Genomic DNA, 72,089 nt, shown 5'->3' with positions numbered 1-72,089 from the left:
ACCTTTTCACTTTACATCTATCTAAGTTTTACTTTCCCACCAGATTAAATTTGTTCCCCCCATTCTAAGTGTAGCTAACTTGATTTTCATTTTATCGTCAGAAATATTCTGAATACAATAATACACCTCTAACTGCTTGATCCATTTATCTAGATTTTCAGGATTAATTTCGCCATCATAAATAGGTACCTCAAATTTTACATCAAGTTTCAAAAGAGATGTTTTCTTAGGTTTCTTTTTGGTTTCATATTCTACACTAGAAGAAGAAGAAGATGATGATGATGATGGAGATGATGGAGGTGAAGGAGGTTTATCAGCCTTGCCTTTACCTTTGTCCTTCTTCGATGTCTTCGAAGAATAATCTGCATCTTTCACCTTCTTATCTTCGTAAAGTTCTCCCAACATCTACTGCATACTCAAGAATTATCGCTGAAACTATTCCTCACTCAGCTTAGTTTCTGGAGTTTCACCTGCATAAGATCCTGTTATGGTTGACTTATGAGCAACTCTTCACTTTCCAATCTCTGGATTAATATCCTTGAGGATTCCTTCTCCACATTTTGACTTTGACCTGGTTAACATTCACTGACAAATTCTACAAAAGAAAATTGCTCTAATACCAAATTATATGATCTGAAATGAGCATATGTTAAACTGAAGTAGAGTTTATGAATGCCAACAGTGAACTGAATGTTAACTTAAAGTTCTTAAACTATGAGAACTGCTTGAGAAGAATTACTTTACGACAGAATCCAGGTCCGCTTTCAAGATGGGCAACTGCTTTATTAGGATTGAATCTGAGGAGGTTGATTACATATAAAATTAACCAGACTAAATGTGCATGCAGGAACTTCTGGTCACTGTCACAAGAAATCTCTCTGAAATAGCTTTCTAACGCCTATCACGATTCCCAATTTTGACTTCCGATGCTCCTGTTACACTGAAAACAGAAACAAACTATATCCTCAAGAATATGCACATAAAACTCAAAACCACTCCTCGCCTTCTCCATGAGTAAAAGGATGAATTTATAGGCTTAGTAGGTTCATTCGAACTCCTTTGACTAAACTTGGCATGAATGGCTAGCAAGAAGGGTTCACGGGTCTTGACCTTGTCACACGATGACACCTAGGGATAAGGTTACATGGTCTTCGAATTAGTTTAATGCCAAAAACAACCAAAAATCCAAAATAGACCATATGTTATCCCCGAACCTGCTGGCAGTTATGAAAACTGTGCACACTGGCTAACTACCCCTGTGAACAAGTCGTGGGCTAACTACAAGCTACCACCTTCTGGTCACCCTCCGGCTATTCCGGCTTGCGGTTTGCTCTGACGGTTGTATGTGACAGCTGCTAGCACATTTACGGCTTACCCTCTGGCAGTTCTGCTAACAGGTAGATGTTTTGTTCACATGTTGATGTTGTTACAATCTCTGCCTGGTTAACCTACTCGCCACAGACATAAACTGTGTAACCTATGTCGTTTACCACAACTACTCAAATGCCCCACGGTTTTGACGCGGCTTAGCAGCCACGGTTAAGAACTGTTATGTATGTATTGTAATGTTTACAATGGTCTGAAATTGGTTTTAGACTTAGTGTTATGGCTTTCTTAATGCAATGAATACATGGGTTTAGGTATAGTTTAGGGTTTTAGGTGTTAGGTCTTGTGGATTTTAGATTAAGTGTTTAGTTAATGCATTAGATTTTTAAAGCATAGATCGAGTTCTAGGTTTAATTTGTTATGTTTTTACATTATTTTTTGTAGCATAGCTTTTAGTAATGATTTAGAGTTAGACTCACATCACTTTGATTTTAATTCTAAAACCCACGTACAACAAAATTTCACAATGTGACATTACCCCACATGATGATACTTGTTCCTTTTTCAACAACCAAACCTCTGTGGAACTGATGACAACCACATGTTGACAACCAGGTACCAAACCATATTCCCCAAACACCATGAAAACTATCTACATTACTGGACAACCTGAACCATAAACATCATTGTCAAAGCTAAAGACACAAGACACTGAATGTTGACAATGAAACTAAGCCTATGCAACTGATCTGACAAGATCCTCCTGGATCAATCCTCTCCACTTGAAAGCTTTTGGACTGAAAAAGTTTGACTCAAACAAATAGTAAATGAGGGTAGAGCTCCCTCATTTTCCACCTTGCCCTGATGATGTACCAATATATTCAATCAAACACCTAAAAGTGATGACCCTGATGATGTTGATGATGGCACATTTTGAATCTATGACCTGTTCCATCCATCTGCAATATGCACAACTTATGAAAATGGTAGAACAACCAATTATGAACATGGAAATTGACTTATTTCCATGAAATACCATGAATTAGTTATTCATAAACATCTTTGAAAACAATTTCTACAGGATATTGTTCAATACTATTAACATGTATTAACAATCTATTTTGTAGAATGATAGAGACATTCATAGATATTCTTGACATCATATCATCTACTCGACTTGAGATACTTTCCTGATTCCTGATTACTAAGTGAACTTGATGCAATAAACCCATCAAACTCTAATGTAAAAAATGCTGCAACCTAGTTTGATTTTGAAGGTATTGAAGTGGTTTTTGATTTGTTTGAATCATTGTTTCTTCATTCATTAAATGATGTTTCCCTTGATTAGCACTTTCACCTGATGCATAAGTTTCCCTTAGATGTATTGCATACTTTGATACTATTTTATAAAAGGCTTTGATATGAAAACAAATGGGTTTCCTCTCCACTTGAAAAGAGGCTTCCAAACTGTTTGAAACATGAAATGGTGACACAATAAAAGAGAAATTTAACACTGACTTTCCCCAATACTGACCTACATCCCTGTAACTGATATCTTCCAAACTTGGACTGAATTGATTCATTCTAAGATTAGGAAAAGGAGATTTGGTAATCCACTATAATTCATGTTGTATTCCCTGCTTATGAGTAAGATGTTTGGTTTCTTTAAATATAACTGAAAAAGTTTCTACCTCTTTGATCAAACTATCTTTAAGCTGAGACTCATACTTGAAAAAACATCATGTCGATTCTTATGTTTTTCCTTTACACACATGATTACAAATCTCTTATTTGAACTTATTAATCACTTCATCTTATTAGAAACAACTAAATTCAAGTGATTTTTACTTTGATGTGCCCTGACAATAAATTCAACCCTATCTTTCTTAAGGTGATATTTATGCTCTCTTCTATAAAATATTACATCACAATCATAAAGATAAGGACTTCCTAAGACAACTCCACATATGTCTACTAGAGCCACATCTAATTCCACTTCATCAATGTAATTAGCTATAATGGCAAATCTTAATCGACACTGTTTTGTGACTTTTATCTGAGTTGATTTATTTAGCCATCCTAATGGGTAAGGCCTTGGATGATTTTGTGTCTCCAATCCTAAGTTCTTAATTAAATATTCAGATATTAAATTTTCCTGTGATCCACTCTTAAACATTGTATCTATCTTTGTGTGCTTAGATGTTATCCTTATGTTAAATAATTCAACTCTTTTATCCTAATTTTAAGGATTTATGCTTGATGAAGATGCAATAGTATTCGAACTTGAACGAGTGTCAGAAGTTTTACTTGTCGAAACTATGGCACTTATCCTCCTTTCATCACCTGAATCAGAACCTAGATCTTGCTGGACTGTTGCAATTTCTTTCTTTTCATTATTCTCTTTAAGGAACTTTTTGGGCTTAAGTTCTGGATGAATTTTCCAACACTTATATTCATCATCACCGATTCTCTAACAATGAGAATAAGTAGGTCTTTTCTTACGAGCTATCACTGATTTCTTTCTCATCGAATTGTTCTTCCCTTTACTGTCATTGGAATCCTCGATTTCCAACTCTTTGGATGCTTGCGGTGAAAACTTGAATGGTCTGCCACATGATTCAATATGTATGGCTTAAACACACAATTCATCCAAATCATCAGGAATAAACATCAATAATGTATGTTTGAAATATGAATGAAAACTACCGATGTATTTTAATAAAATTTCATGCATATCCAATGAAATACCAAGCATCAATGCTTTCTTTCTGAACTCTTGAGCAAACTCCTGAACACTCTACCCTTTACCTTGCCTCAAATGTTTCCAATCAATAACATTTTGTTGCATGTATCCTAAAGGATATAATTTTTTCTTAGGAGATTTTAAGAATTTAGACCATGAAGAGATGACTTTACCTTTTCACTTTACATCTATCTAAGTTTTACTTTCCCACCAGATTAAATTTGTTCCCCCCATTCTAGGTGTAGCTAACTGAATTTTCATTTTATTGTCAAAAATGTTCTGAATAGGATAATACACTTCTAACTGCTTAATACAGTTATCTAGCTTTTCAAGATTTATTTTGCCATCATACATAGGTAACTCAAGTTTTACAACAAGTTTCAAAAGAGATGTTTTCTTAGGTTTCTTTTTTGTTTCAGATTCTGCACTGGAAGAAGAAGAAGAACATGATGGAGACGATGGAGGTGAAGGAGTTTTATCATCCTTTCCTTTACCTTTGTCCTTCTTCGATGTCTTTGAAGAAGAATATACATCTCTCACCTTCTTATATTTGTAAATTTCTCCCAACATCTGCTGCATACTTAATAATTCTTGCTAAAACTATTCCTTGCTCAGCTTAGCTTTTGGAGTTTCACCTGCATTAGATCCTGTCATGGTCAACTTATGAGCGACTCTTTTCTTTCCAATCTCTAGATTAATCTCCTCGAGGATTCCTTCTCCACGTTGTCACTTTGACCTGGTTAACATTCACTGACAAATTCTACAAAAGAAACCTGCTCTGATACCAAATTATATGATCTGAATTGATCATATGTTAAACTGAAGTAGAGTTTATTAATTCCAATAGTGAATTGAATGTTAACTTAAAGTGCTTAAACTGTGAGAACTTCTTGAGAATAAAGACTTTACGACAGACTCTGGGTCTGCTTTCGAGATGGGTGACCGCTTTATTAGGATTGAATCCGAGGAGGTCGATTACACAGTAAATTAACCAAATTGAATATGCACGCAGGCAATTTTGGTCACTGTCACAAGAAATCTCTCTGAAATAGCTTTCCAATGCCTATCACGGTTCCCAATTCTAACTCCCGATGCTCCTGTTACACTGAAAACAAAAACAACCTATATCCTCCAGAATCTGCACATAAAACTCAAAACCACTCCTCCCCTTCTTCATGAGTAAAAGGATGAATTTATAGGCTTAATAGGTTCATTCAAACAACTTTGACTAAACTTTTCATGAAAAGCTAGCAAGAAGGGTTATGGGTCTTGGCCTTGTCACACAATGACACCTAGGGATAAGGTTACATGGTCTTCGAATTAGTTTAATGCCAAAAAACAACCAAAAACCCAAAATAGACCATAGGTTATCCCCGAACCTGCTGGTGGCTATCAAAACTGTGCATGCCGGCTAACTGTCCATGTGAACAAGCTATGGGCTAACCATAGGCTACTACCTCTTAGTCACCCTTCGATGGTTCCAGCTTGTGGTGTGCTTTGGCAGTTGGATGTGATAGTTGCTGGTGCTATTACGGCTTACCCTCTGGCAGTTTCACTAATGGATAGAGGTTGTGTTCACATGCTGATTTCGTTACAATCTCCACCCGGTTAACCTACCCACCATGGTCATAAACTACGTAACCTATGTCGTTTATGACAACTTCTCACATGCCCTGTGGTTCTGACATAGCTTAGTAGCTGCGATTAAGAACTTAGAGTTATGGCTTTTTTTGTGCATTTTGAAAACATGCGTTTAGATATAGTTTAGGGTTTTAGGTGTTAGGTCTTGTAAATCTTAGGATAAGTGTTTGGTTAATGCATTTGATTTTTAATGCATAAATTGAGGTTCTAGGTTTAATGTGTTAGGGTTTTACATTAGGTTTTGTAGCATAGGTTTTATTAATGATTTAGAGTTAGAATCGTACCACTTTTATTTTAATTCTAAAACCCATGTACAACAAAATATCACAATGTGACATTACCCCACATGATGATACCTATTCCTTTTTTGACAACCAAACCCCAGCGGAATTGATGACAACCAGGTACCAAACCATATTCGTCGAACACGATGAAAACCATCTACATTATGTGACAACCTGAACCATAAACATCATTTTTGAAGCTGAAGACATTGAACACTGAATGCTAACGACGAAACTGAACCTATGCAACTGATCTAACAAGATCCTCCTAGATTAGCAGTGCACCTCATCAATAGATACATACATTGTAATGCCTCTTATAATGGCTTCCAAGTTGTGTTCTACCTCTACTATCGGATCACTCCCTCCTCATAGGGTGCATCCTCGACCTCTTGAGCCACCCTCTTAGCTATCGGAGAAAACCCTGGAGGTATTTCTGGTCCAAAATCTTTAAACATCATAAGTCTCAAATCTCAGTGCACATAAAACAAAAACATCAAAAAAATTGAAAAAAACATAAGAAATAGTTTTTACTTGCATTATTCCATTGTGTGCTAGGTGGAAGTGGGAGGTCAGGATCTCCTCGAAATTCTATACCAGCATAAGCCCAATCATCTACCATTATAAGTTGTTGTCGCATCCATCCAAAGAACGATGGGGGAAAAGACATCTGTTGACCACATCCATGGCGATGCATCAGCTCACCCCACCTCAATAATTTTGGATCCCTAGACCCTGGAGCCTCCACCTCTATCCACTAATACTTGAATAACGGTACATGTTGGCCCTCATTTTTAGATATTTTTATGAAAATTGAATTTTAAGTGCATTTTTGGACAGAATAAGAAATTCCCATAATGGCTTCATGGATGTCATATTTGTAGGACACTTGGGCACAAGTTGGACACATTTCTAGAAATATTGGGAGCTAGGATTGAACTAACTCCTATTGGTTCGGTTAAACCAAGCTAATCAAAGCTGGTCAAACAGGACCAGTAATTCAAGAAATCCCTAGGAAATAGGGAAGTTTTATGATTTCATGGGATTTTCCATATTTTTAGTGATAGGATGGATGAGTTCGACTTGGATAGATGGAATATGGATAGATATAGTTGTTAGAGACATTTTAGATCAGTTTGTTTTATAATATTCTATTTAAGCCAAAACATTGAAGGCTTATGATATGTAGAATTTGTATAATTTTATATTAAGACTTCTCAATACTTTGAGTTAATTTGAGGAACTTGTTCTGCCTTCATTTTTCTGTTCAATGGTGTGGATGATTGATTGAGTTTGTAGTATTTTATAATCTTTTCAAGTGTGCAAGACAAGGGTGGAGGGCCCCCACTCCAAGCTAAGTACACTTCATGGTTAATCTAGCTTGATTTTCATAAACTAGTTTTTCTTCATATTTGTTTATTTGATTTGATGTATGATGACTTATGTTTGCTAATGAATCTTGGTTTATTTATCATCTTTATGTGAAGGGACAACCCAGTGTTCATGTTGAACCCTCCTTCTATTGGACTCATAAATAAAAACTAAAATTCATCTTTCTTGCTTTCAAGTAATTTTCTGAGTTTTTAGTTTTCTAACAATGGCATTATGATGAATGAATTTGTGATGAAGAAAAGCAAGGAACTCCTTAGTTAGGAGCCTCCTTCATTATTTATTTATGCATATTAAGCTATTGTTAATTAGTGGCTTTCGATTTCTATTCATGAAGTAATATTTTAGAAGAAGGACACAACTAGTTCTCCTAAGTTAGGAGCCACTTCATCTTACACATATTACCTAAGTGAATTATAAATTACTTAATTAGATTTATATTTATAATATGTATTTCCTCAACTCTTTATATTTAATCTTCTAACCTTGACTACATCTGATATCCATACATTTTGAACACGCTTCTAAGTTCTACAAACCTGGATTGATAATGAAATACTTGTGTTAATTTATCCAATAAATTAGCCCAACAGTGCACATTATAGGAAGAAATTCACCAAGATAGATCCATAGCCAAATTGATTCAGTTTCCTTGTCTTACATTTTGAGAGTTGGTCTATCATGTTGACCAACAACCATTCACACCTGTTAAATATTGTGGAACTAAGACAGTCTAAGGCATATTGGAAGTGAGACTTAGTTTCTTTGTGTAGGGCTTGAGCTCCAACTATTTGAGCCATGGTATGAATAATTGTTCTGAGCGGGAGATTTGTGATAGTTTTTATGTCTATTTTCCCACTCTTTTTTTTCTGAGAGGCCGGGAAATGTCTCACTATCATCATATCTATACTCTCTCCCCCAGAACGAGAACTAGATGACTAAATCCATTGTCCCCTTTTGGAAAAGCTTGTAATGAAATAGATGTCTACAATGTCTATCTTGAGTTTTTTCTCTCCTATAATAAATATTTGGTGGTCAACATCCCACCATCCAACCAAATGTTGCAGTAACTTTGGGTCCTGATCCCAAGGATACAGAATAATTTAAGTAGTCCACAATCTCAAAGAGCCCTTATGCAATTTGGATCTTGGGATGCCTGATGATATTTTACTTCATGCCATCTTTCCTTCCATTCAATCACCATTTTTTTAGTGAATAACCTATGGAACATCCATAAAAAAATATTTTATTAGCTTCTATGGAAGAAAATTTGAGAAACAATCATTAATCTTGGAGGATTTAAAAAAAAAAATCATGTCTCTGCCCCAGCGCAACTGTTTCCAAATTTTTCCACGCTTCTAACGCGATGGCACAGTTGAGCTCAGGGTGAGCAACCCGAGTCCAATGGCCAAAACCCACAATGATCTCCCTTGACAGAAAAATTTTTCCAACCCTCCTTATCATCTATTCTATGGATAAAAACACAACCAAAAAGTAGAGGAAGGATAGATCTCTTAATTGTAGCAAACAGATCGTCGGACGGTGTCCTATATTGGTCACACTCCTCGCTTGAAGATCAAGGAAAATTAGGGTAAAAAGTGCTCTCCAAATTACCAATTGTGAAATAGTAAATGTGTTTTTACTTTTTGATATTTTATAAGTTTTTTGAAATATTTTTACCATTTAGGGCACATTTTTGCTTATATTTTAATATTTTTTCTTGAAACGAGTAATGTGCATTCACTATTGTAGTGACAAGTCACAGATAAATGATGACAGTGATTAATTTTGACTGAACTAGTGAGTTTTATTTTATCGATTTTTTAGACTTGTAAAAAATAAAAGAAAAAGAAACCCCCTTGAGTCATTTTTCGACTCTTTTCTGACACTCGGAATATGAAATGATTATTGATTACTTTCCATTTAAAACTCATTAAAGTAAATGAAATGATGTCTACTCGGTACAAGTTTAACCCTTTTCCGGACTAATATAGACTATTGTATGAAAAAGGAATACCTTGGTCACACACAGCTAAGAGGTTCTCTTGAATATTGTTTTCTACCTTTTCGGGTTCGAGAGACTATCTACGAAAAGGGACCTTTAGAGTTTCCTTTTTACCTCTTTTTCAAACTCTTTAAACATGAAAAAGATGTTGAGTTATCCCTCCGTCAGGCTTGTAAAACGTAAATGCCACAAGACTTGTCACCATGACGAGACCGAGTTACTCCTTCCTAGGGCTTGTTAAACTTACTAAGATGGATTCATCTGAGGGATGAACTTATAGGACAAGCATATTCTATCCTCTTCAATCTTGTGATAAAAAATAATGAGGTACTCGCTAGAAATAGTGGGGAAAAATGGAAGTGAACACATCTTATATTTTGTGTAAAGGCAGGATGTCACTCTTGAACATGACACTTATATATTGCTCATGTTGGGTTTGGGTTATCCTCACTTTCTCACTTGCCTTCCTGGGTTTTGGGAATCCATTTTCCTTTCGTTTGATTATATCTTGCTATCATCATGAACTATGATCCTATAATTGAGTCAAATACTACCAAACTATAGAGTTGTGTCGCTGATATGTTCAAGAGAAGTCCCATATGCATTTTTACCACATATACCTTGTCTGACCTTTCTGCAACAATCCTAAATCACACTTACCTACTATGTTCCATGTTTTTTTTGTGTCGATGATGTGGGAAACATTATGGCCCTCCTTTGATGGATCACTTCCTGTTGACTTTAGCTCATTATCTAGGAAGATGATCTAGAAAATCCCTTTTAGTACCTTGGAGCTTGCATGCCTCAATGGAATGTTCTTCACATTTTGCAATAGGTTCACATCATTGGTCTTTGACTGGGTCATTTTGTGGTTGTTCGACTTCATCCTCCTTATTCACACTCATGGATTGTGTTTTTGTACCTTGAGATCCATTGTCATTATTGGTGGTTTCTCCCATGCCTGTTAACGGTTCACATCATTGACTGGTAATCAGGTGGTTTTCTATCATGTTTGACTTTGACACATCTATTCACATGGTAGGATTTGTACTTTGGTTGGATCGAGACAGAGATGAAGACCCTGGGTTTCATCTGATAAATCCAGGTTGTGTGGAGTTATTAGCTATTCATGATTGTACACATGATTCCTTCTATATGAATGGTTGTGTCCATGTCGTGGGTCCATACATATGATCCCTTCTATTCGGATGGTTGCATCCATGTTGTGGATCCATACACATGATCCCTTCTATTCGGATGGTTGTGCCCATGCTGTGGATTCATGTATTGTTAGATTCCTATTCAGAGATGTATTATTAGGCATATTTACATCAGAGATGTCAGATATATTGTATCATGCTTGATTTGCAGGTCTCCTAACAGTGTTTTTTCGGGTCCTTGCCTTGACTTGTAAAGCATTTCACCCATCACTCCCTGTTCTGCCTTCATGCTTTAGGGGGAATTTGTTACACATTATTTTGTCACACTTCCCATCCCATATCATGAAGCATCAAAATGATGAAATATGTTAGTGTATTCACCATGAAACACATATAAAAGCATCCCTAAATAAGATAATAAAAGTTGCCTTGAGAAAGTTCTGAAGAAGTTTTCCTAAAAACCTTGTTTTTAGGATCAACACTTTTTGCACCATTATTGGCCCATGTTCATGGCTTGTTGCAGCATACTAATCTAGCACTACCAGTGTGGATTTTGATAGGAAAGCCTGCACTGAACCTCTTTTACCATTTTTTCTTAAAGTGGAGGAGAAGCTTCTCTTACTATAAGCCTCGAGAACGGCGAGATGGATATTGTTGAATAAGGATATGGTAAAGTTCTCTCATTTTCAATCCATGATCATATCTTTAGGGATCTTCCCCTTAAGAAGTGGACCTTCTTCCCCCTTTTGTGGATCCCTAACTCCCTCTCCTTTCCTATAAATTAAATCCCTTCTGTCCCCAACTGGTTTGTAATTGCTTGGTTACATTCCTATGCTAAAACTATGCCTAAATGTTGCTCAAATTACTAAGGAGGAGTGCTTGAAGGTCTTGGCTTGGACTTGGAAACTCATCCAAAAGAGGCATCCAACATCAAGGCTCATATGATTGTATGCTTCCCTCATTTTATATTAATAAATACATTAGGTGTTTACTTTCCATAAGAGTATAAATCATTATTCACTTAGTATGATATCCCTTGATCTGTCATATAGTTTATGTTAGAATGAATTATGTTATGTATGCTCTTGTCTCTTTTGTTTGATCTTCCTTGTCCACAACATCATAAAGAGGATTGAAATTGGAAGCGAGAAGATTGAGGATGACATCAACAGGCATTTAACATCAGAGTGAGGTAGGTCATCTATCTTACTTTGTACTTTCTGATATAAACCAAAAAAGTTTGCACGTTTTTGTCTATTTTGTTGCTCGATCCTTTTATTGGACTAGAGAGATCACTTATTTCCACAGAAGGGATTGTATTCACAACACCACCTTACTATCACTAGGGGTAAATTTCACATCCACTTTTGAAGAGCCACCACCATTCACACAAGGTATTATCCAGGTGTTGATAACGGATATTAATAGGGGTGGAGGTGTTTTATTTAGAATATTCAGGGGTTGTTAATAAAGGGTTTGCCACCCCTATTCTTGGTGTGGGAATTTGGCATCATTGCTCTATATTCAAGCATTGTTTATGATCTTTTTTTCTTGGTTCAAGAAAGATATTTGGGTGTGCCTCTCTATCAAGGAACCAAGAAAGTGAACTTCTACTACAAGTATGATTTGAGAAAACTCAAGCAAAACCAACTGGTTGTTGGCATCACTTCAACTATGGGAATCTTAATTAAGCATGAATTCATCTTTAGAGATAAGAATATGATATTAGTATCCTTTGATTTCAAATTGAAGAGATGCAATATGATACTATTATGGATAACCATTATTATATCTCTGTAGTTTATTATGTCAATGATTTTGGGGATTTCCTTCTGGATCTAAATGTATCATCTCCTACTCTTTAGTAATTTTCCTCTGAAGAAAAAGGATATCCTTCTACTTGATTATAATGACTACATGGAATTTCTATTATGTTTGATGTTATGGGTATTTTTCCATGTATATACTACTCAGATATACAATGTAGTATTTCATTTTAAATTTTTGTCACTATTATTAGCACTATGAATGATTGGAATTTGATTGGCCTACGAGCTAATTTTTGTAGCTTTGATGTAGCATTGCACCCCTAAGTACATATTTTATAAATACAATATGTTCAATTAGAGTTTGAAAAAAAACCATTAACCAACTTAGAAATTATTTTGATGATGCAAAAACAAACTTGAGATAAAGACCACAACATTAATTAAAATGTGATTGAAAAAATGGAACCAATGCAAAAAAAAAGGAAATTTAAAATAAATTTAAAAATCTCTTAAAATAGACTTAAAATGAGTGATTTATTGCCTTTTAATTTTTTCTAATTAAGGACAAGGCCTAGGTGACAAGGTAAGTATAAAAATTGCACATTCCCTTTAGTGTATCCTAATAATAATTTAGTCTAAACTAACTCATACTTGATGCAACCTTAATGAATCCAAACCTCCCTTTCACACAAAAACCTTCATCACAACGTCATTCTCAATACATAGGAGTTTCCTAATGGCATATAGGATTCATTTGAATGACAAGACATTATGTTGCATGACTTGAATAGAGAATAAACTATTTATGAAACTAACCTTTTTCAACCATACTAGGACGATTGAACACTTGTGGCCTAAAATATATATAGATTAGGCACCATATAGGGTTTTCTTAGATAAATTTCTAGGGTTACCCCAAAATGGGGTAACATCGAGTGCTCCTAGTTTATGATTTTATCTAACTATAGATTGTGACTGTCCTTAAACAAATTTAGTTATGAAAAGATAAGTACTAATAATATGATCTAGTACAACATACTCTTATTCCTTACAATGTTATTTGCAACCACAACCTAAATCATTCATATTTAAGGTCACAACCAAACACCAAATTGGTGTATAAGACCCCCTTGTTTGGGGACAATTGACCTACATCCATGCAACAATTTGACTACAAAGTCTACAAAGGTGTACATACTCTACCCCCTCTGGATTTGAACCTATGACCTCTTTGAAGAAAACACATACCCTTAACCATTAAACCCATTCAATTTGTACATTATTCTTTAAGAAACATAACAACACAAATTTCATTAATAAGAAATCTACACAATATTAATTCTATATTTAATATATAAATCTACTTATTATAAATTATCGTACATATATTTTGTTGTGAACTCTTTACATATGTTGTTGCAATCACTTTCTCACAATTCAAGATTTAGGATGTTGTGGATACCACAAAAGAATGCCCATTCTATTAAATCCTGCATATTAAAGACTTTCTTGATGAAAATTGACCTCATAAAATATTATGAAGGGGTCGACTAGGACTTCCTCGCGTTGATTCTCCATAAAATAGGTTTTCCTTACAGACAAATTAAATGGATCATGCCATGTGTCACTTCAACAAATTTAGATATGTTAATAAATGGCTTTTCGAATTATTTCTTTCGGATCTCTAGAGGGCCGTGTCAAGGATGTGTGATTTCACCCTTACTATTTATATTGGTGATTGAAGGGTTAAGTAGAGGGATAAGAGACGATATCACGATATGAAATATTATTGGATGCAAGGTCATAAGAAATATTTCTATGTCACATATAACGTTTATCGATGACTTTCTTTGTCTAGGAGAAGCCAAGATCTCAAAATGACAATTTTTTCATCAAATAATTAACAAATTCAGACAAGCTTCGGGGCTCCACATGAACAAGAAAAAATATGAGCTAATATCGGATGAGATGGATGAGGTGGTGATTAAACATATTACAAAAAATTTGGTGATAAAGTTAGATCACTGGAATATGGGTTCAAATATTTGGGATTTTAGTTGAAGCGAAGAAATTATGAGAAGAGGGATTGGAACTGGCTAATTGTTAAATTTGGAAAGAAGCTCGCCCCATGGGAACATAAATGGCTATCATTAGGAGGTAGATTAGTAATGATCACGGTAGGGCTACAAGAAATTATTGTCTATTGGATGCACTTGTTTCACTTACCCATGGCTATCATACTCAAAATTTATTCTATCATAGATAATTTCCTATGAAATGGTGCGTCAAATGAAAAGAAATTCCATTGGTCCTAACTTGAATCTATTTTCGGGTTTGAAGAGAAAGGGGGTTGGGGAATAAGAGATATGAAGAGATTCAACCTCGCCTTGCTTACTAAGGATCCATGGAGAGTGTTTTTTTAACTTGGTATATAGAATGAGATTATTAGTGAGAAATATATTCATTACTCAAAGCTGGAAGAATGGGTTTAAATAGGGGTGCTAGAAAATAATGATGCTTCATATATTTGGCACAGGCTGATGAAAGCCAAGCCCCAGCTATATGGAAACATATGTTGAGAGGTTGGACACGACCATAAGATTTCTATTGGTTTAGATGTAATTAAAGGCATGTCAAGGGATCACACCCTCTCTTTTCCAATTATTATATTTCTTAATGGTCGTGGTATTTATTCCTTAGCTCATATTGGTGGTCATCAGAACTCTATCCTATCCTCAACTAAATGGTCATGCTCCTATGATCTTGCACTCCTGGTGGAATTTGAAGCATAATGGGAATAATATTGTTACAAACTCTTTCAAGCAGAGATTACGCTGACCGTGAAGGATGATAGGCTTACTTGGGTTGGTCTAGTGCATGATGGGAACATCTTAGATAATGAATCATACTCATTCATCTCAAAGAGGAACATGTATGGGATGCTCTGATCAGTTGTCTATTATGCGTACAGGGGTAGCACCACTAAAATTGAAGTGTTTTACGTGAATTTTCATACATAACCTGATTCACACTTAGGAGAATCTCTCAAAGAGGTGATTTCAGGATCCAATGATTTCTCCTTTATGTAGTGTGGCAAGTGAAGAGGTGGTGCATCTATTTTTTTGTTTCCCTTTTGCACTCAATATATGGGATGAGGTTTTTAAATCTCTTAAGATTAATGAGGTGGTGAAAAGGTATTCCATTGAAACATGTCTCATTAAATGGGTGGCAGGTCAAAAAGAATATAGAATTATCCCATTGTATATTTTTTGGGGTATATGGTGTTGCATAAACACTTGTATATTTGAGAATATTTCCCTTAATGTGAGGATTACTAGTCTAAAGATATTGGTCCTTTTTCAGGAGATTGGACCATGGAGGCCTAAGTTTCATAAGAGAGCTTGTTTATACAAGGCACCTGGGCAGTCTTCTCTAGTAGGATTCTTTGATGGGGCATTGTCGGGTGGTGCATGTGGATGTGAAACTTATATCATGATTAGACCCTCCTAGACTTATCAATTCTTTTGGTCTCAGGATTCTGGTACGAATAGTAGAGTTGAGGTTCTAATGCTTTGGGGTGTATTTCACTGTGTGTCTTGGTTGGCTATCAAGGAGGTAGAGATTTCAGGTGATTCTAAATCAATTATTGATTGAGCTCATGGTCGATCTTCTTTTGGAATTACATCTTTATTCCACTGGTTACAACAAATTAAAGCCCTGATGAAATTGCTCAAGAACCTTTCCTTCTCCCATATTTACGGTGAGAATTGGATGGTAGGCATCATTTCTAAAAGAGGTGCTTTATTCCATTCGCGTTGGATATGCTACAATTATATTATTGTTGGCTTGGTCTGTTGTTCGGGGGAGTTTATCTTCTAGAGGAGGGGCTTGATTGCTATTTTTTTGGAGTGATAACTTCTTTTTCTAACTATACTTCTGAGCCTTTTTTTGACCTTTAGGTGGCTTATCCTTTCCCTTTCCCAATGCTTCCTTCCTAGGGAGAGATGTTTTTCCTCTGTTTATATCTCAATCTATTGTTTGATTTCCTCTTCTTAGAGGTGGGTTAGTTTTTACTGCATGCTAGAGAAGTTTGTTTTGGCATATGATGTCCATTTTTGCATTTGATGGAAAGGCCCTTTAGATGCCTTTTGTATTGACCGTTTCAGTAGATAGATGCTTTTGTTCCTTTGAGTTGGTGCTTTATGTCTAGAAATTCATTTATGAGGTTGATCCCTTTGGTATCTCTAGTTTCCCTCAGACAATTTCTCATGGACATAGGTTGAGCTTGTGGATATCAAATATTTGTATATGTAACTACTTTTGTTATTTAATGAATCAATTTGTTTTTTTCTTATGAAAAAAATCTCTTTCACACGATCATATCAAACTTTATAATAGTAATAATTCTAACATAATTTGTTATATTACTTAATCCTTCCCATTCATTACACCTAATTCTTTTATACCACAATAGATTTACATTATATTTGTTGGTCTTCATTGTCTCTTCAGTCATCATTGTTTCAAGTTTCATTTCCCAAAAGAGGCGATCCCTTAATTCACAAATATTTTCAATACCCTTAAAAATTATCGACTTAGAGGAGCTTACTAGTCATCATGGTTGGGCATAGATATGCAAGCAACAAGAAAGTAGAAGGTGTTATTTAGCGATAGGTTGGAGGAGCAAGCAACAAGCAAGTAGAAGCTAGTGGGCAAGTAGCAATAAGAAACGAGCAAGTAAAAGTGAGCAGTGATTCTACTATTTTGTTTTTGCAGGGAGCAGGAACTGCTATTCTATTTTTTATAGGGAAAAACTATAGCGAGCAGTGAGTAGGAAATGATACACAGACAACGAGCTAGAAAATAGAGAGCACACAAGCTACAAAGTAATTTTGGCCCAGTTTTCTAAGGGGACGTGGATCTACAACCACAGGTAAGGGTTCATGCTTTTTCTGACCGAGATTTTTTTGTGGGACCACTGCACAGAATGACAGGAACAAGTTTGCCCCATTTTCCTCTGTATCTTTTTCTTTTAAATATAAATTTTAACTTTTACTGCATGTTGTGGTTGAAGAAATAATTTTGTGCTACAAATAGAGGGAGTAGACAACATTAAAAATCCATTTAAAGCCATGTCCATGCCTGAAGTAGGCCAAGGCAGTATTAAAACAGGAGATTCTAGTTCTAATGGTAGTAAAAGCCAAATTTCAGTGGAAAACATAGGCCCTCACGGTCTTGGATTAGTAAAATGGACTCCAAACTATTGTGAGATGGTGAAAATTCCTATAGAGACATATCATGACTTAGAATGGAAACCCCTTTTACCATAGTTTCAGTAGGTTAACAAAAACAAATCAACTGATAAGTGGATCTTCATAAATGAGAAGCAATATTTGGGGATATTAAAGTGTAGGAAAGCTAGGAAAAGGAAATAGTTGCAAGAAAAAAGACTCATTATGATCCTACCGACAGTAACAAAAAACAACTATGTGGAAGTATATACAAGGGGCCATTCAATAGTGAAGAAAAATGAACATGGATGTAACAAAGGCAAAAAGTAAGAGGCGCTATCTTCCCAAGAACATATAAGAAAAAATAAATCAGAACTGAAATCTATGCATTAATAAAAGGGAAGAGTAGGGATGGTTGTCAAAGAAACAAAGACTTATACAGTCCCACAACCTCGCCTTTAGTATGGTCACGAGAATTATATGTGAATGAGTTCATGACTGTGAAAAATAAGATTGAAATTTTAGAGGCAAAGGTACAACAAGAAGACAACTAGATAAAGGAAATCACAGAAGCTAGAGGGGGGATTGAAAGAGATAACAAGTTCTTAATAGAATAGGTAAGAAGCCTACAAAAAAAATGGTTGAAGGGCAGCAAGAGTTATTCAACTTAAAGTAAGAAATGGGACAAACAAAAGCAACATAAAAAATTCATTTAGAGCCAATAGGAGCACTAACACAATTCAAATGGAAAAGTTCCAGTCAGTAATGGCATACATGGAAATAAGAGAAAACAAGCTAATGGAGCAAATAAAATAGGCTAAATCCTGGGCCCGGGTGGTAAAAGAATCAATAGGTAAACAATAGGAAACTATAGAAAAATAAATCAAGAGACAAATGAGAGAAGAAAAGTCAACAAATATCATCATCAAAGGTTTGAAAGACTTTGGGTAAAAATAGAGAACAAATATTCTAGCAAGGAATTTTCTCAAGGATGAGATGCACTCGACATGCGGGATTCAACAAGAAAATCGGATAGGAAAGATTATGGAGTAGGAAGGAATATACACGTGAGAGTTACTTTAAGAAGCATGGAGAACAAGGCGAGGATCTTAAACAATAGAGGGCTTCTTAAAGGCATTCATATATACTTAGAGGAAGACTTAACACTCACCCAACATGAAAAAAGGAGGAAAGAATGGGAGAAAGTAAAGTCAGTAAGAGAGGCAGGAAAGTGGGCATGGTTGGAAAAAGGAAAGCCCAAGTCATTGATAGGTTAACGCACAATAAATAGGGATTCGGGGCCCCACAGGAGTACCTAAACATGGTAATATGGAATTGCAGAGGTTATACATGGATAAGGGGACCGGGATTGGGGCCCATAGCTAAGAGTAAAGACATTATTTTCCTTATGGAAACAAACAAACACAATGGCTGTATAATTCCATACTTTTAAGAATACACTAAAATCTCTATTTGGAATGAAAAAAACTAAATAAAGTAAAGTACATGGAGAAATAAGAGTCCTAATAAAAGAAACATGGATCGGTATTATAAAATTGGAGAAAGAAGACCCAAATAAAAAATTTATGTCACTGAAAATAACAGATATGGACGCAACTCCCGGATTCGGGTGGCATCACCGACCTCACTGTTCTCCATGCAAGGATTTAATGCCCAGTACTGCCAGCTGCAGAGCAGCGTGGCCTCCCGGGACGTAAACTCATGCGAGCAGGGAAAGAGTATTAATGTTGGATCGGTTGGCGGATTCGCATTTATGTTCTGCGTTGATCGACGCAACATTCCTTCTGTTATAATCATGCTGCTCCATCGTTCTCTCACCATGCCTTGTGCTCAGTCGTGTGGTAATGGAACCTAGTTTGCGGAGGCTGTTGGTGATGGTTTAAATCTGGTTCACTGCCGCGAGCTCCAAGCCAACTCTATCAACGGTAATTTTTCCCCTGTTCTGGATTCATGCTCTGTGTTGTTGTCTACAAGTTTTGTGGTCGTATGTAAGTTCTGTTATATTGTTGTGTCGGTCTCAAGCTCTGTTGGGCATCCCTCTTGCCTCAATCAACTCCATCCTGTTGGTCATCTCGTCCATAATCCATTTGTGCCCTACCACCTGTCTGTCATAATGGTTCTCTCGGGCAAGAGGAATCGTTTAGGGGGGCATCATGACAGTCGTTTGCATCCTCCAGTCGGTCATGCCATGGAAACGGCGCCACAACCTTTCAATCCCTCCCCCGTCCATGAAGCTGGGCCTTCTGTAGGTTCTGGTCGTAAACCTATCCCGAACAGTGCTTTCCAAACCACGCACTTTAAATTTCAAAGTAATTTGCATAGGCCCCTGGTCACTGCTCACATCACCATTATTCTCTCGGAAGAGGAAAACCTTGTCTCCCCTTTGGCCTGCATCGCCCCTGATCCTTCTCCAAGCAGTGAGCATTCCTCAGACAAAGACAGCATGGAGAATTGGAAAAAAGAGAAAGCTGAACAGGAGGATTTTCTCAAAAATCTTCCTCCCCTTGGAGATACAGGAGCTGTAGCTGAGGACAGGACTCATGGCAAGGCAGATCATGCCATGGCAATCCCTGGCAGCGATTTGAGCGGCAATGAAGGTCTGAAGACTGGTGATATAGGTCTGGATGAGAAGAAGGACCATGGCCCGGCAAAGGAGAAGTAGCGCCACTTGGGACTGTCTCTTTTTGTTTCGGCTTCTGTTTCAGGCTCGTGGTCAAGTTTCTATGCAATTGTCCTACTGTTTTTTGGCTCCCAGATGGGTATTTGGTGACTCTTTATATGCTGGGTTGCAATGTTTTTGTGTTTCTGTGCTGGCTCATTTCTCCTTCTCGGCAACAAATGTCTCTCTTTATGTCTGTTATCTGGTTTCTTGCTCTTTGTAACTGGTTTCCCCAACTTATGTCTATAATGGGGCAGTTCTGTTCTGTCGAGTGCTTCCAAGCCTCGATAATATGTAAAGATATTTTGCCTTTCAGTTAATAGAAGTTAGTATTTGCAGAGAAAAAAAAACAGATATGGACGCAACAATATGGCTGGTTGCATTTTATTTTTCTACAAAAAAAATCAAAATTCTACAAGAAGAGGAACCTAGATAGGAAGACCCATATGCAATATTAAGAAAAGATATTTCAAACTTTAGCACTAAGGGAGAAATATTCCTAATTGGTGATTTTAATGATAGAGCAACAAACAATCAATCTATTTAGTTGGGTAGCGATATGGGAGAAGATAACAATCCACTATGGCTTAGAGAGAATGAAGAGCACCCTTGGAAGAGGATATCACAAGATGGAAAGGGAAGGTTTCACAATTTGGAGCATAACTATTAGGACTTTGTAGCCTAAATTGCATGGTTATATGTAATGTCATGAAAAATAGGATGAATTCCAATATTATTACTTATAAAAGATACAATGGGCAACACACAGTAGACTATATTATATTCTCTCAAAGGTATATTTCCAAGTTGTTGAACTTTAATTATATTGAGTGTTTCCCTATAGAGCTAGACTCTGACCATTTTCCTCTTCTTATTAAGCTTGATATAAATATAGAATATCAAAAGGGGGAACATCCCCATCATTCACACAAGAAATTTTATGACCATGGGAGAATTATCTTAAACCAAGAAAATCAAGAGCTCTTTAGGGTTTCTCTTAAAGAACACCTCAAGTTGGCCAAAAACAAGGATAACAGAAGAGATAAAAGATATATTTCCAGTAGTATGTTGATTCCATTAATACACAAAGCTTTAAAGGCATGTAAGAGATCTAGGCCTCTAAAGAATATCTCAAACACCTTCCCAGCTAATCCTTGGTATGATAAGGAATGAAAGGATGCGAAAATATTTCTCAAAGGAGAGTCAAGAAAAAAAAAAAAAGATTATATATAAACAATTGATAAAATCAAAGAAAGAAAGTTATGTGATTTCAAGAAGGAAGGGATTAATTTCTTTGGGAAAACATAATTCCAAGAGTTTCTGGAAGGAACTACAGCAAAAGAAAAAGCAAATAGAAAACAATATCACAGAGGCTTAGTAGTTAGACTATGAAAAACTTCTATATGAGCAAACAAATGAGAAAAAGACACCCATAATTGTCTCCTCAACGAAGCTATTTTTGGTTGTTGATATTGAACAAGGTATAAGGAAACTGGAAAATGGAAAAGCGCAAGACATTAACAATTTACAGGAAGAATTTTTAAAATGGGGAATGAAGCTTCTAGCCCCACATATCAAGGAGATATTCAACAGAGTCAATCAAGATAGCTTTATGGTCAAGTGGACAACTAGTGTCGCCACACCTCTTCACAAAGTCCAGATATCAATAACCCTTCTAACTATTGTACTATTATGATCAACCCTCTTCTTGGAAAACTGTTTAGGAGCATGATAGTGCGATAAATCAGTGAATGGGCAGAAAAATACGGAAAAAGAGAAAAGGACAGGTTGGCTTCAAGCCTAAACATTCTACCATTGATCATTACATCACTCTAAGACACTTCATTAAAAAAGTTTGGGACAAGCAAGGTGGGGAAGCATTTTGTTGACTTCAAAAAAGCCTTCAATATTGTTCCTGCAGATAAAATATGGCACAGAATGGAAGAACTAAAGGTCCCAAAGAAATATAGGGCAGTTGTTCATAAGCTTTATGAGCGAGTGAGAGCTAGAATTTTAACAAAGGAAGGCATGTCTGAATACTTTGGCAGTGACATAGGAGTCAAATGGGGATGTCCTCTTTCTCCCACATTGTTTGGTTTATATATTGATAAGCTTGAAGAGTGGATAAACAATACCAAATGAGAAGGCATCCAGTTAGAAAGGTATGTGGTGAAACTACTTCTATATGTAGATGACCTTATTCTTATCACTAAATTAGAAATAGATTTGAGAGAACACTTGAAATCTCTAGAACTCTTTTGTCAAGAGGTGGGAAGGCGAGTAAACACACCAAAGCTAAAGTCATGATTTTTTCATTGAAAAGAAAGAAACATCAGCTTACTTTTCTCTTTGAGGGCAACCATTTGGAGGTGGTAGATGAGTACAAGTATTTAGGAATTGATTTTCACTATAGGCTTAGTTGGGAGACATATAAAGAAAAGAGAATCCAAGGGGGGCGGAAATATTCTTACCTTCTCCAAAATAGGTGTAGACAAGAAGAACTATGGGATTGGAAGACTAAGAAAACCCTATTTGGAATATTAGTGGTGCCAGTTATCCTCTATGGTTGTGAAATATGGGGGAGCAACGTGTCAAGCCACAAATGGTATCAAATAGAAAGAATTCAAAACCATCTAATCACAAGTAGCTTCAAATTCAAATCAGCAGTCCCATCTGATATCCTTTAGTTGTGACCAGTATGTTTCCAATTAAGTCATAAATGATCATTCATTTGCTAAGTTATCTGAAGAAGGTTGAAAATATGGATAAGCACCGATGGCCTACATTGGTTGTTGAAGAAGAGTTAAACTGTAATGCCCCACTTAATCTTATCATGCAAATTTTGTTAATGTTTACATTATCTGATAATATTGAGAAATATTGGTGAATACCTTCATTTGGGAAACTATAAATTTTATTTAATGATGTAAAATTTATTTTTGCTATTATTCAAATTACCAACTTATCTTCTCAAAATTTATCTTGGATAGGATATGGTCTCCTTCCCTTATTCCAATTTAAATATTCATTTCACATCCCTAAAATGTACTCTTACATTTACTTGGGAGAAGACATGGTCCTCTCCAAATAATTACCAATTTATATATTCATCTCTCATCCCCAAAATATACTCTCACATTTACTGGAGAGAAGACATGGTCCTCTCCAATTAATTACCAATTTATATATTCATCTCTCATCCCCAAAATTTACTCTCACATTTACTTGGGACAAGACATGGTCCTCTCCAATTAATTACCAATTTATATATTCATCTCTCATCTCCAAAATGTACTCTCCCATTTACTTGGGAGAAGACATGGTCCTCTCCAATTAATTACCAATTTATATATTCATCTCTCATCCCCAAAATGGACTCTCACATTTACTTGGGAGAAGACATGGTCCTCTCCAATTAATTACCAATTTATATATTCATATCACATTTCCAAATGTACTCTCAAATTTACTTGGGAGAAGAGAAGTCAACTGTAAGGATGAGGGAGAAGTTATGACATTAATGAGAGGTGGTTGAGGTGGAGAGGAGAGGAGAGGCATAAAAGGGGAAGGAGGAAGAGAGAAAGGGAGCATGCTAGGTCTTGCTTTTAGTTTTGGATTGGCTGTGATTTTGGGAGATCTTAGGGAACCTATGGAGGTTTCGTGGGCTAGGAAGTATTTCCTAGTTGGCTGGGAGGTAAATCCAATCAGTAGTCAAGAGAAGCATTCTAGCAAGACCAACAGCTCAAGGGCATCTCCACCGAGCCATCAGTACAAGTATTTTCCTCTATGCATAGATTACTCATGTAAGTTATTGAAATGAAATGTTCACTATTGTAGTTGTAGGGATTAGAATGTAAATGGTAAAATTATCATTGTTTAAATGTTTGGTAAGAAAGTAAATTATTGCCTCTTATTGCATTTAATTCTCTGAGAATATAGATCTGTTAGAAGACCCTAAGGTGGGTTCTTACACGTGGTATCAGAGCCTTAGGTTCAAAATCTAGACCCAAAACCCACTAAACCCAAATTCCACTATAAAGAGTTTGTAACCCTCATAAGGACTTGTAATCCTGATATATACATATAACAATTTGTTTTAGATTGAAAATGATACCCTCTTTATTGCCATGAAAAGCAATAAAACTGAAGTAAAAACATTTTATAGTTGCGTTTTACAGGCATGTTAGGCTGTCATATACTTTGTTTAAAAAAAAAAAAAAAAAGAGGCATCTTAAACTGTTCCCTGTGCCTTTTCTAACATTTTGTGACTCTTTCATTGTACTCATTTTCAGTCTCAAAGATGTTAGAATTACTCAAATTTAACTCCTGCAAAATTCATGCAGATTCACTCTTCTAGTTTTCACATCCAGCATGTACAATATTGCTGGAAAGATTTTCTGTGGAAAATCAATTGTCATTACCAGTGTGTTGCATCTTTTGTGCCTGAATTCTTTCTCTCGACTCTGCCAAGGTTCTCTCTAAGAACCGTCTCCTTGCAAAGGCTTTAAAGGGTAAAGTTGACACATTTTGATATGATTCACTAATACCAGTGTTGCTTTTGCTTGAGTCCTCATTTCCAAACACTGTTAAATCATTCGTTTTTTTTTTTGGTGCCAAAATTGTTGAAGATGCAATCATATGTGGAACATTTTGCGATGGGTTCTTCCCCAAATTTAGTCCAGACACACAAAGATCTTTCTCGTGATATACTCTGGGAGAGATTACCAAATTCTCTGTGGCATGTTTAGATTGAATTTCCTATACATATAGACTCAAGTGCACTGAAGGCTATGAGTGGGCAGAATCTCTTTCTACAAAAGGCATAGCCCTTCTTTTGCCAGGATATCAATTCGCATGGTAGATGCTCTTGCCAAACTTTTCATGCCTCGTAAATTCTTAGTAAATGGAGATTTCTTGTAGTTATCCTTGTACCTTGAAATAATCCTCGCCTCGTTGGCTTGGAAATATTTTATAGCATTTTCTTTCTAAGCCTTCTTCAAGGAGTAGTTCATTTATAAAATACCCTTGGCTTCCTTCTCTAGGTTATGAAAAACCTTCAAAAGACAGAAGTTGTCACCAACCTCTGCTTGTAGATCAAAGTAAAACCACGTGATAAAAGACCACAACTACTCTAATGTAATTCCGAATTGATCTTGACTGGATCTGAAATTTATTTATAGCCTACCAATCTAGAATATATTTATACAAAACTGGACTTGCTGAACTCTTAATATTTGGAATCCGTGGTTGCAAATCACCTAGTTTAGTTGAACCATTTGTTGTATTTTCCATGAGAGCATGACCTCTTTTGTGCTTGTGATCATCAAGGTCTTAAGGTAATGAAAATTTGTAATTACAAGTTTTCATCCAATTTAATGGACTATCTTGTGTAAGGTCAATAGACAATTTAATTCCATTCTCACACTCTATAAAGAACTGAGAATAGCTCCTAGATGTCTTATCCATAGGATTATTGACTACACATTTTTTGAATCTTGCATGTCCACTGTAAACTCTATCTCTTTTCCCAGCATCATCAACTATTGTTTCATCTGCAAACAAAATCATTCTGTCACTGCTGCAAATATGGCTTGGGTTCTTCTTTTCAGCTTCATCACTGTCGTAATTTTGCAGTGTTAGACGATTTAGACAAATGGAAGAATTAGATTTTGTATCCAGTACCAAAGAAGCTGCTTTATATATTGTGCCATTACAATATTCCTAAAGTTTTCACCAACCTCTTTCTTCATAGTAGATGCATGCTCTGAAAAACCCGGAGAAACATCCAAAGAGTTCACAGCTGTGTGAATTGACCTCTTGTCAAAAGAAGTACTGGATTGATTGAATGGAGAGGACCTAGATATGCCATTTTGTGAGCCCTCTGCAATGTTTTTATCACCGTCTTCATACGCTTCACCAAGATAATCCTCACCATCCGCATGGGATTCAATACGCAACATCAAACATTTTCCTTCAAATGTCCCAGTTGCATCACCTAAACCCATTACTTTGTGTGCATCCTTTCTAGCCAAGTCTTCGAGATAAGTATCCTTCACTACAGGTGCAGTATCTTCCTCCATTATTCCAATCCCTTTTGATCCAATTTTAGAAGGTGAATGGTAATTCTTCTTGGTATCTTCTAAGGTAACAGTATCACCCATTTCATTCTCATCTTTTATTTGAGATGGGGCAAATTGACTTCCTTCATCCTCGGATAAGGTTCGAGAGTTCACTGAACCAAACCCATTGTGGTGATTAACCTTAAAGAGTGAACTAAGAGCATCTGCCATGTAAGCATTTGTTCTATTGCAGGTATTCTATGTTTCTTGCATAGGTTCTAAAGCTCTCTCCTATAGAGACTATGATAATCTACAACTTCCATTTGTGCTGCCATTCTGCTTAGTCTTACACCATAATCAACTTACAGGATCTGGAAAATGAAGGCCGAAATCTTGAAAATACAATCACGATACTTCCTCTGAAATACAAAAAGATGGATTTAGAGCACCCTAAGCAAATCCAAAAAAAAAAAATCTTTAGGAATCCCGCTAAATTAGCAACAGTGAATAGAATGTATCATCTCATGGTCCATTATCCATGATTTTTCATTCATTAAAGAAACTTCCTTGTTCTTTAGACCAATTTGTCCATGATGGGCTTCATTCTGTCAACAATGATCTTAGATATGATTTCGTAGGAACAATTACATAGATCAATTGGTTTGAATTTGTTGATAGTATCAATGTTTTCCTTCTTCAGGTATGAGAGTTAAGTGACATTGATAGCTTCAAGGAACCCTCCCTTATGACAAGATTTCTCAATAGAAAGTAAAGCTCTAGCCCAATAAATATCCCAACATTCTAGATACAAATCCATAGGGAAGCTATCTGGTTTAGGTGATTTGCATGTTTCTATTTCCATCACTGCATGTTCAACTTCTCTTGGTGAGACTTCTTTAATTAATTCTTGACTCTGGTCATGGGTGACCAACTTGAGGATGTGTTTCACTATCAAGTCATCACCTCATTTTCATCAGCAATAGGTTCACTAAGTGAATCTTTGGAGAAAGAGACTAGATCCTCTTCAATCCCCTTTTACTCTTCTAGTTTTTCCCCTGTTATGGTGCCGAGGTTTAGAATTTTGTTATGTTTGGACAAGCTCAGGATGAGTGATCAGAAAATTGTGTTACTATCTTCTATCTAAAGCCACCTTTTCTTAATTTTGTGACCAAAATATTTCCTCTTGCCATGCTTGTGTGGCTTGTTGTTCCTTGAGTTTAGCTTCTCCCAGATCAGCATGTCGTTGTTCATCCCCTGAATGAAGTTGCCAACCTTCCTAGAGGTTACAACGTAGCATGGATTCTCTGCAATTTTGGCTAGTTCTCCATTAAGATTCTTTAACCTGGAGAATGGCTTCCTAGTAGCTCGATTTTGATCAAGTTTTTACTTTGGAGTTTTTGGATTCTAATATAAACATGCAAGAGAGTTGGGGGTGCTTGCATCCCCCTCTAGGGATGCCATGGGGCTTGCAACAAAAAGTGAACCCAGTAAACCTTAGTGACCACCCACTCTTGGACTTGTGGTGTCTTAGAGTCTCAGAGAGGGCTAGAAATAAGGATCAATTTATACTCATTCTCTGTGATATTTTTTCCTAATACTCTCATGAATTATCTCAAGAGGATGTCAAATTTTGAGTTATGTTTGGGCTATTTTCTTACATTTTGGGTTGTAGCTATTGGCTAGGATCATTTTGGTCTTCAAGATAGGTTTAATAAGGCATACATTTCGGCCTATGATATTTGTATCACATTCTAAAGTTTTTAGCCCTCCTTTATAGCTAAAATTGTTTTTCTCTGAGGCACATTTATTAGAGGTTCATCTCGAGTTTCCGAAGGATAATTCAACCCACTGATTAGGACAATCTTCTGCATGTTTTTGAGCAAGAAATGTTTGATTTCGTGAGGGCATAATCTTCAACATCTTTGAGGTTGGTCGTTTTAAGTTCAAATATTCTTGTGGAATATTTTTGGCCTCGAGAATCCAAGCTAAATCTAGTCTTGTTTCTTCTTGGTTTTTCCATTTATCTAAGCTAGAAGACAAGCCCTAATTTAAGTTTAATATTCAGTAGCATCATTACTATTCAATTTCCATCCTACCCTAGAACAGAGTGAGAAGAAGTTGAGCTACTAATGCAATCCATTTTTGAGATTGAATTAGAGGTCATCAATACATATATTTTCCACCCCAAGTATGACAATGTTTGCAGTCAATGCTAGAATAAATAACAGTATACATGTGTAAGTAGGAGGAATCAATTGTTGCATAGATTTTCAGCTCCATTATCAATACCTATCTAAGAACTATGTGTAAGTTTTTTTTATGATACCTAGAGTTAATTTCGTGTACTCACTATGAATTAAGATATGAATTTAGTAGTCACTTCATAGAACAATTTTTTGTAAGCCATTTTCAGATTTGATATCACTAGCCTGATTGATAGATTAGACTTGGTGCACTATTGTTATTGATCTAAGATTGTTCTCAAGGATTAGTTAGGGTTTGAATGAGATATTTGTAAAATACATCCTTTATCATTTGTAGCATCAGACTTATATACATCTCTTGGTCTTGTCATCTCACGAAATTTCTCTTCAAGCAGTGAACTTGATGTATCTTGACTAAGCCTAATTATCTTTGAAGTAGCAGAGGTTCGATATTTTGCATCAGTAATGACATCAATAAATCTTTGGTCACAATGGATAGAAGGAAAGCTCCAAGCATCAAACAATAGAAGAATTTGATATTTTGTAGCAAATTTAATCCTCTTTCAGTTTTGAGAAGAAATAGTCTCCTTGAAATCTTCTATACAATAATTTATTTTGAAGCCCTGTAGTAACATCATTGAAAGAAGCAGTCCTGAAGCTGTACAAATTTGTGGAAATTTGAAGATTGTTTTATGATCAGACCTCATTAATGACAAAACTCACTTCTCTTTCTCACTGTACATCATATAGAAGATAACCTAAAGTAGTTTGAATCCTCCATTAGCTTGAGAAATAAGTCAAAGTTGTATTTCACTGTGTGATGAACATCGTGTCACTGATCCTAGGCTACTACAAGCATTCACATTTTTTTCATCTTCAACAACCATTGGCAAGTATCAGAACCTTGAGGGTAGATGTCAATTCTTCATCAACAATTTAAAGTGCATTCTCTATTTTCCACATTCTTTTACAACAACACTGCATCTTTCAAGAAATCTAATACATCATCAATTATATATATTCCAAGCATATTGATGACCTCATGAAACTAGTCGATGATAACACATTCTAAAGTTTAAATTTGTGGCCAATAAGTAACTTGGCCTAACTTGAATTTATCTATTGCTTGGGTTATCTTTGGATTATCTAGAGTGTGGTAGAAAATGTTAGGAATAGTGCTAATAAGGGCTAGGACTCTAAACCAGTGTGCATAAGACACCTCAACATAATCAGACTCAAAGCAAAAAAGATAAAATCAAAAGGAACAAAGCAGATCATTCCAAGGCAAAATTCAGATGAAGTCTCTTAGTATCTTCAAACAGTCAGAAGTACTTGTGATATCAGTAATATAAAGGTACTATTGATGTAGGTGTGATACTGCTATTGATGTTGTCAGTTGAATATACTATTTTTTAGAAGTTTTTGTTAAACAGGAAGAGCATTTCAGCGATATTTCCTGTGCATGTGTATTGTTGGGATTTGGTAATTGGAAGTTTGTTGATACAATTGTAGCATGATATTGTCTCGTCTTAAAATAGGCAGATTGATGAAGGCTAGATGACCAACTGAGGTAAGGCTTCAGAGGGAACTATAGAATCACTGGCATAACACTTGATGACTCATCCTGCCTAATGATTATTACATGAAGGAAGCCTATGATGAAGGATGTTGATCCAATGACTCTGATGATTCGTTATATCTCTATTATCTACGAAGTCGCATGGAAACTATATGATTATTATTGGATGAATGCGACACATGAACCAAAGAATTAATGATAGGAAAGTTAGCAGATTTTCGATAGATCGATGGTTATGGGCAAGGTCACTTTCCCGACATACAGAGGTATCTATGGTCAAGATATGATTTGCTTGTGAAGATATAGCTATTATATTTCAACATGTAGCCCAATTTCATTAATTGTATAGTTAAGTCTGCCACATCACAATGATTAAATTTCACTGAAGGATGTGTCACTTGAACGTTTTGAACAAACTCTGTAATAGTCTCAGAATTTTGATTGAAGAATGATGTGAGCTATATTTTACACTGAAAATTGCAGTTTTGTTCTCACTAATTTGTACCTAAGGTCTTGTTTTGATGCCAACCTCAATGTCTATTAAATATATGGATGGTGTGAAAAATATCTGCATTGGAAATTGCAGTTTTGAGCCAGTAATTTATACCCAAAATATGTCCCAATCGAAAGAATGTAGTCAGTTATATTTTACATACGAGTGTGGCTTTTAATTCTAATGATAGTAGATTATCATTCTTCTTATTTAAGATATAGTAGATTTTCCATTAGGATAGTAGGATTATCTTTCGGATAGTATATTTGTCATCCTTCATGGAGGAAGTCATAATAACAAATCTTGAGTTTGAGAAGTAAAATGACAATAAAGCATAGGAATTCAGATTAGGATGTGATGAAATAACCTATATGTCACATTAATGATTATTCTATGGATGGTGGAATTATCTAGTGAAAACATAGATTGAATACCATGGACTTATGTAAGGCTTACTGTGATAGTTGTTTTTAATGATCTTAAATTAAATGAGAAGATCAATTCGTAGAGAATTGGGATTTTAGAATGGAAGCTTATTTAGTCAATAAAAAGACTAGTGGAAATATTAGAATACACTTTTACCATTATTCTAGTGTTGAATAAAAATGCCGTGAAAAATAATGAGTCTCTAGTTTTGGATAAAAGGACCCTCAACTGTCTTCGCAACTTTTGTGTTCAGTGGCCACTTGTGAAAGGAGTAGGCATCTTTAGAGATGCGGTGCCATTTAGAAGGGAAATACTAATAGCAGCAGGGCAAAGGAAATTATTCCATTTATTTATTTATTTCTCATTTGTCTGGTCATATTGTGAGCTGCAATATATATCATGAAATTGTTTTAGTACTAGTAAACAATGATTAAATATATAATAAATTTGAACCTTTCACACTTAGAGGATAGTATAAAAATCATGCTAGAAACAGTTTCTGAAGTTTTGAGTCTTTTATTTTCAAGTTAACTAATTGGTTTGGAAGTTGAAAAACCAGTGAATTGGAAGAGTGGGACTTTTATATTCACTAAGGTATTAAAGAAATTATATTCATGAAACTTATTCTAGCACCTTCTAGTGGAATTGATAGTACACTAATCTGTTTCTTACCACCTTATAGCATATCTGAGTTCAAATGCTATTTTCCATGACGAACAGTTGAATCTATTTAAACTCTAATTGTTATTGAGGGGTTCCACAAGGATGTCACATGAGCGTTTGTGATGCCCATTTTGACATAGATAGCTAGCTTTGTTAAGGTTCTATTTTGTAGTTCCATGTTTTTTATTTATGAACATTATATACAGTTGGTTGGACATGTGAAAATCAATTGATAGATTTGGTATTGATGATGGAAATATTGGATGTATGACCAAATGTATGACTTAATTGGTTACAATTTATCTAGTGCATGACTTGTTAGAGTTATTGTTGCATCGTATAGGGATTAAGTAGATATGATTTATCTAATCAACGACTTAGTGAAATTATGATTTATCTAATCTAAGATTTATTTCCAGTATGAACAACAAAAATTGACATGTGGATACTGGACTTAATAAACATGATGTTTAAGATCATGTATCTATATCTATTTTGTGGTTATATATATGCATGGATGAGAACCAAACTATAGATTGGAAAGAACCGTATGATAACCAAGATCTACTATTCCATTGGGGAAGGTCAAGACGGCCAATGAGGAAAGGTATGATGTACATTGTTCTATTACATTTGGTATCTACTTGATATACACTCTTATGACATGGATAAAATATAAATGACAGGTGGCAAGACTACCTCACTGGATTATTCAATGACAAGTCCAGCCAGCGTTGTAGTGTGGTCCGTATTAGGGTGTTGACCCTAGTTGTAAGTAGGGGTGGAGGCATTTCCCACTGTGTATCCTTTGAAACCTGGAATTGTGGGAGGGCAGTGGTGGACACGCTCCCCTAGACATGTGATGACAATTGCCAGTTGCCTGCTGGGGAAGTTAGGTCGATGTAGTCAATGCTCCCACCATGTTGGTGTTATCAGTGGTTAGATTGGTATATCTGATGCCACCATATAAAGCAACAGAGGATGGATAGGGCGGGAATGGAAATAGGTCATGATGGATAGGAGGATATAGATCAGTTGGAGATTCTTGGGGGAAAGTAATGTCATTGTCTGACTTATCAATTTTACTACTATAACTCTCTCTATTTTGTTATGCCTTTGAACTCCTTATATATTTTCACTTTAACTTCGGGATGAAGTTTTCTGAAGGAGGGTGTATGTAATGCCCCACTTAAACTTATCATGCAAATTTTGTTAATGTTTACATTATCTGAAAATATTGAGAAATATTGGTGAATACCTTCATTTAGGAAATTGTAAATTTTATTTAGTGATGTAAAATTTATTATTGCTATTATTCAAATTACCAACTTGTCTTCTCAAAATTTATCTTGGATAGGATATGGTCTCTTTACCTTATTCCAATTTAAATATTCTTCTCACATCCCCAAAATGTACTCTCACATTTACTTGGGAGAAGACATGGTCCTCTTCCAATAATTACCAATTTATATATTCATCTCTCATCCCAAAAATGTACTCTTACATTTACTTGGGAGAAGACATGGTCCTCTCCAATTAATTACCAATTTATATATTCATCTCTCATCCCCAAAATGTATTCTCACACTTACTTGGGAGAAGACATGGTCCTCTCTAATTAATTACCAATTTATATATTCATCTATCATCCCCAAAATGTACTCTCACATTTACTTGGGAGAATACATGGTCCTCTCCAATTAATTACCAATTTATATATTCATATCACAATCCCAAATGTACTCTCAGATTTACCTGGGAGAAAAGAAGTAAATTGTAAAGATGAGGAAGAAGTTATGACATTAATGGGAGGTGGTTGAGTAGAGAGGAGAGGAGAGGCATAAAAAGGGAAGGAGGAAGAGAGAAAGGGAGCATGTTAGGTCTTGCTTTTATTTTTGGATTGGCTGTGATTTTGGGAGAGCTTAGGGAACCTGTGGAGGTTTCTTGGGCTTGGAGTTTGGAGGAAGTATTGTTTATCTTGATCTGGATTATTCATCTTGGACACACTACATTTGGTTGGACTTGGGCTCGGAGGACTAGGGATTCTGTGGAGGTTTCCTGGGCTAGGAATTATTTCCTAGTTGGCTGGGAGGTAAATCCAGTCGGTAGTCAAGAGGAGCATTCTAGCAGGAGCAGCAGCTCAAGGGCATCTCCACCGGGCCATTGATACAAGTATTCCTCTATGCATAGATTACTCATGTAAGTTATTGAAATGAAATGTTCACTATTGTAGTTGTAGGGATTAGAATGTAAATGGTAAAATTATCATTGTTTAAATGTCTGGTAAGAAAGTAAATTATTGCCTCTTATTGCATTTAATTCCCTGAGAATATAGATCTGTTAGAAGACCCTAGGGTGGGTTCTTACATAAACCGTCGGAAAAAAACATGGATGAAACAAAATAGAAAGTGGTTAGGCAAATGGGACATAAATTTTCACGATTTCCCTCACGCTAAGGAGGAGATAAAAAAGTGGTTGTTAGAAAAATTTAGGACTTCCATGTGGACAAAACAGGTAAGCAAAAAGAAAGAATATTATGTCAAAGAATTTAACCCAACATGGAAGCATGATAAAGAGTGCTTGAGTTCCTCAATTAAGGGAACAACTAAAATTTTAATTTCTCAGTTGAGGACTAGCTCCCATCATCTAAGATGTGAAACTGGTAGATGGGTGGTCCCTAAAGAAGATTATGAAGAATGAACTTGCATTTTTTGTAATAAGAGGGGCGGTAGAAATAAAATGACATTTTATCAAAGAGTGTGCAATGTATGGAGTTATCCGTCGTCAATTTGAAAGCAACCGAAAGGTGAACGGTCTCAATGAACTTTTTGAGGAAACAAGTCTTCACAAAACAACGAATTTCTTATTCAAGATCCATAGCATCAGAATCCATCTAAGAAAAAATCCGAATATGGATTTAGCGATAATGGGTAATCCCTTAAACCATAAGGTCTTGTGGACGTAATTGAAAGCCATTTCATTTTATTTCACTATAGGTCATGCTTATAATCATTTTTTTGTTGATGCTAAAAGCATCGTGTATATATAATAAATCTCACCTTGGTTCCATATCAAACGTGGCTTAACCAACCATTTTGTAACAAGAGTATGAGAATGTGCACAAAGGGTGTAGACATCAATTGTGGCTTAACAAAACAATTTGTAACAAGAATACGAGAATATGCACAAAGTGGCAAACGAATTAATCTACATCATTCTAACACAACGGTAGAGAACCTATCTTTGTAAAAGTAAAAAAAAGGAAAACTTATTAAGTGAAGTCAAGTGACAGCTTACGCAAGGAAAAAGTGTAACTTATGTAGAGATAGTTAAATGATGCTAAAAACACATCGATTAAAGTCAATAATGCTAGACTCTTCGAATAATGCCTACGAATATCTAGTAAGTTGAATGACCTTAGCGATTTTTGCAAAGTAAGAGCACAATGAAATTAGGAAATTGTTATAAAGATTTGATAATAAGTTAACAATATTTTATGTACAAATTAATATAAATATATTTTATATTAATATAAATATACTTTAAATTGGATTTATTGTGTTTGAATAGATTTTATGTTTTTTTTTGTCTATGCAAATATTTTCTCAATTTTTTAATTTAAAAAAAGTTATATATATACATACCCTTTATGTGAAGTACGAAAAGAATTACATATTTTCTTCATATTAAGGAATATGTTATTGAAATGTTTTAATAGATCCATCTTAATTTGGATTTATCATGCATTGATAGTGATCAAATTAATGGAGGTGAAAATCTCCCCTCAAGTTTTTTCAACTAAATTTTCAACTTCACTGACTTGTTCCCTCTTCGTGCATGGTAAATCAGAGTTAAGGTGGATTTACTATGATTCTTAATATGTGTGTATGTGTATGTGAACTCCATGTTGAACACAAAGGAATTACGCTTCTCCTTCATACAAAGTAACACACCATAAAATATTTCAACTATAATAATTATTTTATTTTGATTGTTATAAATAGATAGTTGATATTGAAATAATTGATTTAAGGTGGAGATTCAAATATTTTATTTTATTTTTATCTATTTGTCATGGGGACAATGGTGATTATATAATACAATCATTTGTACCACCAAGGGTTCCACCATGGGATGGGATGGGCATTAAAATATTTTATTTATGATTGACATTGAAATAATTTCATTATTATTAACCACGTTACACATTTTCATCGTAGTGGGATGTGAAAAGCACCTCTCTCTCTCTCTCTCTCTCTCTCTATATATATATATATATAGAGAGAGAGAGAGAGAGAGAGAGAGAGACCCAATTTATTCTTGTTTTGTGTTAGACTTATTCTTTGAGGACATCACTACAATGATCCGAACATGTTATGTATTTTCATGATACTTGTATTTCATGATATTATGATTTTTTTTGGTACCATGCAATCTTCAAGGATAAATGCTTTCATCCTAAACTGATAGCTGCAAAGGTATTGGATGATTTTGATCTCCTCTCTTCGAGTGAATTGTCTCATCCCCCCTGTATTGCGGTTGTTGAACAGTATGACAACTCTATCCCTCGGGCTTATTTCGACAATGTTGCTACAACATGTGGTTCATATGGAGGTGTATTTGTCCTTCACATGAATGAAAAGCATGTTTTCAAGATTCAGAGGGGTCTCGGTAGAGGTTCTAATAACCATGTAGCGCTACTCGATCTAAAACTTCTTCTTTTGTTTGCTATTGAAAAAGGGGTTCTCTCCCTTCAGTTCTTTGGTGACTCTTTTCTTATAACAAATTGGTTGAATGATGTACAGCACTGTCATATTCACACTTTATGTCCCATTCTCGAAGAGGTTCTTTGCCTTAAGCATCTTTTTAACATGATTTTCTACAAATATATCTACAGGGAAAGGAACCATGAAGCATATTAGCTCTCAAAGGTTGTCTCCACTCTAGCTCTATGCACATGGAAGATCAACGAGAAGATAAATGGTATTACAACAAAATATTATCATCACCCTTGCATTGATGACATTTAACAAATGATCATTTGCTTTTGGTACCACTAGCACTCTCAGTTTTTTTTTTTTTTTTTTTCTATTTTTTTATGACATGGTTTGGGGACATACGTATATCATATTTATATATAGGACCATTTCGAACAGCATTATATGGGCAGGTATGATGAAATTTTTGTCTATTAATAATCACACGCATTGTCATTTTTATGCTGCATTTTTTATGCCCATTTTCAACAATGGAACATGGCAGGGCCACCGATGGGTGAACTCTCTTAGTGTGTAAAGCACAAGTAGAATGCAATTTTGTTATACTACTAAAATTATGCTTTTTTTTTCGGAAAATAAATGATATTATGAAGTTTTAATTTCATTATGATGATAACGATGTTGATTATGACACTTATATGTGACATTAATGATTGTTATATCATGGTTATCAACTTTTATTGACTATATCCTGAGTGTGGCAGAAACAGGGGACTATGGACACAACCCATCTCATGACAGTTTGAATCACATTGTGATTTATGTTTTGATATTTGATATGGATGATGATAGTAGCTATGCTTATATGGATTATACTGATAGATGTTCTCACAACTTTGTAGGCACTTATAAGTGTTGACCAGATGACCCACTGTAGTTCAGTGGGCCAAAGGGAAGGAGATAACCTTGGCATTGGTATGGTGGACAACTGAGTGGGTTAGTAGCTTCAGTCGAGCACAATGGGAATTATAGAAAATTGATCATGGGAACCACGCCAAGAAAGGAACAAGGATTGTGACAACCTGCATTAAGGATTCTACCTTCCCTTGGGTGAATGATACACCTTGTTATTGTTTTATGGACTATTTAGAAGACATATAACTTGAATATTAGTATTATGGATGTTGTAAAAAATTGCAGTTATCAATGCAGTATTTGTAAACTTTATTGGAATGGTTTCCTTATCGTATATAGTATCGTAGATTGAATTTAAAACGTTGAGAATTCTTCAATGTATTACATGTATAATGATGGTTGAAAATTGTTGTAGGCTTTAATTGTGAAAGTGAACATTGAGTATTGAAGTTATAATCTTTTTGTAATCACATTTTATATTTGTATTTAAAAATAAATAAAAATTGGGATTGTGTGTAATGTTCCAAGAGAGAGAATGTGTGTTTGATACAAAAATATTTTATATAAAGTGAATTTTATTTATTTATTTATTTTCGTCAAGATTGAAATATTGTTTCATCGTTATTTTTTTAAATGCCACATATCAACTCCATGTTGAGTATGAAATGAATTACATAACTTCTTAAAATCTAATGTTGAAAATTAAATAATATCATTTATGTTACATAAAATTAGAGATTACATTAAAATATACGTAAAAAAAATTAGGAAAATTTTATAGAGAAATTTAAGAAATGTTTTCCCACATTTATTAATGTCATTACTAGTAATAGCATCTAACTTGTAGATAGTCAGTTCAAATATCTTGGGTTTTGCAATGAACCAAATAATATCGAGAACAACCAATTCAACTAATCCCTTATCCTAAAATCTACTCAAATTTATTCATACATTATCCATGTAAAAAGAAATCAAACTTTAAATTTTAAATAAACATTATTTCACAAAATTTACTACCTTGAGATGAAGAAAATAATTATATGTTGATTTCCGTTTTACCTTGAGATGAAGAAAACAATTATATGTTGATATCCATTTTACAATTTTAGGTGTTACACAAAACTTGCAACAATATAGTTATCAATTAATAAGTTTGAGTTACTTTGCATAATTAAAAAAAAGTTATGGAAGATGGAGTAGTCACTTTGAAAAGACGCCCACCTCAAATTGTCAAATTTATTAAATAATAATGTAGATTAATGAGGTAAATTTTTAGTTTTTTTTACAATAATAAAATGACATGATTTTTGTAGAGAGATCACAATATTTTTTAATTTAAATTGCATTTTTAATATAAAAATAAATTAAACTTTTTAGAAAAAAATTGAAATATTTAAATTATACAAACTTAACAATCTAATATTCCAATACTACTAATTCCTAATTAGGTTTAAGATAAAATCTATTGAAAATCACAAAAACAAACAAACACTTCACCTCATCATACTACTATCACCTCATCATATTAATACCATTGAAATAAACAAGGGCATTAGAGTAGCAGTAATCTCTCCTAACTTGCAATTTTATGACACAAATGTTTTGTTGCTTGGATGCAAGTATGAATATACCTTGTTAATCTGATCTAGATTGGTGAATAAACTAGCATTTGCACCAAATGTTGCAAAAGAAATGTCGTAAAGTATAGATTGAAGAATGCAAGTAAGATAGATCTATCTTAACTTTCAATTTATGAAACATCTAGAAAAAAAAACTTAAAAAAATATTACAAGGTGAAAAAGATTTCATCCCTCTATGTATTTCATAGAACTAAAATTAATATTAATCCAAACAGTGTGCTTGACTAAGTGGGAATTTTGTGCAATTTCTGGGAGGAGTTGGGTTGACTGTCCTAGAGGGATTGCATAATTTCTAGAAGGAGCAAGTGATTGCTACCCAGAATTGCACAATTTCTGGGTAGAGTTGCAGTGCTAGGTCAGACTGTGCAATTCTCCTAAGGGAGGTTGTTCGACTGCATTGCGCAATTTCTGAGCTTAGCAGGCTGCCTAATAGATTTGCGCAATTTCTGGAGGGAAAGTTGGTTCCCCTCCAGAATTGCACAATTTTCTGAGGGAGCTTCTCAGCCAGTAGTTGACCTATGTTTGGAATGGCAGCCTATGAGGGGAGTGAAGCAAGCTATCATGCACAGGATGACAAGTTGCTGAAAAACTAATGAAGCCTATGTACTTGATAGTGCAAGACATGCTGCTAGGATGGTTGGTAGGGAGGCTCGAAAATGAAGCTAAGGCAAAATTTTGGAGGGTGGTTGTAGCTGCTACGATAGAATCATCCAGTTGTCCACTTGGTACAGGAATAGCGGGCGGTATAGGGACTGTGGATCCTGCACCAATCGAACTTCACTTTATATTAATGACATTTACTCACCATGCCTTAAGGAAATATGAAAAATTAAGTTACAAAGGAATTTAAATCTATTTAGCCTTTTTAATAACGAATAAGCCCCTATGATTGATATTCAATAAAATCATAGAAAGAGACCGAAAATCATGTGTAAAGGTTTAGTTTTAATTGTAAAACAGAGGCTTAGGTAGTGTAGTTAGGACAAAGATAGGGTTAAAAGAAGGACAATTGTGGCGACCAATAGATATCTAGATGGTTGTCATGTCTTTAAGGATGTCCCGCTGCAATGCTTCCTTTGATTTGATACTTCTTCTCTTGAATTATTGCTTGATGTTGTACTTGAATCTTCTGCTACCTGTAGGTTTTAACCCCATCCATAAATTACCTGCATACAAATTCTAAAAACAGAAAATAAACAATGGTGAGAGCATAACACATAAAACAAATATACATAGAGATTTTCCCCTGGATCCCAAAACTGGGACTACCAGATTGATTTTTCATTATATTCCTTTCAATGTTACAATACATATATATACATGCCGAAGCATTCATAAACCCCAATCCATTAACCTTATATTAGAACATAACCCTAGTTCCCTTAACCAGATCTACAAAATACCATGGACCAAAAACCATCGTGCCTAAAACCATGTGCAAAATCCATGCACAAAACCATAGGTAGGTTTGCCCACCAAATATAAGGTCCACCAAAAAAAATCCTGGGACGCTACCCCGGACCCTATAAAGGGGGGCTACCACCCCCCTCAAACCCCCCTATGACCCCCCCTCTAACGCCCCCGCTTAACTATAGGGGCTATTCATGGAAAGAATATAGCACAACCCAACATTCTCTCACTTGTTGTTTTCTTTCCACATGACAGCTTAGTCATTGATCCAACCCTACAACACCCATTGTTTCTCTACACCAAGAGAAATTATTAGTGCTCACATACTTTGTCAATGCATCCGCAATATTCTTCAAAGTGCCCACATTTACCACCAACACCTTTTTGTCTTCTACCATATCCCTCACAAAGTGATACTGAACATTAATGTGCTTTGTCTTTGAATGATAAGCAGGGTTCTTTGCCAAGAAAATTTCACTTTGGTTGTCACAGTCTATCCTTATCGCTCGTTGTACTAACCCCATACTTGAACACAATCTCTACAACCAAATAATTTACTTCCTTGCATGAGTGGCTACAATGTATTCTACCTCTGTAGCTGATCTTGAACTGATCTTCTCACAACCGAAGTTTTTGGCTCTTCATCTTCTAATTCCTCTTCGGTTGTAGAGTTTGATTCTTCCTCCTTTAGCTCAAACTCTATCTTCTAAGGTTACTTTGGTAGGAATTCATGTTTAATAACATATTTCACCTCTATAAACACCACATCTCAGCTGTACACAACCTTCCTTGTTACTGGGTTCCAAATCTTATAACCTTTTAAGCCATCCTGATACCCAATAAAGATGCACTTTTCAGATTTACAATACAACTTTGCTCTTTTCTCCTTTGGAACATGTACATATGCATCACATCCAAATACCCTCATATGTGAAAGAGAATGTTCCTTACCAGTCCATACCTCTTGTGGATTGTTATCCTCCAACATTGATGAAGGTGATCTGTCAACGAGGTAACATGCAGTCTCCACCGCCTCTACCCAAAATTCTTGTCCTAACCTGAAACCACTGAGCATGCTTCTTTCTCTTTCCATCAACGTCGTGTTCATTATTTCTGCAACTCCATTTTTTTAAGGTGTGTATGGAGTAGTATTCTACTGTGTTATACCACACTTCTTACATAACTCTTCAAATTCATTCTTGGAAAACTCTCCACTGTTATCTATCCTCAACACCTTTATCTTATTCTCTGTCTGGTTTTCAACCAGAAACTTAAATTATTTAAACCTGTCAAAAAATTCAGATTTCTCATTGAGGAAATATATCAATCTATTCACTGAGAATTCATATATAAATGATACATAGTACACATACTTACCCAATTTTGGAACCAACAAAGTTCCAAACACATCACTGTGCACAAGCTCTAATATATGTTTCGCCCTCTTACCACCAGAGGGGAAACTCACTCGATTTTGCTTCCCATATACACAATTTTCATAGAAATAAAAATCCAAAGAGCTATTAGACATACCTTCTACCATACCTTTACCATGAAGTATTCGAAGTCCCTTCTCTCCAATATCTCCAAACCTTTGATGCCATAGCATGGTCTTTTCTCCAAAGACCACTACAGTTTTTGCTCCACTTTCAGGAACCACAGAACTATTGCACCCATCAATAATAGTGCTACCTTGCAGCTTGTATAGAGTTCCAATCCGAACTACCCGCATCAATACCAGTGATCCCCAAACCATCTTGCAGGTATCTTTCTTGAACACTGTTTTTACACCTACATCATCCATCTTTCTTACAAAAATCAGATTTCTAGCTAATTCAAGAATATGCAAAACACCTGGAAGTGTTCTAATGTTTCCACCTAGTAATTTCAACTTACCTTTTCAACAACCAATGATTCTAGCCTTCATTTCATCCCCTAAGAAGACATCACCACCATCATATTTCTCATCCTCACAGAACCACTCTCTATGGGGAGTGAAGTGAAAGGATGCACCTAAGTCAATCAACCATGCCTCATGATCTACATGTGTACTTGAAGAAGAAGCCAAGCACACATACCCACCTTCATCTAAGGTTGTTTTCACCTCAGTGGAAGGAGCATTATCATATCCTTTTCCTTTCTTTGGAGCTTTAGATTTATAGTCCCTCTTGTAGTTCCCTTCCTTTCTGCATTTCCAATACACCTTTATAGGTTTTCCTCAAGATTTATATCTCCCTTTAGATTTAGGTCTCCCATTCGAGAACTTATTTTTGTTTTTGTTTTGGGACCGTCCTCATACAGACAAGGCATCACCATTTTGGCCCTCCATATTTTTCTGTCTCATTTCCTTTGCCTGTAAGGATGACACTATTTCATCAAACTACAAGGCAGTTGCATTGCTACCTATTGCAACAACTAGACTATCCCACGAATATGGTAGAGAACAAAACAAACTAATGCACTTATCTTCATCTGAAATTTTAATATCAACAGATAATAACTAGCCTAACACAGTATTAAATGCATTCAGATGCTTTTTCATCGAGTCTCCATCTTTCATCCTCAGGTTATACAAATTTTTTCATAGGAATAGTTTATTCACAAAAGACTTAGATTTGTACAAAGTCCCTAACTTGTCCCACAAAGCCTTTGACGTAGCTTCCCCTGATATATTCAGCAATACTGAATCTAAGACACACAATTGTATTGTGATTTTTTCCTTCCAATCCAACTTCCTCCAGTCTTCATTAGACATTTTTATTGGTTTAGTATCCAAATCTACTGCGGTCCACTGATATTTATCCACCAATAGATCCTCCATATTAAGTTTCCATAACTCATAACTCTGACCATTAATTTTCTTGATATCTATCTTTCTACTACTCGCCATCTTCTTTCAACACAAGAATTGATCCCATAGATCTCACACTAAACAGGGTCTACCACAGGCCCAAGAAAAACCCCTCAGCAACAAACGCATCTCTTTAATGCCAAAACAACTCTGATACCAATTGCAGGTTTTAATCCCGTACAGAAATTACCTGCATACTAATTCTAAAAATAGAAAATAAACAATTGTGAGAGCATAACACATAAAACAAATATACACAGAGATTTCCTCCTGGATCCCAAAATCGGGACTACCAGATTGATTTTCCATTATATTCCTTTCAATGTTACAATACATATATATATACATGTCGAAGCATCCATAAACCCCAATCCATTAACCCTAGATTAGAACATAACCATAGTTCCCTTGATCGGATCTACAAAATACCATGGACCAAAAACCATTGCGCCCAAAACCATGTGCAAAATCCATGCACAAAACCATAGGTTGGTTTTCCCACCTAATATAGGGTCTAAAAAAAATTCCTGGGGCACTGCCCTAGACCATGTAGAGGGGCGATACCGCCCCCCAGAAACCCCCTGACAGGGGGGGTTGTAGATCCCCCTATGACCCCCTCTCTAACCCCCAAACTTAACTACTGGGGCTACTTATGGGAAGAGTATATCACAACCCAACACTATCTGCATGCAAAATTTTCTTGAAAAAACCAATCCAAAAAAAAAACAAAATACCCTTCAACTGATCTCTTCCTGCAAAACACATGTAGGTGCATAATAATGAATAAATACAAATTAAAATTATAATGCATACCTATAGTGTTCTTGTCACTTTTGTTTTTGACTTGTTGTAGCAATAGACAAAGACTCCCACTCTTGATATAGCCCTGGACTCTATGCAAGACTATATCCGAAATTGACCTAAATATATATACAATAAAAACTGATGACATACCCTAGACTTGTGATGGACCACGTTCTAAGTACAACAACAGAGACCATTCTATCAACTATGACAAGAAAAGTAATATGAACTTTCAACATCATATAGGTTTAGCAGACTTGGTGTAGCATCAAGAATATGTAAAACATCAAATGTATAGTATCAAGAATAGGACATCCGAAATGTGGCATCAAAACTAATTGTGGCATATAGAGACATAGAGATATAACCAAGACCCTTTATATAATTACGTTGTCCTGCTAAAACATATGTTAGAGACGATACTCAAAATTAAAATGTAAACACTAATCATACACACTTTTCTATAAGAGACTTACCCTTGACTATTGATGTGTGGTCTTTACTGCAGTGATCCTTGAATGCATGATTTTTCTTGCTTTCTAGGAGTTTGATACTGAATACGTTTTATCTATATAATTTTGGATCTCCAAGGTCTGAAATTTCATCTTGTGGTATCCCTCTGAGTCCTCTTTCCAATACAACAGGTCTGATCAATATTGGATTCTTCAAGAAAGATTTATGCCCAATCTCCCACGATGGCCTGATTATAGGTTGGTTCAGTAGAGTGAACGTGAATGAAGTGCCCCGTGTCACTGTTACAACATTCAGCCCTAAAAATGATACCCAACAAACTAAAGTCCATCATGTTTCTTCCACTATTTACGAAATTTGAATCGAATTCTCAAAGCGAAAGTTATGATGATTTTCCCAACGTCACCTATTTGACATGGAATTCGGGAGCCTGTAAAAACTCTAACTTCCTCAGATCATATCTCCGAAAATATAGTGAAACAAGATCTGAAATTTAGTCACAAGGTTCATCATGATTTTGGCTCAAATGTGTTTTAATTTCAGCTTTTGAAGCTTCACCGAAAACACATTATAGTGAAAATTCCATTATGACCTGTTTGAAGCCACAAAATACCTATTAGACGAGGATATGAGGGTCACTATTTATATGAATTTCTTGAGTTGACAAGGTCCTCAACAAGTGAAAATTGGAGGTATTTTAGGAGCAAAAAAAACATTATTAATTATTGACTATTCAATGAACACAACCAATTATGAGTGCCATGCCAAATCTCATAGGGTTTTAGCCCACTATCTGGGGTTACTAACTTCAAACACAACTATCTCTCAAAACGTGAAGAATTACGTGGTGTGCCATATATAAATGGAAATATATTGACGAGTAGAATCCATCTAGAAGATCCTTGACTCAAAATAGAATAAGTTGTCAAGTAAAAATTCCCATGCAAGATCGAGGTAGCCCCTGGTGCTGCTTCGGTTGACATCAATGATAACCACTGATCAACATAGGTGACATCAATCTTTGAGAATTAAAACCAAAACTTGATTGAAGATTAAATTAAAATTTACCTGAATTAATCTACGTAGCCACAGAGTAATTTAAATAAAGAGGGACAAGATGCTCTAAGATCTCTTCGTAATAATGATAAGATAGTTGTACTTAAGGTTGATAAAGGAGGGGCAACTGTTGTGTTAGATAAGGAAGATTACATTCATAAGATGAATGAGCATTTAAATTGTGGGAGTTATAGAAGAATCAACTCTAGCCCTATTCCTAGGGTTATAAATTAGGTCAAGGAATCCATCATGGAAACAAACCTTGAAGATAAAATAAGGCCGGTCCCATCCTATGAGGTTATACCTTGAATCTATGGATTACCAAAAATTCATAAGGAGGGGGTCCCTCTTAGACCAATAGTTAACACCATTGGTTCCCCTACCTATGAATTAGCTAAGTATGTAGCTAAGATCTTGAAGCCTCTATTTGGTAACACTAACTCTTTTATAAAAGACTCAAATGATTTTGAAAACTTATTAGGAATGAAAGGTTGGATAAGGATGATATTCTAGTAATTTTTGACGTGGTTTCTTTGTTTACAAAGATTCCTCTAGATGAAGTTGTTCATGTTATAAAGATAGCCACCGATCTTGAAACAACAAAACTTGAGGAAATTTGTGTACGGTCCACCTTTTTCAGCTTTCAAGACCATTATTATGAGCAAATATCAGGAGTCGCCATGGGTTCCCCGCTCTCACCCATTGTCACCAACTTATACATGGAGTAGTTTGAAAGAAAAGCCCTTGATTCATACCCTTTGAAACCAACATGGTGGAAAAGATTTGTTGATGATACCAACTTAAAGTGGACTCATGGCAAGGCTGAACTGTAGAAGTTCTTCAATCATCTTAACTCTATATCTTCCAAAATCAAGTTTACTATGGAGCTTGAAGAAAATGGTAAAATCCCCTTTTTAGATGTCCTAATCAATAGAAAAGAGGATGGTACTTTGGGACACCAGGTCTATAGGAGGAAAACACATACTGAGAGCTATCTACATGCTAACTCATACCATCATCCATCGCAAAAATCTGGCATCTTAAACACTCTAACTGTTAGGGCTCTTAGAATTTCTAACTCTGATCACCTAAAAGAAGAAATTGAACACTTAACCTCTGTCTTCAAAAACTAGGATACAAAGGATTTAGTATTAAGAAATCTATAAAAAGAGCTCAAGATAAGGCCCTCTCTAGGGGTCCTTGGGAAAACAGGAAAGAAAATTGTGGGAAAGTATACCTCCCATTCATCTAGGGGATTATGGATAAGATTGCAAAAATTTTAAGAAAGAAGGATATAAACACTCAGTTTACAACATGTGAAACAATAAGGAAAATGTTGAGATCAGTAAAGGATAACATAGATAATCAACAACTCAAGGGTGTGTACAAGATTGGTTGCTCGTGTGGCAAGAGTTATATTGGGGAAACAGGACGATCTCTAAAAATAAGACTTAAAGAGCACGGAGCTAATATTAAGAATGGGAGATCCCGTACATCATCCCTTGTGGAACACTCATCCAAAACCAAACATCATGTGTATTTAGAACATGCCAAAATAATTTCAAGAGAGAATCATTATCAAAAGAGAAAAATCAAAGAGGCCATCGAAATTATAAAATTTCCTTAAAACCTCAACAAGGACAATGGGAGTGAGATTAGTGGAAGTTGGCCTCCCTTGATTAGATAGATAAATCCCTCCAAACCTTTAGAAGGATAGTATCATTGTTTTCCCCAAAATTAATAAAATTAATCAATTAATTAATTAAACAATTAATTAAAATTGGAAATTAATTAAATAATAACCAATATAACATAATTGAAAATTTATTCTATTTTATAGTAACAATAGTTTTTAAAAATTAACATTTGATAAAAGAAATTATTAAGATTATAAATTAATTTAATTAATTGATTGATTGATTGATTGATTAATTAATCAAATTAATCAAATAAATTAAATAATTTTCTTATTTATCAATTAGATACTTCGGGTTAAATAAAATTAACATTGGAAGAAAAATAGAAATTATAAATTAATTAAATTAAATTAATTAATTAATCAATTAAATTTAAATTAATTAATTAATTAATTAATTGAATCAATTAAATAATTAAATAATACTTCTTTATTAATTAGATACTTAAGATTAATTAACTAAAATAAAATAAATTAACATTTTAAGAAAAAGAATTATAAATTAATTAATTATTTAAATTAATTTATTAATTAATTATATTAATTAAATTATTTTCTTCTTAGATACTTAGGTTAAATAGAAATAATAAAATTAATTAAATAATAAAACTAATCTATAATCAATGGAATAAATAGGATTAAAGTTTACATCTTTATTAATTAAATACTTAGGGATCATAGCTTAATTAAAGTGATTAATTGATTAATTAATTAATTAATTAATCTAGAAATAAATAAAAATTAATTTTAATTAAAATAAAATAGATAAAATAAAACTAATTATAAAAATAATAAAAAGAATATTACGTTATAAAAATAAACTTATTACAATTAGTTTCTCATTATTTTAATCAATTGTACTTATTAGGGATTAATAATTAATTTATTTAACATATAACTAAAATCAAATAAATTAAAATAATTAAAGCTAGAATAATGAAAACTAAAATAATTAAACTAAAATAAATATAACAAATAAAATTAAAATTAAAGAATTCATATATGTAAGGGTCGGCTTATATATAAAATTTATCATTTTCTAGGTTTATAATATATACTCTGGACGGAAGATTCTTCTCTCAAGAAACTATCATTCATATTCTATCAATTTTGGTCTTGATGATGGACCCCCTTTGGGGTTCGAAACGTCGACATAATGAACATAATACTGTGGATAATCCAGATGATGCTACTCCAAAAAACTACCACACAAGCTTAAATTCTAACATAATCTAATGAGTATTTTTAATTAACGAAAAACATTTATAGGTCTAGGCTAAAGATGTGCTCTGGTGTCATTAAACGTAGTAGTCGTCGTTGTTTGCTAGCGTTGTATCTCGGGGGTGAAATCTCATTCAACGTACTCAAGTGTATATGAATGTTCTCTGGTACATTCACGTATATTGGAGGTGCTCCACACATGCTAAGTATATAGGAATGCTCTCATTGAATGGTTACACAAATTAGACAACACTACTATGGACTAAACTCCCACGTATCATTGCACCCCCTATAGGTTGTTATCCAACCATAGGTAACTGAGTCTATTGCCTTGTATACCATGATACATTGAACACAACATTCGAGGAGATTTTTTTTCATACGTTAAGTCCTTGGTTCCACCAAGGTGTTTATTGCAATTCATGGTTGCTTGGTAAACCCTCATGCCTAATTTTACCCCTTTTTGATTTATTTATTTTTTGATAATAAAATTAATCGACCACAAAATCACCAATTACTTGTGACACAAAAACCTCTATTTGTCCTCAACATTAACGGTTAATTGAAAAATTGGATTTAAACCCAAAGCATTCACCAACACACATTTCTAATTCATTTTCTAGAAAGACATCATGGAAGTTGTACTAATAGTTCCAAACGAGACCACATATATCTATGGAAATACTAATGCACCCAATTCACCTAGAGTTTTAAGCTATGATAACGTTGAGCCTGAATCCCTTGAGAACCAAGGAGTTGAACTTGGTCTTGTCCTAAGCATCCATACCCTTGCTTCCCAACCATCTCCAGAGTCGGTAGGCTCATCCCAAGACTCTCCTTCGTCTAGTCCCACCCCTATTTCAGATTTATTACTTTTTCCTTTTAATCTACTCTTTGAATTAGATTCCTCTGTGTATTTATCCCCTCCATTTCAGTGTAGTCTGGTTGATACTCCCAACGTACCTTTGAGTCCTTCTCCTAGAAAAAATCAGATTCCCAACTGAGAGTTGTTTCCAATCAGGACAATAGAAGGTGATAACCCACCTATAGGGTTAACACCCCAAGGTATTCTAGTGGAAACTTTTGGAACTCACATTCCCTGTACGAAGATTGATCCTTTGTCACTTCTTCCTCCTTAATTTTTTCCTTATGTTTTCGCTCCCTACATGATGGCAGGGTATACACCTCCTCCTTATAGTATGTCCTTGGTTTTGTTGGGTTATAACTCTCTCGGTGATGCTTTTCTAGAAAATTATAGATCCACTTCAATGTTTCACAATCTAATTTGGTCCTCTGGTGTCACTCCTAGTACCAACTCGTTTATCCCAAACATGTCGGTAACTACCCAGACCCCTAACCAACCTAAAATGTCGGTAAGTGAAACACACGTTCCTCTTAATCTTTTTGCTCCTCCAACTGTAGCCACATTAACTTATGTTCCTAATTTGAGTGGACACCATACAAATTCATTTGTTCCAATGTTTGGGGGTAATATCTTCCACCCTAAATACCTCATGCTTCTAGTGGAAGCTATACAGACCCTCCGAGGGAAAGTCAACCCATTGGCATTGTTTCTAACCTAGGTGGAACATCAATTCCATCTTGTTAGGAAACGTTATAGGGAGTCCCTTTGACTCAAACTTCCCATCAGTAGCCTGATACTCCTACAAGCTCTCAACAACTCCAAAATATGTATCAGCGGGGAGGTCCTCAAATGCAGTATGGTCCTCAAATGAAATATGCTTATGTCACTGGTAATCCTCCTCTGTAGCCACAAATTCCTACACAACCACAGCAGGGACCTTACCCACATCCACAGTTGCAAGTGTCCTACTCGCAGCCACAATCCCAGGTGTCCTACCCACATCCATAGTCGTAGGTGTCTTACCTGTAGCCACAACCACATATTTCTTACCAATCCCAACAGGGACTTTATCAGTAACCACAAAAACAAATTCCTATTCAATCCCAGCAAGGACCTTACTCACATCCACAACAGCAAATTCCTTACCAATCCCAACAAGGATCTTACCAACAACTGTTTCCAAAGTCGCGACAGATGCAACAAGGACCTTACCAACAATAGTATGACCAATTTTCTTCGCAAAATCCATACGTCCAATATGGTCACTAGACTCAGTATGGTCAACCTCTTTATGATTAGCCTCTTTATGGTCAACCTCCATATGGTCAATCGCCTTATGGAAAAAATCCACCACCATGGGGGTAGGCCTAAACTCCTAATATTGCTGATGTTAGAAAATTATGTATTACAGAGAAATGGAACACATAAAATATTGCAGAAACATAAACATAGAAAACGAATAAAAAAAGGGAGACACAAATATACGTGGTTCACCCAATTTTGGCTACGCCCATGGAGAAACAACCAGTCCTTCCTTTTATATTATCTAGCAAAATGAAGAGATACAACCTATAATAGATCTAATGTAATTCCCTCTTCACTCTCACACAAACTGCTTTGTCTTTCTCACTCAGAATACACATATACATAGTCACAATAAAATTCCCTCATATATAGCAAGTGGTTTCCTTCTAGGGAAAAGAACCCTAAATTAAACATAACTTCTACCATCAGATCATCTGCCTAATGAATAGCTCAGATTGGCTACGAAATTAAAATATTTTACAAGGCAATTTTACATCGCCCCCCCTGGACCCCCCTGCCGTAAATCAGACGGGAAGAATTGGGGTCTAATACGGAGATACCTCTGAATAAAGAAGATAATCAAACTCCACACCCAACAGTTGATATCCTAAGAATCCTAGTAAAGCCTAAAAGGTAAATGATGTCCAGTTTACCACATCAGATAAATCCCCGAAAGGAAAGAAGAAGGGTAAGGGGAAAACTAAACAAGATACCCCTAAATAGGATTCCCAAAAATTGTTAGTTTATGACACACCCAATTGAAAGGCTAAATATCCTTGCCTTATTTTTTATGAAGATCATTACACTAAGGATTTCTCCCAACGTGCCGAAGTAAGTCCTCTTTTTAAAGGAACTATAGGGATGCCAACTATGTTGAAGGAACCTTTCACGTCTCAGTAGGCACAATTGCTAGACCAACCCCATGCTCAAACCTTCAAAAGCTCTTAAGTGTTTATGAGCGGCTTGAATTTTTTTTTTGTGGCCACGCAATTGAAAGATTTCCTCCTGAGAAACTTGTAGTGGATAAATATACCACTGATGTACCCTCTTCCTCCCTTTCACCCAGTTTTGGTCCTCTCCATATTGAGAAACCTAGCACTGATTCCATAATCCAACCACCCCCTAAAGGTGTTCTTTTAAATCATCTTATCATCTAAGTGCACAAGTTTCCCAACACTGCAACATTGTAGAATACTTGGCTCAAGCACCCTCGGTGATGTCAGCTTTGGAAGTCCTTCAAACATGGCCATCACAAAGGAAGGCTTTGTTGTCCACAATCGGAGGAATTGATCCTACAGATTCTATTTTGATTACTTATGATCTTGAAAACCATGTTCCTCGCTTGCCACCTCAACTTGATTCTCTCACTAAAGTTGTTTTTACGGGCAATACCATCCACCGAATTGTTGTTGATGAAGGATCCTACGTGTGTATCATGTCCATATTGTGTTGTAAATCCATTAGTTCCCCTTCTCTCAACCTGTCTTCGAACAATTTATAATCTTTCGATGGTCGAGGTTTTCACTTATATGGTATTCAAAACTCCTTACCCATTCAGTTGGAGGGAAAGACAGTCAATTTAGAAGTCAAGGTTGTTGACACTAATATTAACTACAACCTTTTACTTGGTCAAAGCTGGAATCATGTAATGTTTTGTGTGGTATCATCTCTTTTCCGCATACTTCGTTTTCCCCACCAAGGGAAAATTATCACTATTGATAAATCGGCTTTCTTTTCCTCTGATTCTTTAGAAGGGAATGTGCCTTATGTTGGGAAAACCAACATTCCTTATGAAAGTGTTGGAGCAGGACTTTTCAAGGACCCTTCCTTAATGGGAAATTTTTCCTTTCCTCCTCCCTCCAACGTTGCCTCAATTAACATGATCTCATCTAATTATGACCAATGGATCATTCCTAGTCCTAACCAGATCGATGATTTTGGTGATTCCATGCCACTTAGCCGAGTTGAGAAAGCTTATCAAATTGTCCTTATGACTTCTACGGCTACATATACAACTCATGATCGATTGATATTTTCCCTAGACTTATATCTACAAACTCCTTGGCTTGGTTCTTCTGATTCCAAAGATCCTATGAATGAGATGTTGCGGACTAATGAAAGCATTGTTGAAGTCATGTCTATAGAAGAATCCCCTTGGAATGATATTGACCATTGTTCATCTTTTCCTTCTAGCTTTGGGTCAAGTCTTACTTGTCTGGGTACTTTAGTTTCTCCTCAAATTACTACTCTGTTTCAGACACCTATCTTGGTTCATGAAGTGTTGTTTGAAGGTAATTTAGGGAACATTACGGCAACCGTGCCCATCGACATCTGGGTTAAACCTGGGATTGTCAAAATCATTCACATAGGAGCTTCTTGTTTTTATGATGAGATTAAGATTTATACAACCCTGTTCAAATAATTTCGTGATGTCTTCACTTGGTCTTATGAAGAGATGCCTCACATCGATCCTAGTATTGTGGTTCATGAGATCCCCACCTATGCGGACACGAAACCTGTGCGACAACGTCTTCATCCAGTTCACCCAAGGAAGGCAAATGTCATTAAGGGAGAAGTTGAAAAACTTCTACAGTATGGCTTTATTTATCCCATCCTATTGACAAATTGGGTCTCCAACATTGTTATGGTAACTAAGAAATAGGGAACAATATGAGTCATTGTTGACTATCAAGATATCAATTGAGCCTATCCAAAGGACAATTACCTTACTACTTTCATTGACCAGATTATCAATGAATGTGCCGGGAGTGAAATTTTCTCCTTCATGGACGGATTCGCTGGATATAATCAGATTAATATCCTTCTTGTTGATCAACACAAGACTACCTTTATCTATCCTTGGGGGAATTTATCCTACAAAAAGCTTCCTTTTGGCCTGAAAAATGTCAGTGCAACCTTCTAAATGGCCATGCCTTATGCCTTAATGATATTAAAAATATCTTTCATCCATATCTTGACGATTTACCTGCACACTCACTTAAATGTTAAGACCATCAAGCTCACCTTCGAGCGATTTTTCTTCACTCTCGACATTACAATATTCGATTGAATCCTCATAAGTGTGTCTTTTGCATTGAATCAAGTCATCTCTTAGGCTTCATAGTCTCCAAAGAAGACATCCGCATTGATCCTCTCAAGGTGGAGGCCATTGTCAATTTTCTGCCTCCATCTTCCTTACATAACCTCCAGAGTTTGCAGGGAAAGGAAAACTTTCTTCGTCATTTCGTCCCAAATTATGTCGAGCTTTCCAAGGATTTTACTCACCTTCTGAAGAGAGGAGTCCCATTCATTTGTGATGGCATTTATCAGAAGTCTTTTGATGCTTTAAAGGCCAGACTCATTAGTGCACCTTTGTTGCATCCTTCGAATTAGCATCACGATTATCTCTTATACTTGGTCATTATTGACAATACCATTGGTATGGTGTTAGTTCAGGATGATGATGACAGAAATGATCATTTTATATGTTACTTGACTTGTAACCTTTTCGATGCTGAGACTCGATATGCATATGTAGAAAAGTTGGAATTGGCAGCAATTCATGTTGTCCAATGTTTTCGACACTATATTCTCTTATGAAAAATTGTAGTGATATCTGATTGCAACCCCATTACCTATATTTTGTCAAGTTAGTTGTTGGGGGTAAAATATTCCAAATGGATTTTCATCCTGCAGGGGTTTGACTTAGATTTCAACAAGGCTAAGTCAAAGAAATCAATTGTTTTTGCTAGATTTATTTGTGACTTCCCCTCTGCAAACATGATTGTTGAATCTAATGAGATAATTCCTGACGAATCACTCTTCCTTATTAGCACCCACAATCCCTGATATGGAGATATCATCATATATCTCCAAACTCAAACCTTTGGAACAGATTTATCTCGCTCTAAGCGACACCGAATCCAGTAGCAGTCCTAACCCTTTCACATTATTGGGGATACCTTATACTGACTTTGCATAGATTCAGTCCTTCGATGGTGTCTGACACATGAGGAAGCTGAGAAAGATTTGAATGACTGCCACTCTAGTGCCTGTGGTGGTTATATGTCAGCATATGCTACCACTCAAAAGATCCTTCATGCTGGTTATTTTTGGCCCTCTATTTCCAAAGATTGCATTCTTATAGTCCCAAAATGTCATGCTTTCCAGATTTACAACCAGAAACAACAATCCCCACCTACTCCTTTACACCCAGTTATCACCATTGGCGCATCTTCCAAATGGGGCATTGATTTTATGACTTGTAACCCTCACTCATCAAGGGGGGAGGGCATGGATACATCATCATTGTTGTTGATTATTTTACAAAATGGGCCGAGGTGATGCCTACCTACAATGCTGACATGAATCTACTACTTTGTTTCTATTCTACAATGCCATAGATCGGTTCAGTATACCGCTAACCATAGTCACTGACCATGGCTCCCATTTCTGAAATCACATGAGGATAGAACTCACTGCTTAGTTGGCCTTACATCACAATATCTCAACTCCTTACTACCCACAGGCCAATGACCAAGTTGAAGTTGTTAACAAAGTTTTGGTCACAATGCTTCAGCGAACCATTGGGAGTCACAAAAAGAACTGGCACCTCATGCTTTTTTTGGCATTAATGGAATATCAAACTATGGCCAAAATGGCGAACATATTTACACCTTTTCAATTATTTTATGGCTTGGAAGCAACCCTACCTGTCGAATGAGAAATCCCATCTTTAAAACTAGTTGTCGAATTACTCCATGGTACTTCACTTGAGGAAGAAAGGATACTTTATTTAGAACGTCTTGACGAGACTCGTCAAATTTCCACATTGGTAATTGAGTCTCAGAAAAAATGAGTTAAAATTCAGTATGACAAAACTGTTACCCCTCGTGCATATGCAAAAGGTGAGTTAGTCTTGTTATATCATTAGGCTAATGACCAATTAGGAGCGAGGAAATTAGAACCCATGTGGCATGGACCCTATATCATTAAACATGTTTTACAAAAGGGTGCATATGAGTTAGTTGACTATCATGGTAATCAATTGTCTGAGCCCCGCAATGGGCTCTACCTCAAAAAATATTATGCGTAGATTTTGCGTAGATACCTTGTACATTAGTGTATGTTTCATTACTGCGTAGCTTTTGGTGTGAATGTTTGCATTTTTGTGAACATGTTTTCCCTACTTTCCGTGTGTTCCGCTTGGTTTGAAGATGTCAATGAACCTTCTTCCTCATATCGGTTTCGCTAATGGTGCTTTCCGTAGTACACAAATCTTTCTTCCACTGTGTGGGCACTCTATGCTCCCAACGGTGAGTTAGTGACTTTACAAGGCATATGTCTAGGTCTTACAACTAACAATGTTTACTAACAATATTTCCAAATATAGTTTGGTTTTCAAACTATTATCGAAAGATATTACTCTTGGTATTAGGGTGTTAGTTATTAAAAATGACTCACAACTCATTGTATTACAATTAAATGGACCTTATTCTATTAGAAACCCTAATATTTTAAGGATGTACTTACGTGTTCATATCTTGGAAAGACATTTTGATTGCATCACCCATCAAAATATTCTAAGACATTTAAATACATTAACAGACACATTGGAAAATCATGTATTAGATAGACATCTGCAATGCATGTAAAAAGCAAACCTTCACATAGTAGGAATAATAGATATAACAAGTAAAACATGCATATATATCTATGTATATATCTAGACATATACAGAGAGAGTTTACAAAATGTCTGTTACATCAAAATATTAAAATTTGTGTTTTGAGGCACATGGTTTCTCGAGCCTACATAAGTGCAAAAAATGAAAACTAGAGATAGGGCTCTCGACCAACATGGTGCTCATGGTAGCACAAAACAACTCTGATAACTCGGTTCAACAATTGATGAAATTTGGGTGACAAACCTACAGTTGGCTATAATATCGCAGTTGATCTGAAATGATCATATGTTAAACTGAAGTAGAATTTATGAATGCCAACAGTGAACTGAATGTTAACTTAAAGTGCTTAAACCGTGAGAACTACTTAAGAAGAAATACTTAACGACAGATGAGAAACATAAGCAAGATGTAAAAATGAAGTGAAAATCAACAAAAAAAATAGTGATACTAGACAGCAAGATTGATTACGAAGTTCATCCCTGATGGACTGTGTCTCTGGGTCCACTTTCAAGATGGGTGACCACTTTACTAGGATTGAATCCGAAGAGGTCATTTACACAGCAAATTAACTAGACTGAATTTGTATGCCAGAACTTCTAGTCACTATCACAAGAAATCTATCCAAAATAGCTTTCCAATGCCTATCACGGTTCCCAATTCTGACTCCCAATGCTCCTGTTAGACTGAAAAAAAAAAAAAAAAAAAAAAATAAAAAAAATAAAAATAAAATAAAAATAAAAAATAAAAAATAAAAAATAAAAAATAAAAAATAAAAAATAAAATATATAAATATAAATATAAATATAAATATAAATAAAAAATAAAAATAAATAAAAAATAAAATAAAATAAAAAATAAAAAATAAAATAAAATAAAAAATAAATAAAAAATAAAAAATAAATAAATAAAATAAATAAATAAATAAAAATAAAAATAAATAAATAAATAAAAATAAAAAAAAAAAAAAAAAAAAAAAAAAAAAAAAAAAAAAAAAAAAAAACCACCCTATATCCTCCAGAATATGCACATAAAAGTGAAAACTACTCCTCCCCTTCTCCATGAGTAAAAGGACAAATTTATAGGCTTAGTAGGTTCATTCGAACTCCTTTGACTAATCTTGAAATGAATGGCTAGCAAGAAGGGTTCACAGGTCTCGACCTTGTCACACAATGACACCTAGGGATAAGGTTATATGGTCTTCGAATTAGTTTAATGCCAAAAAACAACCAAAAACCCAAAATAGACCATAGGTTATCCCCAAACCTGTTGGCAGTTATGAAAATTGTGCACGCTGGCTAACTGCCCATGTGAACAGTTCGTGGGCTAACTACAGGCTGCCACCTCCTGGTCACCCTCCAGCGATTCTAGCTTGTGGTGTGCTCCGACAGTTGTATGTGAAAGCTACTGGCGCAGTTACAGCTTACCCTCTGGCGGTTCCGCTAATGGACAAATGTTGTTCTCACATGTTGATGTTGTTACAATCTCTACCCGGTTAACCTGCCCACCACAGTCATAAACTGTGTAACCTATGTCATTTACCACAACTGCTCAAATGCCCTGCGGTTTGACACGGCTTAGCAACCGCAGTTAATAACTATTATATATGTATTGTAATGTTTACAATGGTCTAAAATGGGTTTTAGACTTCGGGTTATGGCCTTTTTAATGCACTTTGAATACATGGGTTTAGGTATAGTTTAGGGTTTTATGTGTTAGGTCTTGTAGATCTTAGGTTAAGTGTTTAGTTAACACATTTGATTTTTAATGTATAGATCTAGGTTCTAGGTTTAATCTGTTAGAGTTTTACATTAGGTTTTGTAGCATAGCTTTTAGTAATGATTTAGAGTTAGACTCACATCACTTTGATTTTAATTCTAAAACCCATGTACAAGAAAATGTCACAATGTGACATTACCCCACATCATGATACTTGTTCCTTTTTCAACAACCAAACCCCGGTGGAACTAACAACAACCACATGTCGACAACCAAGTACCAAACCATATTCGCCGAACACCATGAAAACCATCTACATTACCGGACAACCTGAACCATAAACATCATTGTCAAAGTTGAAGACACCAAACACTAAATGCTGACAACAAAATTGAACCTGTGCAACTAATTTGACAAGATCCTCCTAGATCAATCCTCTCCACTTGAAAGCTTTTGGACCAAAAAAGTTTGACTCAAACAAATAGTAAATGAGGGTAGAGCTCCCTCACTCTCCACCTTGCCCTAATGATGTACAAATACATTCGATCAAACACCTGAAAGTGATGACCCTAAGGATGTTGATCATGGCACATTTTAAATCTATGACCTGTTCCATCCATCTGCAGTATGCACAACTTGCGAAGATGGTAAAACAACCTATTATGAATATGGAATGGAATTTGACTTATTTCCATGAAATACCATGAATTAGTTATTCATAAACATCTTTGAAAACAATCTCTACAGGATATTGTTCAATATTGTTGACATGTATTAACAATCTATTTTGTGGAATGACAGAGACATTCAAAGATATTCTTGACATCATATCATCTACTCGACTTGAGATACTTTCCTTATTCCTGATTACTAAGTGAACTTGCTACAATAAATCCATCAAACTGTAATGTAAAAACTGCTGCAACCTATTTTGGTTTTGAAGGTATTGAAGTGGCTATTGATTTGTTTGAATCATTTTTTCTTCATTCATTAAGTGATGTTTCCATTGATTAGCACTTTCCTCTGATGCATAAGTTTCCCTTAGATGTATTGGATACTTTGTTACTACTTTAGAAAAGGCTTTGATATGAAAACAAATCGGTTTCCTCTCCACTTGAAAAGAGGCTTCCGAACTATTTGAAACATGAAATGGTGACACAATACAAGATAAATTTAACACTGACTTTCCCCAATACTGACCTACATCCATATAACTGATATCTTCCAAACTTGGACTGAATTGATTCATTCTGACATTAGGAAAAGGAGATTTGAACATCAATTGTAATTCATGTTGTATTCCCTCCTTATGAGTAAGATGTTTGCTCTCTTTAAATGTAACTGAAAAAGTTTCTACCTCTTTGATCAAACTATCTTTAAGTTAAGACTCATAACTTGAAAAAACATCATGTTGATTCTTATGTTGTTCCTTTACATACATGATTACAAATCTATTATTTGAACTTATTAATCACTTCATCTGATTAACAACAACTAAATTCAAGTGATTTTTACTTCGATGTGCCCTGAAAATAAATTCAACCCCATCTTTCTTAAGGTTATATTTATGCTCTCTTCTATAAAATATTGCATCGAAATCATAAAGATAAGGATTTCCTAAGACAACTCCACATATGTCTATTGGAACCACATGTAAGTCCATTTCATCAATGTAATTAGCTGTAATGGAAAATCTTAATCGACACTATTTTGTGACTCTTATCTGAGTTGATTTATTTAGCCATCCTAATGGGTAAGGTCTTGGATGATTCCATGTCTCCAAACCCAAGTTCTTAACTAAATATTCAGATATTAAATTTTCCTGTGATCCACTGTTAAACATTGTATCTATCTTTGTGTACTTAGAAGTTATCCTTATGTTAAATAATTCAACTCTTTTATCCTCATTTGAAGGATTTATGTTTGATGAAGATGCAATAGGTTTTGAACTTGAACCAGTGTTAGAAGTTTTACCTGTCAAAACTATGGCACTTATCCTCCTTCCATCACCTAAATCATAACCTAGATCTAGCTGGACTGTTGCAATTGCTTTCTTTTCATCATTCTCTTTAAGGAACTTTTTGGGCTTAAGTTCTGGATGAAGTTTCCAACACTTAGATTCATCATGACCAATTCTCTGGAAATGAGAACAAGTAGGTCTTTCCTTATGAGCTATCACTGATTTGTTTCTCTTCGAATTGTTCTTCCTTTTACTGTCATTGGAATCCTTGATTTCCAACTCTTTGGATGCTTGCGGTGAAAACTTGAATGGTCTGCCACATGATTCAATATGTATGGCTTGAACACACACTTCATCAAAATCATCAGGATTAAACATTAATAATGTATGCTGCAAATATGAATGTAAACTACCAATGTATTTTAATAAAGTTTCACACGTATCCAATGAAATATCAAGCACCAATGCTTTATTTCTGAACTCTTGAGAAAACTCCTGAACACTCTGCCCTTTACCTTGCCTCAAATGTTTCCAATCAATAACATCTTGCTGCATGTATCCTAAAGGCTATAATTGTTTATTAAGATATTTTAAAAACTTAGACCATGAAGGGATGACTTTACCTTTTCACTTTACATCTATCTGAGTTTTACTTTCCCACCAGATTAAAGTCGTTCCTCCCATTCTAAGTGTAGCTAACTCAATTTTTGTTTAATCGTCAGAAATGTTATGAATATTATAATACACTTCTAACTGCTTAATCCAGTTATCTAGCTTTTCAGGATTCATTTCGCCATCATAAATAGGTAACTCAAATTTTACTTCAAGTTTCAAAAGAGATGTTTTCTTAGGTTTCATTTTTGTTTCAGATTCTCCACTAGAAGAAGAAGAAGATGATGATGATGGAGATGATGGAGTTGAAGGAGGTTTATCAGCCTTGCCTTTACCTTTGTCCTTCTTCGATGTCTTTGAAGAAGAATCATCATCTCTAGCCTTCTTATCTTCGTAAAGTTCTCCCAACATCTATTGCATACTCAAGAATTCTTGCTGAAATTGTTCCTCACTCAGCATAGTTTCTGGAGTTTCACCTGGATTAGATCTTGTCATGGTCGACTTATGAGCGAATCTTCGCTTTCAAATCTCTGGATTAATCTCCTCAAGGATTTGTTCTCCACGTTGTGACTTTGACCTGATTAACATTCACTGACAAATTCTACAGATTATATGATGTGAAATGATCATATGTTAAACTGGAGTAGAGTTCATTAATGGTAACAGTGAAATGAATGTTAACTTAAAGTGTTTAAACTATGAGAACTTCTTGAGAAGAAAGACTTCACGACAGACTCCGGGTCTGCTTTCAAGATGGGCGACCGCTTTATTAGGATTGAATCCGAGGAGGTCGATTACACAGAAATTTAACCAGACTGAATGTGCATGTAGGCACTTTTGGTCACTATCCCAAGAAATCTCTCTGAAATAGCTTTCCAATGCTTGTCACAGTTCCCGATTCCGACTCCTGGTGCTCATGTTACACTGAAAGCAAAAACAACCTATATCCTTTAGAATCTGCACATAAAACTCAAAACCACTCCTCCCCTTCTCCATGAGTAAAAGGATGAATTTAGGCTTAGTTGATCCAAAATGGATCCTAAAACCCTCTAATTTTTTATGTTCTTAAACACTATCACAAAGGATAAACCTTCAAGAATGGTGGAAAACACTATCGGACAGGAAAAACCTGAAGAAATGGCAAAAATAGAGTCTATCGGAGGCTAAAGCAACATTGCACAGGAGCCATTCGATCTGGTCGATCAATTGTCCAGATCTAATCGGCATATCGCAATCAGAGGTGGCAAGCGGAGTTAATCGGAAGCGGCCTTATGGAAATCGCAATAGCAATCAACATGATTAAATGAGGGTCATTGATCAAGCGTGCAGATCAACGGTCCAAATCTACTCACGCAATAGCACATCACTAATATAACACAAGGAAGGACTTAACCCATGGCCTGAAGGTTTGGTGATATGCGATTGCGATGTATCACATTGCAACTATATAAGGGGTGATGCCAGGAGGCCAGTGATCATGCGATAGTGATGCGTTGATCGCCGATAAGTCCGATCAGTGAAATCGGCGATCGGAGACCTGGAAGGAGACGTGACATGTGATATAACTGGACCCAATGGGATTTATAGATGCAAATACATAATATTTGAAGTCCGATAGGCAGTCATTTGATGAGTTTTCCTATGTATTTGGGGTTTTTCATTATAAACCCAAATACAAAGGAAAACCGCGACTTGCAACTTGTGACTTGCGATAGAAATATAAAGGTAGACCTGATGGAGTTTTAGGGTGGATTCAATAATATCTGAAGTCTGATAGAAAGCATTTTGGCAGATTTTTCAGCGTTTCTCTGTGTTTCTCTGTGTAAATAGAGAAATGATATTTTTTGGGATTTCAATGCACCAGTGGCCCTTTCCACTTCATAACAAGTGGCCAACATAGCTGAAGGCATTTAACAATGATTGTTTAATGCTCAGAGGGGATTTGAGTGGATAGAGGCCGAGAGCTAGAGAGCCCGAAAGGGAAAATTAACAAACAAGCACTGATAGGCTTAAAAGCCAATCAGTGTCAAAGACAGAGATAGGCAGTGCTGAGACAGAGAGAAAATAGAGACAGAATGAGAGGGAGAGTCTGTGTATTCAGAAAGACATGATGGATTCAAGAAAAACCCTGTTGTTTGTTTCTATTGTGTTGACACTCAATTTGAGCTCACATTTGTAAAAACTCTGCTCTTGAAGACATAATAGAGAGGTCAACACTGAAAATTGGACTAGGAGACGTAGCCCAAGAGTTTTCGGTGAACTCCTTGATTATTTGTTGTGTTATGTGTGTGTGTCTGCTATGTTTATCTAACTGCTCATTGTTTATATTATTCACATTCTTTTCAATCCGTTGCACTAAGTAATATAGGCAAATATTGCACATGATTCTATAATACCTTAATATTAATCTAGGATCTCATTCACAGATCCAGTGGTATCAGAGCTTTTAGTTTTGGTTTTTTTAAGGTTAGACAAGCTTGTGCTAGATTTTATATGCTAACTAGGTCAAAGCTCAAACTAGGAGAAGGAGAACTTGTTGAGGCTAATCTAGAGGTTGGAAGAGTCAATCCTTAGAGGAGAATGGTAGAAGAAGCTCCATTGGAATTAGGATCTTAGTTATGCGAGCCATGGTGGAAGAGATGTATCAGGAATTTAAGAAAGGTCAAGGTGAAAGCACTTCAACACCCAAACAAGACAAAGGAGTCAAGGAACCTTCTCTATTTGACCCTCCAGAGGGAAAATGTAAAGGGTAAATACCTTCTCCTTCGTCTCCTCCACCATCACCTTCATCATCCTCATCTCCTAGCCCTAATAAGAAAAAGAAGAAAACATCTTTGATTAAATTAGATGTAAAGTTTGATTTGCCAATTTATGATGGAGAACTAAATGCAGAAAAGCTAGATAATTGGGTTAGACAGATTGATGTATATTGCAGGGTGCAAAACGTTGATTTAGAAAAGAGAAAGATTTAGTTGGCTAGCCTTCGCCTTGGAGGAACTACACTAGTGTGGTGGGAAGGCAAGACATAAGCTGATCTGAAGAGACATGGTAAAATTATTTCTACCTGGAATGAATTTGTTTCTTCCATCCAAAATCAATTCTATCCTCTAGCTTATATGTAGCAAGCAATGATGAGTTGGAAAACTCTTTGCCAATTAAAGGGCCAAAGTGTACAAAGTTATACCGAGGAATTTAGAAAAAGAGCTTTAACTCTAGGCATATCTCTGGACTCACCTGAAACTTTGTTGAAGCATATAGGTGGTCTGCATAGCTATTTGAAGCACGCCATTCTCATGTTTAATCCCACTACCCTAGATGATGTATTAGTTCAGGCTACACATATAGAAGCTAGAGGCAAGAATGTGAACCCAGAGGTTGGGGGATCATCTAAACACTCTACAAGCGAGAACAAGGAAAAGAAGAAGTTGAAATGGAAGGAGAGGAAGACAAACATTGTACATAAGGACACACCTTCATGCACTCATTGTAAGAAGGATGGACACGATGATGCACACTGTTGGTCTTGGCATCCGGAGCTAAAACCTAAGAAGTTTGGTGGTAAGAAGAAGAAGATTGTTGCTGCTATTCAGAAAGACTTGGGGTCAGACTTAGGTGATGAAACAACAGTCATAGCCACAGCTATAAAAGGTAAAAATTCTGAAGCATCTACAAGTAATTCTGCACAATCTATTGATGATGAAGATAATGAGAGGAAAAGACATGAGCTTTTTCATATTAGAGTTATTACCAAGCACCAAAAACTCAAAAACTCAAAAATAACTATTCTCTCATAAACTCAGGGTAGATGAAAATAATTGTAAATTCATGCAAGCAATTTTTACTAATGGTTGTAAAGGAAAAGAACCCTGATAAAGACAATGTATTTGAAGGTTGTGATGCTAAACAGAAAGCTAATTTAGTTAAAGTTGTTTCAGAATATGATATCTTATTTCAAGAACCTAAAGGTCTACCACCCAAAAGGGAAATAGTACACGATATTCATTTGCAACAAGATGCTCCATTACCTAACATCGAAATGTACAGGTTATCCGCTTTAGAGAATGTAGAGATCAAGAAGCAGGTACAAGAGCTGCTCGATAAAGGGTTCATAAGTCCAAGCACATCACCATGTGGATCTCCAATCGCACTGGTGAGAAAAAAAGCTGGTTTGTGGAGGATGTGCATTGATTATAAAGCACTGAATAAAATAACGATCAAGAATCGTTATCCTCTTCCTTACATTAACGATCTATTAGATCAATTGAAAGAAGCAGTTTACTTTTCCAAGTTAGACTTGTGTAGCGGCTATCATCAGGTCAGAGTTGCAGAACAAGATGCATGGAAGACTACTTTCAAGACAAAGCAAGGGTTGTATGAATGGCTGCTTATGCCTTTTGGCTTAACTTATGCTCCTGCCACTTTCATCAGAGTTATTAATGATGTACTCAAACCTTTTATTGATGATTTTGTAATTGTATATTTTCAGTAAAACATGGCAAGACCATTTGAAGCATGTAAAGAAAACTTTGGATGTTTTGAAAAGAGAAAATCTCTATGTGAAGTTATCAAAATGTGAATTTGGCAAAACATATTTAAATTATTTGGGTCATATTGTAGGGGGTGGTGAATTGAAGATAGATCCCTCTAAGGTTGAAGTCATTATGAACTGGCCTAAACCCAAATTTGCTATGGAAGTTAGGAGTTTCCTAGGAGCAGCACAATATTGGAGAAAGTTTATTGCTAACTTTTCCTTGATTACAGCTCCATTACATGCTTTAACATGAATGAACAAGGTGTTTCAGTGGGGAGGCAAACAATAGAAAGCCTTCGACACCTTAAAAGAAAAAATTAGTATAGCACCAATACTAGCACTGCCAGATCTTCAACGAACATTTGAGATTGAAATAGACGCCAGTGACTATACCATGGGAGTAGTGTTGATGCAACACGGTAAACCCATATGCTATCATTCTGAGACATTTAATTCTGCAGTAGTTGATTATCCCACATATGATAAAGAATTGTATGCATTAGTACAGAGTGTGAAAAAGTGGAAACATTACCTAATGGGCAAAGAAACAATCATGCATACAAATCATCAACCACTTCAATATTTTCACTCACAAACTAAACTACAGTAATCAAGACATCATAGGTGGATGGGTTTCCTACAACAATTTCATCTTATCATCAGATATAAGAAGGGCATACACAATAAGGTTGCAGATATGCTATCAAGACCAATCATAAATGCATCTACTATACTTAAGCATAACTCAGTAATGCATGAAAGTTACATTGAACAATATGCTCAAGATGTAGATTTTAAAGATGTATATGCAACTTTAAGTCATGGAAAGAAAGTAGAAGAATTGGATTAGTATGTTAAGGACCAACTCTTATATCATTTGGGAAAGTTATGCATTCCACAAAATGAAAGAGTTAACATAATCTGAGAAGCACATACTTCTCTCATATTAGGTCACTTTGGTGTAAGTAAAAGAGTTGCACAGTTGCAAAGGTTTTATTATTGGCCAAGAATGCATGAAATAGTTTCTAGATATATTAAAGGGTGTACTATGTGTGCTAAAAACAAGCCCAGTAATATAAAATTAGGCTTGTACACCCCACTTCAAGTTCCTTCTCATACTTGGGAAAGTGTTTCCATGGACTTTGTTGGGGGATTGCCAAAATCTAGAAAAGGTCATGATTATTTGTATGTTATTGTGGATAGGTTCAGCAAGATGTGTATTTTGATACCTTGTAACAAGAAGGTTACAGCTGAAGAAACAACGAAGTTATTCTTTCAGCATGTATGGGTTCATTTTGGGTTACCCACTTCTATTATATCTAATCGAGATTCCCGATTTGTTGGGAAGTTTTGGTCAAGTCTATGGGATTTGATGGACACCAGATTGAAGAAGAGCGCAACATTCCATCCACAAACAAATGGTCAAACAGAGGTGGTCAGTAGGACAGTGATCCAGTTGCTCAAAGGCTATTGTAGCAAGCATCCCAAGCTTTGGGATGAACATTTGTGTTATGTGCAACATGCTTACAACCGTTCCAAGCACTCTTCTACTCAGAGATCTCCTTTTGAGACTTGTTTTGGTTTTATACCAAAGTCTCCCTTAGATTTTGTCTTTGGTAAAGACATAGCAGTTGATGGGCACAGTGATGTGGACAAAGCAACCAAGTTCATTGAAAAGATCCAAGAAATTCACCAGGCAGTTCAAGAACAGCTGGAAAGAAGCTAGGACAAGTACAAAGCAAGGCATGACAAGCATCGAATTGAGCATAGTTTCCAAGTTGGTGATCAAGTCTGGCTATACATCAACAAAGATAGAATGCAAGGCGAAGGTAAGAAGCTGAAACCAATAAGGTATGGGCCTTTTAAGATACTTGAGAAAATTGGTGAAAACAATTTTCACCTTCATTTGCCAGCTTATGTGCACATCTATTCAGTCATTACTGTAGAAAACTTGAGACTGTATGAACCTTCATTGATTGAAGATCCCGAAGAGAAAATTCAATTGCCTTCTATTGATGATATGTTGCCTCAATATCTCAATGAGTTGCAGGAAGACACAGTTCTCGGCAGGATGGTGATAACTACGCGCAGAGGGATGTTGAGTACCTGAGAATCAAAATCAAAGGCTCAAAACCAAGTAGTGCACGATGGATAGAAATTGGGCAAGTGACGAAGCTGTATCCTCACTTGATCGATGACTAAAAACCAACTTTTGGTGGTCCAAAAGCTTTTCAGTGGGAAGGCATGATCCAAAATGGATCCTGAAACCCTCTAAGTCTTTTTGTACTTAAACACTATTGCAAAGGATAAACCTTCAAGAATGGCGGAAAACACTATCCAACAGGAAAAACCTGAAGAAGTTGCAAAAACAGAGTCTATCGAAGGCTAAAGCAACGTTGCACAGGAGCCATCGAATCTGTCCGATCAACGGTCTAGATCTAATCGACATATCGCAATCAGAGGTTGCAAGTGGAGTTAATCAGAAGCGGCCTTATGGAAATCGTGATAGAGATAAGTGCAATTAAACGAGGGCCATTGATCAAGCGCGCAGATCAATGATCCAGATCTACTCGCGCAATATCGCTTCGCTAATATAACACATGGAAGGACTTAACCCATGGCTCGATGGTTCAGAGGTATGCGATTATGATGTATCGCATCGCAATTGTATAAGGGGTGATTCTAAGAGGCCAACAATCATGTGATAGCGATGTGCCAATCGCCAATAACGCTAATTCGTGCAATCAACGATCAGAGATCCAGAAGGAGATGCGACATGTGATATAACCGGACCTGATGGGATTTATAGATGCAAATATATAATATTTGAAGTCCGATAGGCAGCCATTTGATGATTTTTCCTGTGTATTTGGGGTTTTTCATTACAAACCCAAATACAAAGGAAAACCAAGGCCCGTGACTTGTGATAGTGATATAAAGGTGGACTCGGTGGAGTTTTAGGGTGGATTCAATAATATCTGAAGTCTGATAGAAAGCATTTTGGTGGATTTTTTAGTGTTTCTATGTGTTTCTCTGTGTAAACAGAGAAATGATATTTTTTGGGATTTCAACGCGCCAGTGGCCCTTTCTGTTTCATAATAGGTGGCCACCATACATAAAGGCATTTAACAATTATTGTTTAACACTCAGAGGGGTTTTGAGAAAATAGAGGCGGGGAGCCAGAGAGCCCAAAAAGGAAAATGAATAGACAAGCGCCGATAGGCTTAAAAGCCACTCAGTTTTAGAGACAGAGATAGGCAGTGCTGAGACAGAGAGAAAATAGAGACAGAGAGCGAGAGGGAGAGTCTGTGTATTTAGAAAGACTTGAGGGATTCAAGCAAAGCTGTGTTGTTTGTTGATGTTGTGTTAAGACTCAATTTGAGCTCACATTTATAAAAACTTTGCTCTTGAAGACATAATAGAGAGCTCATCGTTGAAATCTGGACCAGGAGACGTAGCTGAAAAGTTTTGGGTGAACTCGATTATTTGCTTTGTTATGTGTGTGTGTCTGTTATGTTTCTCTAACTACACATTGTCTATATTATTCACAATCTTTTCGATCAATTGCACTAAGTAATATAGGAAAATCTTGCACATGAGTCTGTAATACCTTAATATTAATCTAAGATCTCACAGCTCATTAGTAGGTTTATTCGAACTCCTTTAACTAAACTTGGCATGAATGGCTAGCAATAAGGGTTCACAGGTCTCAACCTTTTCACACAATGACACCTAGGGATAAGGTTACATGGTCTTCAAATTATTTTAATGCCAAAAAACAACCAAAACCCAAAATATACCATAGGTTATCCCCGAACCTACTGGCGGTTATGAAAACTATGCACGCTTACTAACGAACCATGTGAAAAGGCCGTGGGCTAACTGCAGGCTGCCACCTCCTGGTCACCCTCTGGCAGTTTCGGCTTGCGGTGTGCTTTGACGGTTGTATGTGATAGCTGCTGGCACAGTTACGACTTACCCTCTAGTGGTTCCGCTAATGGATAGACATTATGTTCACATGTTGATGTTGTTACAATCTCTGCCCAGTTAACCTGCCCCCCACACTCATAAACTATGTAACCTATGCAATTTACCACAACTGCTTAAATGCCCTGCAGTTGAGACGTGGCTTAGCAGTCGCGGTTAAGAACTATTATGTATGTATTGTAATGTTTACAATGGTCTGAAAAGGGTTTTAGACTTAGGGTTATGGATTTTTTAATGCACTTTGAATACATGGGTTTAGGTATAGTTTATGGTTTTAGGTCTTAGGTCTTATAGATCTTAGGTTAGGTGTTTAGTTAATGCATTTTATTTTTAATGAATAGATCCAAGTTCTAGGTTTAATTTGTTAGGGTTTTACACTAGGTTTTGTAGCATAGGATTTAGTAATTATTTAGAGTTAGAATCACATCACTTTGATTTTAATTCTAAAACCCATGTACAAAAAAATGACACATTGTGACATTAACCCACATGATGATACCTGTTCCTTTTTCAAAAACCAAACCCTGCTGGAACTGACAACAACCACATGTTGATAACCAGGTACCAAACAATATTCACCAAACACCATGAAAACCATCTATATTACCAGACAACCTGAACCATAAACATCATTGTCGAAGCTAAAGACACTAGACACCGAATGCTGACAACGAAACTAAACCTGTGCAACTAATCTGACAAGATCCTCCTAGATCAATCCTCTCCACTTAAAATATTTTGGACCGAAAAAGTTTGACTCAAACAGATAGTAAATGAGGTTAGGGCTCCCTCACTCTCAACTTTTCCCTGATGATGTACCAATACATTCTATCAAACACCTAAAAGTGATGACCCTGATGATGTTGATCATGGAACATTTTGAATCTATGACCTGTTCCATCCATCTGCAGTATGCAAAGATGGTCAAACAACCTATTATGAACATAGCAATTGACTTATTTCTGCGAAATACCATGAATTAGTGATTCATAAACATCTTTGAAAATAGTCTCTACAGGATATTGTTAAATACTAATGACATGTATTAACAATCTATTTTGCGGAATGACAAAGACATTCAAAGATATTCTTGACATCATATCATCTACTCGACTTGAGATACTTTCTTGATTCCTGATTACTAAGTGAGCTTGCTGCAGTAAACCCATCAAACTGTAATGTAAAAAATGTTGCAACCTAGTTTGATTTTGAAGGTATTGAATTGGTTGTTGATTTGTTTGAATCATTGTTTCTTAATTCATTAAATGATGTTTCCATTGATTAGCACTTTCCCCTGATGCATAATTTTCCCTTAGATTTATTGGATACTTTGATACTACTTTAGAAAAGGCTTTGATATGAAAACAAATGGGTTTCCTCTCCACTTGAAAAGAGGCTTCCAATTTTTTTGAAACATGAAATGGTGACATAATACAAGAGAAATTTAACATTGAATTTCCCAAATACTGACCTACATCCCTATAACTGATATCTTCCAAACTTGGACTGAATTGATTCATTCTGACATTAGGAAAAGGAGATTTGGACATCAACTGTAATTCATGTTGTATTCCCTGCTTATGAGTAAGATGTTTGCTCTCTTTAAATAGAACTGAAAAAGTTTCTACCTCTTTCATCAAACTATCTTTAAGTTGAGACTCATAACTTGAGCAAACATCATGTTGATTCTTATGTTGTTCCTTTACACACATGATTACAAATCTCTTATTTGAACTTATTAATCACTTCATCTGATTAGCAACAACTAAATTCAAGTGAATTTTACTTTGATCTGCCCTGACAACAAATTCAACCCCATCTTTCTTAAGGTGATATTTATGCTCTCTTCTATAAAATACTACATCACAATCATAAGGATAAGGACTTCCTAAGACAACTCTACATATGTCTATTGGAACCACATCTAATTCCACTTCATAAATTTAATTAGCTATAATGGAAAATATTAATCGACACTATTTTGTGACTTTTATCTGAGTTGATTTATTTAACCATCCTAATGGTAAGGTCTTGGATGATTCCGTGTCTCCAAACACGAGTTCTTAACTAAATATTTAGATATTAAATTTTCCTGTGATCCACTATTAAACATTGTATCGATATTTGTGTTCCTAGAAGTTATCCTTATGTTAAATAATTCGACTCTTTTATCTTCATTTGAAGGATTTATGTTTTATGAAGATGCAATATTGTTCGAACTTGAAATAGTGTAAGAAGTTTTACCTGTCGAAACTATGGCACTTATCCTCTCATCACCTGAATCAGAACCTAGAGTCTTGCTGGACTGTTGCAATTGCTTTCTTTTCATCCTTCTCTTTAAAGAACTTTTTGGGCTTAAGTTCTGGATGAAGTTTCCAACACTTAGATTCATCATGACAGATTCTCTGGCAATGAGAACAAGTAGGTATTTCCTTATGTGCTATCGCTGATTTCTTTCTCTTTGAATTTTCTTCCCTTTACTGTCATTGGAATCCTTGATTTCCAACTCTTTGGATGCTTGCGGTGAAAACTTGAATGGTCTGCCACATGATTCAATATGTATGGCTTGAACACACACTTCATCAAAATCATCAGGATTAAACATCAATAATGTATGCTGCAAATTTGAATGTAAACCATAGATGTATTTTAATAAAGTTTCACACGTATCCAATGAAATACCAAGCACCAATGCTTTCTTTCTAAACTTTTGAGCAAACTCCTAAACACTCTCCCCTTTACCTTGCCTCAAATGTTGCTAATCAACAACATCTTGTTGCATGTTTCCTAAAGGATAGAATTGTTTCTTAAGAGCTTTTAAAAACTTAGACCACGAAGAGATGACTTTACCTTTTCACTTTACATCTATCTGAGTTTTACTTTCGCACCAGATTAAAGTTTTTTCGCCCATTCTAAGTGTAGCTAACTAAACTTTTTTTTAATCATAAAAGATGTTCTGATTGCGATAATACACTTCTAACTGCTTAATCCAG

Source organism: Pinus tabuliformis, chromosome J (genome assembly GCF_031772625.1).
Source record: "Pinus tabuliformis cultivar Carrire ecotype Pingquan chromosome J, CPIR1, whole genome shotgun sequence".
Lineage (NCBI taxonomy): Eukaryota > Viridiplantae > Streptophyta > Pinopsida > Pinales > Pinaceae > Pinus > Pinus tabuliformis.
The sequence above is the reverse complement of the archived record's forward strand: the minus strand, read 5'-3'. Positions refer to the sequence as shown.